A 70,652-nucleotide genomic window follows, 5' to 3' on the forward strand; every position below is an offset into this window, starting at 1 on the left:
CGGTTCCGAGTCCGAGCCTGAGTCCCAGGCCATCACATCCCCCTCTGTATTACACATAGCTTGGGAAAGGACCTAACAGCACTGAACAAACAGCATTTACTTTCCAGTATCTATCAGGTTGTTACACTTGAGATTTACTTATTTATTCAATTTATCAACCAATAAACAAAAGGTTATCTGGGTGACATAAAAGTAAAAACAAATTAGAATCACAATGAGGCAAAATAAGGAAAATATAAAATCAAAACAAATCACTTTATCACAGAGATCAATAGATTAAAACATTGCAGCAACCATCAGTTAGATCAGAGCTGGGGGTGGGAGAGGAAATATAAATTTCACAGAACTAAGTAGTAGTGTTAAAACCAAACCAAGGTTCCAATAAAGCAACACTTAGGTATTTATAGGTCATGGGCAATGGAAGGTATCGTTTTTCTTACAGTGCCATATTTATTCAGCTCCCAGGAGACTACTGTTGTCAAGTCTGCTGGTGGAGATAGGAAAAACAAATGACTCTAGGACAGTAAGATACCAGTTGGGCAGTCATTATAAATCGACTACCTACAGGATAGTTCAATCACTTTATGGCATTCTCAGAGGTGAGATGGGATTTATAACACAAAACCTTTCTAATAATTGCACTGTGCCTACTTTTTAATTTTTGCACTATATTATTTTTACCTTTGTAATCATAATTGTTTGTAATTTTGGAAACCATAAAGTTAATAATATTATTACTGGATTAGAGGTCTAACTATTCAGTTTCTGTTTGTAGGGGGCACTTGAGAGGTAGAATCTCTTGAGATTTTTTACTTGTTGGAGCACTTCTGTCTTTTTAAAATGTGGCTTTATTTTTAAATGCCTTTGGAGACTGAAATCAGGAATAGAGGACCAAGGTGGGCTGAAGAAGTGCATTGTAGGTGCTTGATCTTTCTTGGTTGCCCTCTCCCAGGTACTGGACACCATACCCTTCCTTCCATTGATAGAAAAAGCAGTCTCTTTCTGATCAGGATTTTCTGGGATGGTTTTTGTTTTCTATCATTGGAATAGTGTTGGAGATTCACATTGATCAAATTGTATTTCAGGCTTAGTTGAGTGATGGGTTACGGTACCTCTTTTTCTAGAAAAATAGCACTATAGTACTGTATTTAGGAAGGCTACATCTATACTTGAAGCATAACATTGCAACAGAGATGTAGGTTACCAGTTTTGAATGCACACAAACAACACTTCCTGAAAGTAGAAAATAAAGATACTAAGATGGGCTTGGTGTTTTTTTTTCTTTTTAAAGAACAGTTTATTAGGACTAACAACAAAAACAACAATTTGTACCATACCCATCTGACTGGGTTGCCCCAGCCACTCTGGGTGGCTTCCCGCATATAGAAGAACATTATTATTATTATTATTATTATTAAACATTAGAAGCTTCCCTATACCGGGCTGCCTTCATATGTCTTCTAAAAGGTTGTATACAGTAGTTAATTATATCAAAGAAAAAGCTGGCAAAGAAAAAATAAAAACTTGAAGCACACACATAGACATGTGATTATAGCAGACGTAAGAATAAAACAAGTAGACAAGAGAAAATCTCCCACAAATATAGAGTCCAATCATGCTCTTTGACCCAAACATATTTGGAAAACCATTTCACTCAAAATATATTTCTCTCTCTCCTTGGAATCTTTCTTTCCTTCAATTGACAACCAAAGTTTTTCCATAAGGGCCATGAACCAAATCCGAGAATACAATTCCTCCATCAAATTAGGAGTGACTCGTTTCCAGCTTCCACCTAAAATGTCCCTAGCCTTCCAGAGCCCCTCCAATCATTTGGGCTCGCTACTCAAGAGTGCGCAGAGACACTTTCCGCTGGATGTGCTGGCCTTCACTTTGCCAGATGTCGTCTTCAAACATCACAAGAACTCCTTGCTGCAACCTCATTCTTGCTGCTCTGTGTGTTGATAAGCCAGAGAAGATACTCTGCTGCTTCTCAACACATAGAGGAGTAAGAAAGAGCAGCCTCTTCCTCACAGTTTCTGCAGCCTGTGTGTTGTTGAATAGGCAGCTCATGACCATTTGCAATTAAAGACCTCCTGGAAGGCTGTACAGAATTCAGGCCCGAATTGTATGTTTTTAACCCACCTTTTCAAGCGAGTTAGGACGTGGCTGCTTCCCTTCTTACTAGAATTGAACCGTGTTCGGGATCCTGCCGCAGCCCCGTCCTCACTCGACACCTGACTCCCCGCGAGGACAGCCTGAAGGGCTCCCCACCTGCAAGGCCTCCTCCTGGCTTCTTCCCGGCCCGCCGGGGCCGCGGCTGGCGGGGCGGAGGCGGGCGGGCGGGCGCTGCTAGGCGGAGTCGGCGGGGCGGGCCGGGGCGGGCCTTCCCAGCCCGGCCCTTCTGCCGCCGCTGGGCCTCCTCCTCCTCCTCCTCCTCCTCTTTGTGCGCCCCGCCTGGCGCCCCGGGACAGCGGCCCAGCCGGAGGGGGCGCGACCCAGCAGCTGCCCGGATCCCCTCGGTCCCTTCTCGGAAAGTCGCTGGTCTGCTCGCTTCGGAAATAAACGGTCTGGCCTCCGAGCAAAGGGCGCGGGGAGAAGCCGAGGATCCCGCTCCCTCCGCGCTCCCTTCCCGGAGGCTCTTCTGCTCGGGCGCCTCGCCTCCTTCCCAGCCGAGATGCCGCGGCTCTTTGCTGCTTCGGAGCGCGTGTGAGGGGCAGGGGCGCCGGCTGGAGAAAGGGAGCGATGAACCCTTTTCAGCAGGGGATCCTACTGCTGCTCTTCCTGCTCCTGGAGGTAAGGCAGATCAGTATTATTACTACTATTCTCATTATAGATGCTCGGGGTTTGCGTGTTTTCTGCCATGCACAATGCACTCCCATACATTTGAAGCCCTGTTGAGATTTAATGGAGACCCGGACGATTATAGGCCATATAACATAGGCAGGGAATAGCCTAATTCTTGTTGAGATCATGGGAAGCGATATTATTGTCCCAGCTGTGCTTCCTCAGAGTAGTAGCATTCAGTCGTGTGCAAATCCTCCCTCCCAGTCTTCCAACCTGCAGACAGGCTTACCACCTCGATGTCACAGGTAAGCGTATAGAATTTTCCACAGACACACTCTTTTTATGAAAAACTGCCATAGGGAGGCTGGGAACTTGAGCAAAGTGAAGGTGGGGCAGGGCTGCTTAGCCAACCCTTTTCCTTCAGGACATTTACCTGGAAGTAATGCCCCCTCCCAAATTGCTCCCCTTCCCCTGCAGGGAATAAGACCCATGACCACTTTTCCTTTTAACTGCAGAGATAAAAATATATTGGGAGAGGGATTTGGAGTAGAAAAATGATTTGGGGAAAACAGTTAAGCCCATGCAGAGTTCAAGGTTCTAGCCTCCCATGACAGCTTTTTATTTTATTTTAATTCATTTTATTTTAATGTTGCATGCAGTTGGACCTGGAGAAATAGGCCTAACTGGTTTGTAGATTTGAAGGCATATGTTCATAGATAGAATTGAGGACTCTTACCTTTATTACTAACTGCTGGTGTTAACTCCGCAGGGAACTACGGTAAATGTGCTGTCGATACACAGATTTGATACATCTTAGGTGCATTTTCATTTTTAATCAGCTGTGAAGGTTTTACACATTTTTGATGGCACGAGCCTTGTTTCTTCCTCATTCTCACCATTATGAGTTTTTATTTATAGAGAAGTATCTGAAATCACTAGCTTCCTGTGCATTGCAAATAAATATAATACAAATTTTATTAATCATCAGGAACCATTTGTATTGCAAAATAATTACTGTCCTTTTTCATAAAAGTACTTTCTTATTATTGCTTCGTGTCCTCCTCCCAAATGTGATCCTGTTACGTAGATTAAATTCAGTAGTTATTTTATTTAAGTAGAGAGTCCTAGGGCTTTCTGCCTGCTAGGGAAGTCCCACCCCCACCCCCTGGTAAGTAAGGGTAGGCTGTGGCTACTCAAATAGTGATTGAAATATACTCTACACATACTCCAAGACAGTTCTTATCCACATTTTTCAGAATCAAGAATAGATGGGCTCTGTTGGTACAATCCAAAATTGAGCGGCTACTCAGTTAGCTTGGTGACAGGGCCTAACTGGACATTGTGTGCCAATATTTGTATTACAATCCAGATACTAGAGTGTTGTTGTTGTTGTTGTTGTTGTAAGGAAAGCTGTTGAAAGAGGACCACCAGGGATGGAGAAGTAATGTAAGAGGAGCCACTGCTGCCTGACTTTCCTCACTCCAGGTGGCCTCACAGTCTTCTCTCCATATTGGGGGGTGGGAAGGGAACCAGTCTGGCTGCCTGGGAGAGATTCTTATTTGTCACAAGTTACAAGTCAAGTTAGGTAAAGGGACCCCTGACCATTAGGTCCAGTCATGGCCGACTCTGGGGTTGCGGCGCTCGTCTCGCTTTATTGGCCGAGGGAGCCAGCATACGGCTTCCGGGTCATGTGTCCAGCATGACTAAGCCGCTTCTGGCGAACCAGAGCAGCGCACGGAAACACTGTTTACCTTCCCGCCGGAGCGGTACCTATTTATCTACTTGCACTTTGACGTGCTTTTTGAACTGCTAGGTTGGCAGGAGCAGTTACCGAGCAATGGGAGCTCACCCCGTCACGGGGATTCGAACTAGTTACAGGTGCTTAAAAAAACCAGGGAGTGGCGATTTTAGGGGGAGCAAGGGGGCAAAGGACTCAGTTAATGCACCACTGGGTGATGGTGGATTGGCGCAGTAAAAGCCCAGCCCCAGCATTCAAGCAGGTGAACTGTCTGAAACCTGGCTCAGTTAAGCTGGAGGCAGCACTTCCTTGTTTCATGAGCAGCGAGTTGATCCAAAGAAAAAGTAGGAAAAGAAGTTTTCACTGCAAGGCCTGTTCAGGTGCCTTTATTTAGCCATGCCAGGAAAGATTCACTGTGGGACTTCCGGAGGCGGCGCGAAACAGCAATGGCGGTCCTCTTCGCGCTGTGAAGAGGGGCTCCGCGAAAAAGGGTCGTCCGCTGCGGCAAAGCGGAGACCCATCAAGAAAAACCGCAGGCAGAGCGAGCCTGCGGCCGTGGGACTCGGCGGGCGCCTGGAGCCCCCCCAGAAGCGGAGAAGGAGCCTCGTAAGAGGCTCCGGAACGTGAAAGGGGGAGCGGCGCTGTGAGTTCATCGCTCTTTTCGTGGAAGCAAAGCCGCGCTGCTGCTGCTGATGAGCGCTGACCTTTCTTCTTGAAAATATCGGAATTGGAGCAACATACCCGTGAGTAAGGGGCTTAAATTTTTAATTTAAATTGAAGAAATTCGGCTGAAAACGGGAGGCGAGTAACAGGAAGTCCGCCTCCCGACTCTGCTAATCAGATCAAAGCAAGGGCTCGGAAACGAGCTGAAGTACTTAAAAAGGGACTGTAAAAGTGGAAGAAAGAGTGCATAGATAGATTCTGTATTTTGAAGATAAAAGGGAAAGAACTGTGAGATTTATGGACTTTTATTCTTTGGAACTGCCCTCCTATCTTTGAGCTAAACGGGGTTGAAAGGGATAACCCCGTCATCGGGCTGCCAGTGTATAGAAAAAGAACTGTCAAACTGCTGTCAAATTGACGACATTGTTGCAGAAATTGAAATTGTTGCATAGACTGAGACATTAATATTTAACATTGTTGCTTGGACTTATTTTGATACCTTGTGGCTGGATTTTAAGAGATCAGAAGATTTGGAAACCTTCCTTTTGTGTTTGGGAACTACAAAATTTAACATGGGGAATAGAGGAACTTCAATGGCGGAAAATAGTTCCTTTCTTCTTTGAAACTTTGAAATACTCCCCCTATAGGACTGTGGAAGTATAGTGGCCTGGGAATTGAGCTTTATTGAAACTCTTTGTGGTTTAATTTGTTTATACTTGGGACCTGTTTTTCCCATGGGACAAAAGATCATCTGACCTTGAACAGAGGCAGGTGTGGAATGAGCGGCACAGGGAGAACAAGAGCAGCTAAAGCCAAAGATAAAGAAAAAGAGAAAAAATCTGGGCAACTCTTGCAAACAACTTTAACTCATCACCGCAGATCATCCGTCCCAACTGTGCTGACAGCACAGGAGGTGGAACTTGTACAGCCTGCTGCAGAAGATATGGCAACTGGAGGATCTGAAACAGTTTTGAAACAAATTTTGGAACAATTGGCAGTTTTAAATCAAAAAGTGGACAATCAAACATCAAAAATTGATCAAGCTACATCCTCTATTGGCAAATTAACTGAACAGGTTTCGCAGCACACCCAGGCAATTGAGAAATTGCAAGGAGCTACGGCAGAAAATTATAAATTAGCTGTGGAAGCCAATCAAAAAGCAGAACAGGCGAACTTAAAGGTTGATGAAATTAAAGGAGAAGTAAGACCTCTGAAAAGACAGGTAGGGGAACAACAAGCCTACCTGTCATTGGTTGAACTGAAAAGTAAAGAAAGCAATATCAGGATAAGGGCTATCCCGGAACTGGAGCAAAATAATTTAGAGGGATTTTTGACACTTTTGTTCTCCAAATTCTGGGGAATTGAGGAAGAAAAGGACTTTAAAATTGTGACAGCCTTTAGACTGGGAAAATCAGTAAAGAAAGACAAGTCCAGAGACTGCTTAGTTGCTTTGAGATCAAGAGAAGAAAGGGATAAGATATTAGGCCTACATTTTAAGAAATCTTTGGAGATAGAAGGCAAAAGGGCCGAAATTTACAGAGATATACCCAAATATCTCTTGGAACTTAGGACTACCTATATAGACCTGACTAAATTGTTGAGACACAACGGAATTCCTTATAGGTGGGAGTTTCCACAAGGACTTTCATTTACTTACAAAGGAAGGAAAATAAAAATTAAATCACCTGAAGACCAGCAGAAGTTCCTACACGACCACGAGGAGGACCTGCAAAAAGGAGCTGCAGCTTCTTGGCCTCCACCACCACCGGGACCACCTCCAAGAGTTATACCACCTGGATCAGGACCAGCACTACCTCCTCCGGGATCGGAGGGAAGCTTAGATACCCCATTGTAGAACCCGTCAATTGATTCAGGATGTCTCTACAGCTTCTTAGTTGGAACATAAATGGCGGAAATTCCCCGGAAAAAAGAAGAAAAGTTTTTCACATTTTGAAAAAGGAACAACTGGACGTTATCTGCCTACAAGAAACACATGTGACAAGGCTCCATAGAAAAGTGTTAATCAATAAAAGACTAGGCCAAGAATTTATTTCTTCGGACAAAGTTAAGAAGAGAGGAGTGGTGATATACGCAAAGGAGAGCCTGTCACCGAAATTCTTATTTAAAGATGAACATGGCCGAATTTTGGCGATTGAAATACAGACACAAGGAGAAAAATTTTTGATATTAGGAATATATGCTCCAAATGAGGGAAAGTCGGAATTTTTCAGGAAGCTGCATGAGACTATGCTGGATTACTTGGACTATAGTAACATCAACATCAAAGTGTCAACATATCGAAAGATGGCAGACTACCTAAAACTTTCTTTGAAATGACAGACAATATGGACTTAGTTGACATTTGGAGGGTTAAGAACCCTCTAGGGAAAGAAGGGACTTTCTTTTCTGAAGCTCATCTGACATGGACGCGAATCGACCAAATATGGACAACTAGAGGACTGGCACCTAAGACTAGAAAAGTGGAAATCTGCCCAAAAACCTGCTCCGACCATAATGCTTTGAAAGTGGAATTGAGACTTAATACAACCGGCTCCTTTAGATGGAAAATGAATGACACTTTATTAAGAGATCAGGAGATTGTGAAGAAGGCCCAAAAAATTTTAAAGGACTATTTTGAGATAAATTTGAATACCACCGTGGAAAAAAGAACAATCTGGGACGCAAGTAAGGCAGTTATGAGAGGGTTTCTAATACAACAAAACACGATTAAGAAAAGGCTCTGGAATGAAAAGAAGGAGAAGATATTGGAGAAAATAAGAGAAGGAGAGAAAAAATTAAGATCTAGGCCTAAGTCGAAGGATGTGCTAAGAGAAGTGAAATTTTTCCAGGCGCAATACTCAAAATTGATAAATCAGGAGGTGGAATGGAAAATTAAACAAATGAAACAAAGATCCTTCGAATCGGCGAATAAGTGTGGGAAACTGCTAGCTTGGCAGTTGAAAAAGAGACAAAAGCTTAATACAGTTACAAATCTAGAGATTGAAGGGAGAATGGTTCAGAAACCCGAGGAAATTAGAAAGTGCTTCCAGAGGTACTTCAAAGAACTCTATTCACAAGGGCCGCAAAAAGCTTCCGAGGTGGATCAATTTCTTAAAACTAATGGATTACAAAAAATACCCCTGGAAATGAGAACAAACCTGAACTGTAACATTACACAGCAAGAAATTGAAAGCGCCATTCAAAATCTTCAACTTGGCAAGTCCCCAGGCCCTGACGGCCTAACCTCCAAATATTATAAAGTTTTAAAGGACTATTTGATACAACCTTTGATGGAGGTTTGCAACCAGATAATGGAGGGAAGGAAGGCACCGGAAACGTGGAAAGAAGCTTTCATCACATTGATACCTAAATTAGAAACTGAAAAGACTCAACTTAATAATTACCGCCCCATTTCACTCCTAAATGTGGATTATAAAATTTTTGCAGACATTTTGGCAAGTAGACTTAAAAAAGTACTAAATGAAGTGATTCATAAGGACCAGGCTGGCTTTCTCCCTGGTAGGCATTTGTTTGATAACACAAGAAACATTATTGACATTTTGGAACTTCTACAAACAAATCTTAATACCAGAGCGGTTTTAATTTTTATTGATGCAGAGAAGGCCTTTGATAATATTTCTTGGATGTTTATGAAGAAAAATTTGGAAGGGATGGGAGTGGGGCGGGGGTTCGAAAATGGTATAGAAGCAATCTACACAGAACAAAAAGCTAAATTGATAGTAAACAATGTGGTGACAGAGGAGTTTAAAATCGAAAAAGGGACACGTCAGGGGTGCCCTCTATCCCCCCTATTGTTCATCTCAGTTCTGGAGGTGTTGCTAAACATGATTAGAAAGGACCGGTTGGTTCAGGGAATTGAGGTCGGAGTGAAACAATATAAATTGAAAGCATTTGCAGATGACTTGGTATTAACACTTCAGGAACCAGTCTCCAGTACTAAAAGAGTGCTAGAATTAATTTCTGACTTTGGTCGGGTGGCGGGGTTTAAGTTAAATAAGCAAAAAACCAAGGTTTTAGCAAAAAATTTGACAGTTACAGAAACAGATGAGTTCTCTAAAGAAACGGAGTTGAATGTGGTTAAAAAAGTAAAATACCTAGGGGTGTACCTGACCTCCAAAAATCTGAATTTGTTTAAAGATAACTATGAGAAATGTTGGTCAGAAATCAAAAGAGATTTGGAAACATGGTCAAGATTGAAACTTTCCTTGTTAGGCCGAATAGCTGCTGTAAAGATGAATGTATTGCCGAAAATGTTATTCTTGTTTCAGGCCCTACAGATCGTGGACAAGGTGGAATGTTTTGGAAAGTGGCAGAAGGATATTTCTAAGTTTGTTTGGCAGGGCAAACAGCCCCGAATAAAGTTTAAAATATTAACTGATGCGAAAGAAAGAGGGGGATTTGCCCTGCCAGACTTGAGGTTATATTATGAATCTGCAGCCTTCTGCTGGTTGAAAGATTGGATTTTATTGGAGAACACTGACGTCCTAGATCTGGAAGGGTTTGACAATGCGTTTGGGTGGCATGCATATTTGTGGTATGACAAGGTTAAAGTGCACAAATTGTTTAAAAACCATATTGTCAGAAGAGCAATTTGGAGGGTCTGGATAAAATATAAAGACTTATTGGAGAGTAAGACTCCGAGGTGGCTCTCACCGGTGGAGGCCAAGGCACGTAAGAGACTTAACATGGAGGCCCATTGGCCTAAATATTGGGAAATAATTGAAAAAATTGGAGACAATTGGAGGTTGCTAAGTTTGGAGAAATTGAAAACTAAGGTACGAGACTGGCTGCACTATGCGCAAATTCAAGAGGTATTTAAAATAGATAAAAAAGTTGGATTCCAGGTGGAAAAATCGAAACTAGAGACTGAATTGTTAGAGCCAAAAAGTAAACTACTTTCGAGAATGTATAACTTGCTGCTTAAGTGGAATACACAGGACGAGACAGTCAAATCCGCTATGATAAAATGGGCTCAGGATGTGGGGCATAACATTATGTTTGTAGACTGGGAAAGGTTATGGAACACCGGTTTGAAATTTACGGCATGCACTGCCTTGAAGGAAAATATTATGAAAATGGTATACCGGTGGTACATGACCCCAGTCAAGCTAGCTAAGATATATCATCTGTCTGACAACAAATGTTGGAAATGTGGAGAGGCGGAAGGGACATTCTTTCATCTCTGGTGGACCTGCCCGAAAGTGAAGGCCTTCTGGGAAATGATCCATAATGAACTAAAAAAGGTACTGAGATTTACCTTACCCAAGAAACCAGAGGCCTTCCTTCTGGGCATGGTGGACCAGAGAGTGCTTAAGAAGGACAGAACCTTTTTCATGTATGCTACCACAGCAGCAAGGATCCTGATCGCAAAATATTGGAAGACACAAGATTTACCCACGCTGGAGGAATGGCAATCGCAGTTGATGGACTATATGGAATTGGCTGAAATGACTGGCAGAATCCGAGACATGGGAGAAGAAACAATTGAGGAGGACTGGGAAAAGTTTAAGGACTATTTGAAAAAACACTATAAGCTGTATGAATGTTAAAAAATGCACCTTTCAGGAAATTCTAGCTTCAGCAAATGTAAGTTAATGAAATGAAAATTAAGACACAAGAATTTAGAGGTAAAATAATGAAACAACTTTATTGTGTTTAATACAAAGCATATAAGAATTGGGTTACAGTAAAATTGAAATTAGGGAACATGATAAAATGGAAGATACAATAAGTTTTGAAATAAGTTAACAAATTGCTGACGCTTTATAAGACAGGGAACGTAGGGTTTGGAGGATGTGGGGAAGTCCTTTAGAATGGATGGAAAAAGAATATGGAAATTTGTTATTCTTCTATTCTATTTTCTTATAACTATTCTTGATTCTTTTTTCTGTATTTCTCAAAAGCAATAAAAATACTTTTAAAAAAAAGGAAAGATTCACTGTGTTTGAGAGAGAAAGTTTCATGAATCTTCTTTGGCTACATCATCATGCTGTTTTGCTTTGTTTTAATCAAAGAGGGTTTAGACTGTTTGTAGCTGGGTCTCTTCTCTTGGGCCTATTTGCCTTCGTAAAGGCATTTTCCTAGATTCGGCACTGCTTAATTTTGCATAATAGAAGCAGTGATTAGGTAGTACAATCCCCACCATCACCACCTATTCAAACCCTAGGGTGGCTTAGGAGAATTCTTCCAGCTTCGTAAATGGGTTCTGTCTGTTTTAGGACTCTAACCTTTGATTGATCTGTAAAGACGAATAGCCATAAGGACTGTATTGCTGGAAGGATTTTTTAAATTTAAGCCTGGTATTTCACCCATGCCCCCTGATTTTGACATATATGAAACCACCTCTAGGAAGTTCTTTGTGGGCTGTGATTTGACACAGTGGCTCCTAGATAGAGGTCAAGTACCCTAGCATTGAACTGCATTGATTCATGAGGCGGTGAATCTCCCCAATAATTTTGCAAACACTATGTTTACACTCCTCCTTTGCCCTATCATAGGAGGTATCCAGGAACATAAATGTCTTTTTTCTGTTAGTTATGGGATTTCAGATTGTATGTTCATCGAATGATCAAAACATATGGATCACTCCATATTAAGGAGTCATCATGAACACACTTGTCAGTGCAGATTTCTAGATTGAGCGACTGCACACATTTTTTTGAACTCTGAGCTGGGGGTATTGCCAGCTTGATGTGTGTATTGTGTATATGGGGGTGGAGGAAGAAGCAATTTGCAGCTCTTTCATCATTATCATGGGAAACTGGATTTGCACATACGACCTGAGTGGCTTTTCACATGCAAGGTGCGTGAAAAGTCACGGAAAAAATGGTAGCTTTTTCCCACTTCCTCTCACTGCAGAAGCTGTCCACATGGGTGGGTGGTGTGAGATATCAGAGGTGGTTTATGGTGATCCCTTTTCTGAAATGCACAAGAGTATTTCTAGTCCTAATCTTTCTGATCTCAAGTTCCCTGTGTAATAGAACAGAGAAACCGATAAATATTCTGTCCATGGAAGCATTTACTTTAGCTTGGCTCCGAAGGCTACTCAAAGTCCGCTAGGAACTTAATAACTGTCAATCACCCCCTGCTTCCCCCACCCCAAGGAACGTAATCAGAATGTCCAACAGTGATTGCCCAGCAAACCACACGACAGCACAATAGAAGATTAAGCTTTCAATGTTCAATCCATTTAGGAGAAGCCCTGCAGTATTCCTTGTAAGCTTTAATTGACTTTATAAACAGGGTGTTTCAGCATAAGTTGTTAATGCTTCATGTACATGTTTTGCTTTTTTTGGCTGCTATACCAGAATTTCCTTTGATCTAAGCATTTAGGGCCTCAACACACCTGGAGTTTTCAGGGAGTGTGCATGGCTTCTAGGAAGACTCAGACCTTCTTTTATAATGAATTTTTGGCATTTAGTCCCCCTCCCCCTTTTAAAGAAACAAACACTCATTTATCATTGACTGGGTTGTGTTGTATATGTGTTCATTATATTCTTCCCATATGAGCCTTTCTGGGTCTTAAGGTCATCTGCTGAGGCCCTCCTCAGAGTGCTACCTCCAGTGGAACTGTTTGCTGTATTTGCAGCACCGAAGTGACGTGGGCAGTGTGTATGGAGCTCCTGGGCTGCCCCGACAAAAATACCTCCCTCTCAGCCTTTCAAAGGAAAGGAAAGCATTATATTTGGCACCAGCTTGACTGCAAAAGTTGCCAGGAAGAGGCATACAAGCAGTGTTCAAAAATAGCCAAGCACGAGGCGCATTTTTGCACCTGGCCTTTGACCACTTGTGACCAAGTGAAGATGCACGGGCATCAGGATGGCGCATGACGTGTCCACCACCTGGAGGTGCATGCCTGGGGATCATTGGATCTGGACTGTTTTTAGACACTAATACTCCATCCTGTAGAATTCTATCAGTTATGTGTTATATGCACAATCAGAATGAATTTTAGGAACCAAAATGCTTTTTCTGTGTAGCCTGAGCAGGCACCATTAAGAAAAAGAGGTAGGAACAGGCCAATATATATGTGGACTGTCCATGGATCTTTTAAGTTCTTCTTTAAGTTCTCAGAGCTGTTAACCTAGCTCAAGGTTGTCACCTGAATTTGCCAGATGTTTAACTGACCATCAATCACAGTCAGTCCATCATTTGAAAAATAAGACTTTAGAACTGTCTTACCCCAAAATGCCAACCAGACATTCCACTTTGATGACTGCAACTTTGGCTTAAGGAACCATTTGGCACCTAACTTATATATCTGAGTTTCTAACTCTGCATACAAGACACCATCCAATTGCCCTTGGGACTCCAACTCTGCATTTAAGTAGGGTTTACTCCATAGCTTTTTCTTCTCCCAAAGATGTCCTGCAAGGATTTTTTCCTTGGGGTTTACTCCCAAAGCCTTCCTCATAAATGAGAATAGCTACACGGTAGCGGAGGTTTAGGATGAGTTTTCCTTCTCCTAGATGGGATACCTTCCCAGGCTGACAAGCCCCATCTGCCCCTCCTTTCCCTCTACAGCACATGCAGAAGCCGCCTTCTTGACTGTTGGACCCCCTCTTGGTCTCATCCACTCAGTCTGCTGGAGCCTGTCTTCTCATGTAGAAGTCTGCTAGCCAGTATAAGTCTTTGGCTTGCCAAGTTTTATCTGGAGGCTACGTGCTGCGTGGTGCAATAGGGGTTGGTATCCCAGGGGGATTAGTGGGGATGGGGCTGTGGACAGTTTACTTGCTTCTTCCTTCCATGATTTAAGCATGGTCTGTGTTTAGTGTTGGGGGGGTTTCCCTTAAGTTGTTTGGGAGGAATGGGTATGCTGTGGTAGAGTTATTTCCAATTATGTCTCTCTCCAAGTGTACCCATTGTTTTGTCTCGTCTTCTAGAATGTACGGGCTTATGTGGTGCATTTGGTTGGTGGATTTGGGGTTTATTCTTGATTTTTTGTGGAGTTGGGTTGGGGGAATCCAGATTGTGAGGGTTTGGAATATGTAGGTTAATTTGGGGAGGGTGGTCATTTTGATCATGGGTATTTTGTCTGACAGTGAAGTTGATATTGTACAATCTCCTCAAATCTTTATTGATTTGTCATCACAGGGGGTTGTAATTGTGGAGGTATAGTTTGTTGAGGTTTTTGGTTATTTGTACCCCTAGGTATCTGAATTTGGGGCAGCAAAGTTTTATCTTGGTGATGTTGGCGAATTCTTTTTGGATATGAGGGAGCGGGGTGCTGAAACACATAGCCTCAGATTTTGCAAAATTTACTTGTAGGCCCTACACCATTGAAATGTGTTGAGTTCTCTGATTAGGAAAGTTGCTGTGTTTTTGGAGTCTGGTGTTGTGACCATCAGGTCATCCTCAAAGTGCCCTAATTTATAGGTTCTGCCTTTTATTTCCACTCCCTTGATGTCTGTGGCTGCTCAGATTCGGATTGCTAGAGGTTCCAGAGCCAGGGTGAATAGGAAGGGAGACAGTGGGCATCCTTGTTTTGTGCCTCTTTGGATTGCCATGGTCCATACTGTTAGTCCTGTATTTTGCTGAGGCTCAGGAGTAGATTTGTTTGAGGGTTTGTAAGAAGTTGGGACCAAATTTTATTTTAGTTAGTACTGCTAGTAGGTATTTCCATTCTAGGCAATCAAAAGCTTTGAGGATGTCTAGGGACATAATTGTCAGTGGGAGTTTAGTTGCCTTGCTGTGTTTGATCAGATTCGGTAGTTTCCTGATAAGGTCTGTTATATTGCTACCAGAGATGAGGCCTGTCTGGTCCAGGGCTATTTAATTTGTGCAGGAATTTTTTTAGGCGGTTAGCCAAGATTGATGTGAATATCTTGTAGTCTTGGTTTATTAATGAGATCGGGCAGTATGATTCTACTTTGAGGCTGTCTTTGAGTGGTTTTGGGATAGAGTAGAGAGTTTAGGAGTTAAGAAAGAAGAAAAAGAAGAAGAAAACTGAAGATGTTGAGATGGTGGTATCTGAAAGTTTTTTTAATATCTATATATTTATTTACAGTGGTGCCCCGCAAGACGAATGCCTCGCAAGACGGAAAACCCACTAGACGAAAGGGTTTTCCGTTTTGGAGGTGCTTCGCAAAACGAATTTCCTATGGGCTTGCTTCGCAAGACGAAAATGTCTTGCGAGTTCCTGCGGGGTTTTTTCCCTTCCCCCCCCCTTTTTCCCAAGACGCTAAGCTGCTTATCAGCTGATCCGCTAAGCCGCTAAGCCAATAGCGCTAATCCGCTAAGCCGCTAATGGGCTTGCTTCGCAAGACGAAAAAACCGCAAGACGAAGAGACTCACGGAACGGATTCTTTTCGTCTTGCGAGGCACCACTGTATCTATATATATATATAAAATAAAAAGTATATAGAAAACCCTTTTGAGAGGGGGGATTATTATTTACTTATTTATTATAGAGAGATAGATATAGAGATAGATATAGAGATATATACACTTTAAAGAGAAAAAGGAAAGAGAAAGAAGAAAAAATAATAGCAATAACAATAAAGTGGAATAAAAACATTTTTTGGGGGGAAGAGAGGTGATGATAATAATGGAAGAACAGGGAGGGAGGGAGGGAGGGAGGGAGAAAAAGACTGTCTGATTTCTCTCCCATTTAATTAAAATAAAATAAAAATAAACAAATAAAAAAAGAAGAGGGATCAGGGCTGAAGCTGTGGTCCCAGGAAGTGGCCTGTGTTGGTTTAGGGCGTCTTTATGGCCACCGTTATTTTAATTCTTGAGAGTTAGAATGAATGAATAATGTATTTAATTTTTTTTTAATTAAGAAAAGAAAAATTTTGGATCCTGTGTCCGTTTCCATCCGCCAGCAGGGGAGGGCCCACCCAGCGCCTGTCTTCTCCCAGGCAATACCTTTGTGCGGCTCCCTAATTGGCCCCTTTCCGCTTCCCTTGCACTGGTCACCAGAGATGTCGGGTTGGGGCCAGGTTTGGACTGGGCTGCACACTTTTATGCGGCCTCCCTGGCTCTCCCGGTCCCCTCCTACCTCTCTCTCTCAATGGCTGCAGCAGCGGCCGTGGTGGCGGAGGCTGGTGAGTGTTCAGCTGGGGGGGGGGCTCCGCCGAGTTGTCTGCTCAGCTCCGCAAGCCTCCAGACCTCCCAGTCCTGGTGGAGCTGAGGTCATAGGGGGTTGGGGGCTCCACACAGCCCTCTTGACGTTCATGTTGGGCCCCCCTGGATCCCCCCTGCTTGTGGCAGCATCGGTGTTGGCGGTGTGGGGACCGGCCAGAGCACCCTGTTGGTCTTGGCGGCATAGGCGCCGACTCCATGGGGCCTGAGGGGGCCCGAGCCCCCTCAAAAATTCGTTTGGGGGGGCTCCGCCCCCCCAATAATTTAAGAAAATTATTACCGTATTTTTCCGGCATTCTGCCTCAGGGTCTTACTGCCCACCCTGCTCTGTTTCCTTGCTGTGTTTGCTCAAACGGAACAAAGAGCAGGGAAAGCCCCTCCCCTCCAGGCAGAGGGAAAGCAGAGTGTGTCTCTGTGCTCCGTGCAGGAGGGAGAGAGAGAGAGCGAGAGAGAGCGCGCGAGCTGGCTGACTTGGGTGGGTAGGTGAGGGAAAACTTTTGCCTTCCTTTCCTCCCTCCTCCTGTTATACCCCTCTCCTGCATTCTTAGCCAGCTGCTTCTCTGCACACCCCTCTCCTGCTCCGTTTTTCCTTCCCTCCCCACTTAAAATGTGGTTAAAAAGCATGGATCCACATGGATCCTCAGGATCTTTGCATTGGGTCAGCCCAAATTCACCATCAGATCACATAGCATGTCCATGGCTACAGCCTGCCCCCCCAAAATCACGCACCCACTGTTGCCTGGGGCTGCAATGGTGCAAAAATGTGGTTAAAAAGCATGGATCCACATGGATCCTCAGAATCTTTGCATTGGGTCAGCCCAAATTCACCATCAGAGCACATAGCATGTCCATGGCTACAGCCTGCCCCCCCAAAATCACGCACCCACTGTTCCCTGGGGCTGCAATGGTGCAAAAACGTGGTTACAAAACATGGATCCACATGGATCCTCAGGATCTTTGCATTGGGTCAGCCCAAATTCACCATCAGAGCACATAGCATGTCCATGGCTACAGCCTGCCCCCCCAAAATCACGCACCCACTGTTGCCTGGGGCTGCAATGGTGCAAAAACGTGGTTACAAAACATGGATCCACATGGATCCTCAGGATCTTTGCATTGGGTCAGCCCAAATTCACCATCAGAGCACATAGCATGTCCATGGCTACAGCCTGCCCTCCAAAAATCACGCACCCACTGTTGCCTGGGGCTGCAGTGGTGCAAAAACGTGGTTACAAAACATGGATCCACATGGATGCTCAGGATCTTTGCATTGGGTCAGCCCAAATTCACCATCAGAGCACATAGCATGTCCATGGCTACAGCCTGCCCCCCCAAAATCACGCACCCACTGTTGCCTGGGGCTGCAATGGTGCAAAAACGTGGTTACAAAACATGGATCCACATGGATCCTCAGGATCTTTGCATTGGGTCAGCCCAAATTCACCATCAGAGCACATAGCATGTCCATGGCTACAGCCTGCCCCCCCAAAATCACGCACCCACTGTTGCCTGGGGCTGCAATGGTGCAAAAACGTGGTTAGAAAACATGGATCCACATGGATCCTCAGGATTTTTGCATTGGGTCACCCCAAATTCACCATTAGATCACATGTCTGTGGCCACAGCATGAAGCACAAAAATGATACATCCACTGTTTCATTCAGAATGTTTTTTTCCCTTGTTTTCCTCCTCTAAAAACGATGTGCGTGTTATGGTCAGGTGCGTGTTATAGAGCGAAAAATACGGTAGTTATATTATGCTTTGTAAAGTCACAAAATTATGTTGGTATTTTTTATTTTCCTTGTTTGATGATAGTTACCTTTTAAAATACATTCAGTAATGAGTTAAAACAAATAATTATTACGGTAGTAAAAGAGGCGGCGCGAGTAGTTTTGCTCGGTGCGTGCGACTGGCCCAGCCCCTCTTTCCTTTTCCTCTCTTCTGCTCTCCCGCCGGGCGCCTGAGGGAGAGTTACTTAGCGGTTCTGAGGAGCCGCTGTTGTTTCGGCAGGGGAAAAACCGCCGCCTGCGAACCGCCGAGCTCCCTCTCTCTTTCCAGCCTCTCTCTCTCTCTCTCTCTCGCGCTATGGCCAAGGAGGAGAAGAAGCCCTTCAGCCAGTCTATGGCCGAGTGGCGGAGGTTCATCTACAACCCCAACAGCGGCGAGTTCCTGGGGCGAATGGCCAAGAGCTGGGGTGAGGAGGGCGAGCGAGCGAGCGCGCGCGGGGAAGGGAGGGGAGGGGGCGGCCGGCACGAGGGGCGGTGGGAGGCGAGGCGGGCACTTGCCTTGCCCACCACGCATCTCTCTCCTTCTCGGTCTCTCTCCCTCCCTCAGCTGGCGAGGGGGCCACGAGGCGGGCGGCAGCAGCAGCAACGGGCGGGAGCGGATCTTATAAAACTTCCTGGGGCAGGACCCCAGTATGGGCCCCCCCAATATTTTTTATAAGTCAGCGCCCCTGCTTGGCGGTCCCTATGAGCTCGGCACGGCTGTTGCACTCGCCATCTTGCTTAACCCATGCCTCTGTTATGGCTTTGAAGGCCAAATGGGAGAGGGAGCAAGTTCTTAAGGCCCAATGCTTTCCACCTAGAATCACAGAGTTGGAAGGGACCCTGAGGATCATCTAGTCAAACCCCCTGCAATGCAGGAATAGGCAGCTGTCCCTTACAGGGATCGATCCTGCTACCTTGGCGTTATCAGCACTATGCTCTAACCCAGGCTTCCTCAACCTCAGCCCTCCAGGTGTTTTTTGGCCTACAAGTCCCATGATCCCTAGCTAGCAAGACCAGTGGTCAGGGATGATGGGAACTGTAGTCTCAAAACATCTGGAGGGCCGAGGTTGAGGAAGCCTGCTCTAATCAATTGAGTTATCCAGGCTGACAATTGTTCCATTATAACCTGTTTCATTGTTCCTTCTAATTAAAACCAATGCTTACAGGAAGAGGTAATTGTTACAGGAAGAGGTAATGGCCAGAAATTAGTAATGGCTAAGAATGCTCAAACAGGAAGGGATGACAGCCACTATATTGGCAATACAGAGAGCAGGAGACCAAGTGTTTGGTTGCCTAGGTGATGTAGAAGGAAATACACATCCCAACCAAAGTAGCCGGGCTCTGCTGATTTCTGAAATGGAGTCTTGCTCTTTTGGAAATGGCGAGAGCTACCGTATGTCAAACAGGCCGGCCTCTTTGCTGTTGAAGGAATGAAAATGCACTAGATTAATTTTACTTTCAAACATTGCCATCACCAAGATTTTGGAAATGCACACCTGCATATATTTTCAGAACTGAAGATAACAATGAAAAGAGGGCAACTCTGTGCTTGTGAAGAAAAAAATTGTGAAGGCAGAAAGGATTACACTGAATGTTCACTTGATTTACTTCAGCTAAAGAGGTGGTTTATCAGTATTTTCTGAAGAGTTTTCCCCAGAGGTCCCCCCCCCCACCATTCCCATATTGTATTAATATTAATTACAGTCTGCTGCTGTAGTTGAATGTTTTCTATTCTGTCTTGTGTGATCAAAATTTGATCAAGCTGGTCTAAAACTGGTCAGAGGCTGTATTAAGAATAGAGAAAGGCAAAATTCTAAGAGCAGTGGGACTGGTTTCTCATAGCATCCAATACAAACATAGCATTTGTTGTCTCAAAGTGAACTCTGAAAAAACAATTCTGCCAATGCCCAGCATGGTTCAGCTGAAACAGGGCAAAATTAACTGTGGATGATGCACATTGGCTGGCACACTTGATTTCACTAGCCCCAGACCAGAACATCTTTGAAAATGTGTTTGCAGTTTTATCTATCTTTTAGAAACAGAAATGAAACAGGACATTTATGTCTGAGTATATACATGCTGCTCTGAAATATTAATACAAGGCAAGACAGCCTTCCTAAAGCCTGAAAGGAAGGGGTGAGATCAATGGCTGAACCTGTGTTATAATTCTGGTGGGCATGAATGCAAAGCAAGTTGCAAAACTGGGACCATCCTGTAGTTGAAGGACAACATGGGGAATTATTGCAGGCTTGTATGGTTGTCCCTGGGAAGCAAGGGCATGACGAGCTTCATGGCAGCCACTGAAATTAGCAGCCCAACATCTTGTTTCCTCCTTCTCCTTGGGTAATACAGTACGACTGCAACTTACGCACATTTAACATGTGTGGTTTCAGCTTTATACGGTTGAAGGCCAGCCAATTAGACTCACACAAATTAAATGCACAGAAGGCAGACAGCCTAAAGGCCTTTTGCATGCCTGGTCAGCCTCCTACCCAGTGTTAATAAGTGGAAGAAAGTTGCAACACACAAGCATCACCTAATCAAATCACATAAATTCCAAATTACAAAGCCGAATTTTTAATTTTGTTGAGGGGACCCATATTTCAAGATCCGAAGGGGGATTCTGATCATCTTGCCACTGCGTTAATGTCCATCAGTCCAAACAAAGTTCATAATTCTATCCAGTCTTATCTTGCTGTTTCCACATCACATCTTGTTCATACATTTTCTCTTTTTTCTTTATGATCTCTTCTGATAGTCTCCTGAAGCCGATAAACACCAATAATAATCCTGTGTGATTTTTTCCATTCTTCCAATCCTCAAATCGAGATGGTTTCCATATATCATCGCCTTCATAGATAACAGCGCTCTTTCCATCATTAATTACAGAACTGTCGTTCTTAAGTCCCACTGAGGAGTTTCACCCACAATATAAAAACAGCTCTATTTCTCTATTTCTCCTCTCAGACTTAAGTCCTCCGACAGAACTTCCCAATATGGCAACAGAATTTTTAACTGCGTCATTCCAAAGCCCTTATACATTCTACGCTCTTCTTAAAACATGCTTTGGTTCGAAAGTTTATCTCCACACAGCCTTAAATCCACAGCTTAAGTCCTTAAAACGACATTTCTGGCTTGTGAGGGGGGGATTCTTGTTTAATCACATAGGGAGAGAAAGGAAAGTTTTCCCCCCTCCCCTATCAGTCCCTTTGCCATACCGAGTCTCGGCGTATCTTCTCAAGATTTATACTTGTTCCTCCGACTCGTTTTGTTTTATCAGAGATCTCTTCTGTTAGCAGTCTTTACTCCCCCTTCTTCCTTGAAACATGTGCATTCGCTTCATCCAAATTGTTTCTTTTGAAGTTCTTGCAGCTAGTGGCACGGATCAGAGACGGCGTCCAGGAGCGCCAAAATCCCACAGGAGGGCATTGTGCCTAGTGCTCCCATCCCCACAAATTCGGGGGTGGTATAGGGCACAGCAGGCAATGGCAGTCCCCCACCACAATCCGGGGGGGGGGGGGTAGGGAGGCTATTTACTCCCATCACAGCCTCCAATTTACCTCGTGTGGGTCGGAGAGATGTTATTGTCAGCCATCTTCTGATGCGCCCCTAGTGGCCCCTCCTCATCACCTAACATTTTCAGCCAATCAACTGCATGGAAAAAGTTTTTAATTATCAAAGATAAGATGAGGGTGGTTTAGGATCAAATGTGGTGTATATGAACTGAAAAATGAAAAAATAAAGTTGTGGATTTGGAAAAGAGTCTGCAAAATAACTGATCAAAACATTTCAGTACCAATGGATTTTTTTGGGGGGTGGGAGGGTTGCCATGTTTCCGGAATTTCCCAGACATACATCGAATACTGCTTGAACAACCAAAATAAATAAATATGGAAGGTGAAAGATGGACGAAGGTCTACTGGTTAGAACAGAAAAAGGATGGAAAATTAAAACATATGAAGAGTTAAGAGATAAATTAACGAGCTAGCTACAATTTCATCAAATTAACGCTCTGTGGACGGAAGATAAAAAGATAGGGATGAACGAAAAAAAATCTAGATTTCAGATAGAAATACTGGAAGGAAATTCCAAACTCTTATCAAAAATGTATAACCAATTGTTAGAATGGGACACTAAAGATGAGGAGATAAAAGAAGTTATGGTAAAATAGGCGATAGATTTGGGATATAATCTGGAATATGACAGTTGGACAAAGCTTTGGAACAAAGATATGAAATTTACAGCCTGTGTTGCACTAAGAGAAAATATGGAAAAAAATGATGTACAGATCACACCTGTAAAATTAGAAAAAATTTATAAGACTGGAGACAAAGTGTGTTGGAAATGCAAAAATAAGGAAGGAAGTTTCTACCATATGTGGTGGACTTGTGAAAAAATTAAAAAGTTTTGGGAGCTTGTTTATAATGAACTAAAATATATATTTAAATACACCTTTGTCAAAAAACCTGAAGCTTTTCTTTTGGGGATGATTGGAGATGAAATTAAGAAAGAGGATCAGATATTATTCCATTATGCAACAACAGCTGCTAGAATACTGATAGCACAAAACTGGAAGACAACTAATATCCCAACGGTAAAAGAGTGGCAAAGTAAATTATTCGAATACATAGAATTGGTAAAAATGACACACAAAAATAGAGACCAGAAAGAAACAAAGTTTATTAAGGAATTCATAACAAATTCATAACATATATCGAAGCAGATTTAAGAAATTTAAAAATCACAGTAGGCTCAATATAACCCTACAACGTGCAGATGTCATAAATCAAAACTGCAGGAAAAAAATCTTTTGTTACATAATCCAAAACCGAGGTGGAGGGAAGTCAATTAGTTGTATTATGTCTTTGTCTTTTTTCTTTTTTGTTCTGTTGTTTGTTTTCTTTTTTGTGATGATTTTGTTCTGTGTTTATTTGTGTTTGATTGTTCAACGGAAACTAATAAAGAGAATTAAAAAAAAGGGAATACTGCAGTCTGGCAACCCATTGTCATTTTTACTGATTTCCCTCAATAACTTTGGGCAGGCAATTCTAAATTAGTGGCGATGGTAAGTCTGCCAAGTATTCTAGTTTTCTTGTAGCTCTTACTTTCTTGTAGCTCTTGTAGCCCTGGATTCAATCTTCTTAATTCTGTTTTTGTGGCTGTAGCTTTATTATAGTGCATCAATGACTTAATGGGTCAATGTATTCTTCTGTTACAGCTGATAGATTATTATGGGTACACTAAACGTTTAAGCTAAAAATAATGTACATTTGTAATACATTTCATGCAGAAATCTTAGTGCACTATAGAAATGTTGATTAAACCTGATTACATGGAAAGTGCATGCATGAGTAGCTTTAGAGTAGAGGCACAGAGCAAAGTAGGATTATAAACAAAAGCAATTTACTTGAGAGAAAGTGTGTGGAGGGGAAGGAAGACACGCAGAGGCTACCTGCGCAATTAGATTTGGGCAGTCATTCTTCTGTTTCCATAGTCATTATTTTTGTAGCAGTTCCAATGCCTTGTCTTTATTGATTACATTTCTTTTAATATCTTATGAAATTCCATCCAGTCATAGAGCCATCTTTCTGGGCTAGTTCTTGAGGTCAATATGGCTATGTTTTTGCCAATGCTCAGCAGTCAGAAAGGGACTTTGCCCAAGTAAAATGGAGGCAGTGCAAGACTGTGTGGTGCTTCTTCTAACTTCCAAGCACTCAGTTTAACATGAGTGAGTGTCCTCCTCTAGTGAAGTCTTTCATGTGCAGACAGCTTGAGGGATGTGTGAAGGCAGAGGACATGATATGCACCAGATATGGTACATCTCAGAGGGGAGTCTGGGCCACTCTGTCAGTTTTGAGGCCTTGGGAGGGGCCTCAAAAATTTAGAGCCAGCTCTAGGTTCATCTGGTTTCTACTTTGAAGAAGAAGAAGAGTTTGGATTTGATATCCCGCTTTATCACTACCCGAAAGAGTCTCAAAGTGGCTAACAATCTCCTTTCCCTTCCTCCTCCACAACAAACACTCTGTGAGGTGAGTGAGGCTGAGAGACTTCAGAGAAGTGTGACTAGTCCAAGGTTACTCAGCAGCTGCATGTGGAGGAGCGGAGACGCGAACCCAGTTCACTAGATTACGAGTCCACAGCTCCTGACCACTGCACCACACTGGCTCTTGATGATGATGACTTACTAATATTTATTAAATTTGTATACTGCCCTTCATTTGCAGATCTCAGGGTGATTCACAAGATAATAACACAAAATACATAAGAAAAACAAGAACAAAAACCAACAACCCCCCACCCCTCAAGAACACATTTAAAAGGCCATAGATTGTTTAATCAGCTGAAGGCCCTGGTTATAGAGAAATGTTTTTGGCTGGTGCCTAAAGATATGCAATGAAAGTGCCAGGCGAGCCTCCCTGGGGAGAACATTCCACAAGCAGGGAGCCACTGCAGAAAAGGCCCGTTCTGATGGCTGCCACCCTCCAGGCCTCTCATGGAGGAGGCACACAAAGAAGGGACTCAGATGGTCAGGTGATCCTTGACTCCAGGGCGTATTCTGGCCACAGTGAAAATTCTGAAGTGCATGTGTATTGCTTTTAGTTAATCAAGTTCCTAGTCCAGTATCTAATTGCTAGAATGCAGTTCCAACTTTTAGTGGTGTCAAGATTTATTAATGCATATTACTTTTAGCACCCTGTTATACTCCTCAGCAGACTGGCTAAATAAAAGAATTCATTATACTCCATGCCCAAATGTGAAGCTTGTTCTACCTGAAATTCTAGACCCTTTCCCCCAGTTTCTTTTCCACTTTATTTGCCCTTGGTTATCTGTATAGGCCATGGGATGCTGTCTGACTGTTGGGACTATTGGGAGGCAGGCAGGCAGGCAGAAAAGCAAGAGGGGAGGGGAGCAGAATCCTGTGTCCTGGAAGAGGGCATGGCTGGCTGGCTGGAAGAGAGGAAAGGCGCACTCCACACTGGCATTTTGTTGCAAGTCTCATTTGTGTGTTTGTTGCTCAAGCCTCCTTAGTCTTAGTTCGTTTAGTAGTTCATAGAAGATACTATTTGGCCCCAGAGCTCCTTTGTATTGTATAAGGATGTGTATCTCATTTGCATGTCTGGCAAGGAAAATAATGGTGCATTAAAAACCTGTTCCTGTACCTGAGATGCCTATGCTTATTTGGTTGTTGAACTGCAGAAATGAAAAGGCTATCTATCTAAATGTCATCTATCTAAATAAGCATCACAGATGAGTGACAGAACACAGTAGCATTGATAAAGGCAGTTTTATTATCTGGCTCTTGCTAATTGTTTCTCATTGTGAAGCTCAGTTTCAACATTTTGCAGAAAATGTGATAATAGATCCAATAAAACTTTCACTCTTTACCTTTTGGATTACATGTTGGGACTAGTAGGGAAATCACTAATGAGAGTTCTGTCATTTGTGGGAGACTGAAGTACAAAACTGCCATTGTTTATAGAGCGATGTAACCAACTCCTGTCTCAATAAACTCTCAGTGTAAACACTGACAGAAACAACAGAGAAAGGAAGATGGAAGAATATATGCAAATACAGTTACAAATATTTAGACTAGATTCTGTAGGGGAGAGAGCTAAGGCCTTATGGCATAGGATTTGCAGAAAAGGTGGGTTTTGAGGAGGGATTCAAAGACAGAGAATGAGGGGATTCCATGCCTCATAGGTGTTCTGCGGAAGCAGGAAGTTAAAACAGAATTCCCCCCTCTTCAAGCTGGCGCAGTTTTCAGCATAGTGCCAAGCTGCATTTCTGCCACTGTGGAACTGAGACAAGTAATATACAAGTCTGAGGTGACACAAATCATGGCTTTCCATCAGTATTTTTCCAGATCAAATGCCACATCCTTTACTGAAGACTCAGACTGTACATTTAGTAGAGTGGCACAGTTATTTTAAACAACCGTCCCTCCCTCGTTGTAGTTAATGTTGTGTAAGGAGATTTGCACGGTACAGATTATGTAAAACAGAGATTATGTAACAAAAGTGCTTCTGTAAATCTGTTCCCTGTAGAGGCTTGCAATGGGTGAGAATGTTTCCTTGAGTGCAGTGTGACAAACCCAGTATGTATACAGTTGGGAGGTCAGATTAATGAGCAATATAAACTGTGTCCAAATAAGGAAGATTTAACTTCAGAGCTTTGCTAAAGTGCCAAACATTCCAGGATGTGGAAGATGCCAGTTTGGTTTGGCGTAGCTATATATCTGCAAGACTGTGTTTAGCTGGTATAGCTGAAAAATGACCCTACCCATTAGATACTGCTTGTTTTCTTAATTAGTCCGAGTGCCAGCATTTACTTGACGGGTGTTAGCCACATGGCCATTTGCAGGTGTAGCGTGCCCAGTCTCCTAGCCAACAGGAGATCGGTAGCGCACTGTAACTTTCTCATTTTCCTCTTCCTCTCTCATAAGCAAATTTCCTCTGTCTCTTCCATGTTTTGCTTTAGCCCTAGTGTATAGTGTATTATTAGGGACGTGGGTGGCATTGTGGTCTAAATCACTGAGCCTCTTGGACTTGCCAGTCAGAAGGTCGGCGGTTCAAATCCCCGTGATGGGTTGAACTTCTGTTGCTCTGTCCCAGCTCCTGCCAACCTAGCAGTTCAAAAGCATACCAGTGCAAGTAATTAAATAGGTACTGCTGCAGCACTCTGGCTTCTATTACGGTGTTCCGTTGTGCCAGAAGCAGTTTAGTCATGCTGTCCACATGACCCGGAAAGCTGTCTGTGGACAAACGTCAGCTCCCTTGGCCTGAATTGAGGGGAGCGCTGCATCCCATAGTCACCTTTAACTGGATTTAACTGTCCAGGGGGTTGTATAGTGTATTATTATTATTATTATTATTATTATTATTATTATTATCATCATCATTATCATTATCATTATCATTATCATTATCATTATTAATACTAAGTTTCTCTCAGGGCCACGTTTACATGTTATTTCATTGCTGGACCACATTGCTGCACTAACCCCATAGAAACATTTGTGTTACAATTTTATCTCTTGCCAGTTTTAATCAGTGTTTTCTCTTAAGCTGATTTGTGGTTGTGCTCATGTTCCCGCACCGTACGTCTCAATTTCTTAGCCCCCACCCCCAAACTTTCTTTTCTCTATCTGTACCACAATAGGTTTTGAGTGTACTCCTGGATACTGCCCTGAACCTGGGTTCCCAGGTTTTGGTGGTGGCCAGGAGTGTGTTTGTACCATTATGTCTCGTGCACCAACAGCACCCTTGAGGTGTTGGATCTGGCCACAGAGATGCATGCCTTTGTTACATCCTGATTGGACTACTGATACAAGCTCCACATGGGGCGGTCTTTGAAAAATGTTCAGAAGTTTCAGAGGTTCCAAAATGCTGCAGTCACACCACTGACTGGTAGGGCTTGGCAATGCATCAATACATCATTCAACACCAGTTTGTAGACCACATCATGAGAACTGTTTCAAAATAATTGAGCTGGCAATGTATTGCGAAGCACAGCCTTTAAAAAATCCAGGGGGCAGTGTAATTGTGAGCCTCTGGTGGCTGGCTGGCTGCCTTCCCTTTTGGCTCCCTTTCCCCTCTGATGGCAGAACAGTTCCACATCCAGCCTTGGTGCCTCCCAATAACTGTGGTATCTCTACCCAGTGCAGGAATCGTAGCTGGCTGCTTCTTCCATCTCCATCTCTCTGTCCAGGAAGGAGCAGAAGGAGTTCGCTCTCTGAACGCAAGGGCTCGCCTTCCTTTGAGAGGAGGAATCCACAGTGCAGATAGCACATACCTATTAAGCTTCTTGACTGCTCCTTCGCCCAATCTCCCCCTCCCACCAGCATGAACGTCAAAGACAGCTCCTTTGATCTCTACCCCCCCCCACACACATAGTTCCATGTTTCATACATCATGACATATCACTAAATCACGATGTTTAGCTGGTGATATATCATGTTGTTGAAAACAGATATCACTCAACCCTGATTATGTCCTATAACACCCTATATGGCTTGGGCTCGCATATCCTGGGTGTTAAAATCTTTGGATGAGCACCTTCTTGGATGCGGTCCATCAAAATGGGAGGCATGGTTGGTGGTAACATGTGGAATTTCCTCCCATGAGAGGTTAGACTGGCTCTCTCTTTGCTGTCCCTCTACCGGCAGGCTAAGGCTTTGCTATTCAAGTTACAGGTAGGTAGCCGTGTTAGTCTGCTGTAGTCAAAACAAAATAAAAAAATTCCTTCCAGATCTGAAGGAAGTGTGCATTCACACGAAAGCTCATACCAATAACAAACTTACAGTGGTGCCTTGCAAGACGAAAAGAATCCGTTCCGCGATTCTCTTCGTCTAGCGGTTTTTTCGTCTTGCGAAGCAAGCCCATTGACAGCTTAGCGGATTAGCGCTACAGCGGTCTAGCGGCTTCTAGCGATCAGCTGTTAAGCGGCTTATCAGCGGATCAGCTGTTAAGCGGCTTAGCGGCTTAGGAAAAGGGGGGGGAGCGGAAAAAACCCGTGGGGACTCGCAAGATTTTTTCGTCTTGCGAAGCAACCCCATAGGGAAATTCGTTTTGCGAAGCGCCTCCAAAATGGAAAACCCTTTCGTCTAGCGGGTTTTCCGTCTTGCGAGGCGTTCGTCTTGCGGGGCACCACTGTAGTTGGTCTCTAAGGTGCTACTGGAAGGAATTTTTTATTTTGCTTTCCTATTCAGACAGGCCTTTGAAAACAATGCTGACCACTGGGCTGCTGCCAGGGCAAACTCCACTTTAATGCTAGTTTTAAATGCATTTTGGTGTGTTTTAACTACTCCTTTTAACTAGTTTGTTTTTATTACTTTGTATTTTATAATTATGTGTTTGAATGTTGAATCCCAGTGTGGGAAGAATTTACCTCTACATCACCTGTTCTTGCCCAAGTGAGGGAACACTGTTAAATAAAGCATGGAACCAGGAGAAAAATAGCAAGCTTAGTGGTCCAGGGACCAAGTTTATTAACGAACCATCAATTAGGAAGGACTGTCCAAAAGAGATAGGTAAAAGGTAAAGGCAAAGGATCCCTGGACGGTTAATTCTAGTCGAAATCAGCTATGGGGTTCGGCGTTCATCTCCGCTTTCAGGTTGAGGGAGCCAGCATTAGTCTGCAGACAGCTTTCTGGGTCATGTGGCCAGCATGACTAAGCCGCTTATGGTGCGACAGGATACCATGACGGAAGCCAGAGTGCATGGAAATGCTGTTTACCTTCCCACTGCTGCGGTTCCTATTGATCTGCTCACATTGGTATGCTTTCAGAATTCGACTGGAGCTAACCGCCCAGGGGTCCTTTACTTTTTTTAACCTTTATATATATATATATAAACATCCTTCTGCATACATCAATAAAGGTTACATTTCATGGGATGTATACATTCATGGCTCCATACTGCTATCAACTTCCCACATTTACATTGGGGTGCCCCAAGCCATTTAGTCTCAACTATCACACTTTAACCTAGTTGCCTTGGCAACCAGAGCTTCATTGAGAATGGAAAAGGGTCTCCCATCTCCTCTTTCTAGGCCTCAGATAGCTTCAAGGAGAAATGCTGGTTGTCACCTAGATGCTAATCCAACAAATAACTTTTAGCAAAGCATCATTTGCCCCTCCAGGGTCAGATAAGGCAAGAAGGCTGGTATGCAATGTTTACACAGAAATACACAGTTACAAATGCAGGCACACAGGAATCATTCATTGATGCATTCTGTCTAAAAGGTTAAATGCAATAAATATTGAAACCATTAAGCAATATCAACACAGTTTTTTTTTTTTTTTTAACAACAACAACAATCTTTATTACGGTCCAGAGACCCAACAAAATATTACAAATCAATACACAGTTCATACAGCCTACCTCCAGGTTAATCAAGCATTTTGTTTAGAATACAGGGCTCATTTGTTCTTGCAACCACCGATAAAAACTTAAGCAATATCAAAATCTAGATCTAAGGCTGGATTGAATCACCAGTTTGAGAGAAAGGCAAGTTTATATAAATGCATAATAACAAATGTGTTAAATGACTCAGCACTGCAGATTCATCAGGTATTTAAGTTGGACCATTTCACTCCTCCTGACCTTTGATATGTTCTATCTATAGAAAATGGTTCTATTTAAGCACATAAAGCTTATTAAGATAAGATAAACCAATCATAAAGATGTTTCTGTGTTAATGAAGGGATAACTAAGCAGTGTTGCACCTGGAGAAAATTATGCTAGCTAAACCTGCTTCTAGCCAAGGTAACCAAGACCATTGTCGGAACCAAAAGTCACAGGTGCATTCACGTAATGGGAATTAATAGAGCATGAACATGTAGGGTGCTCCTGATTTCTTGTCTATACCTAGTTTTACATCTGCATCGAGTCCACAGGCTTTCCCTAGCACTAAAATTTATTAAAACTGGTTCTTAATGCAATGCAAATAAAATAAAATAGATGGTGGGTCTTATCCCCTTGCCTGTGAATCTTTGTAAATGCAGTACATAGTAATTAGAGTGATAGCTGTAATTATGTTGTCAAATACGCATTTTTCCATTAGCAGCAATGAAATTGATATAATAGAAGCTGTATTTTACAACATGAGGTGGGCACAGATTCTGTTTTGAGACACACCCAAGTGCATAGGGGTCATTCTGTTGCACTTGTAGGGAAGCCTTTCCCATTGAAATGAGGGTCAGACGTGCATATTTCCCCACCCAACCCCCACTCCTAATTTTAGTTGAATGGAAATCTCACTATTTTTTCATTTTGTAATGTTTTTATGCATTACAGAGCCTTTCAGAAAAACTGTTACAATTCCTCCTAAGTTCCCCCACAATTCATGCTTCTATATATTTTGGAACGTGATTTTTCTTTCTCTCCTTTTTTTCTTTTTTGTTCTCTATACGTTTGGATGCCTCTCAAGGTATTGGCACCAAACTTGGCATAAAGTTTCGGGGGGGGGGGGCGTTCTTCATTGATGTTTGGACATCAGTCACAATTTTGAATCTTGCCTGTTAAGATATTGTCATGAAACTTGACATATGGATTCCCAAGGTGGGCAACAATTTTCATTGCTTATTGAACACTTGGCACCATTTTGAATCAAGATGATAGGCCAAAACATAACTTTGTTGCTTGTGATTTTTTTTTTGCACAGGTTTGGCCACTTCATGAGATATTGTTGCCAAATTTCCTTCCTAATTTCACCATCTGCAAGTAGGGTGGCGAATATTTGGGTGGGCCTTTTTGCTCAAATCCTATAGAAAATGGGTTAAGACAGTGATAAAATGTTTGGTTAGAGATCTACCCCATCCTCTATCCCAAAATATAGTTAATATAGCTCAATTATGGAATGAATATTAAAACATGTTTATGTCTGTAATATAGATGTTCTCTTTGGTTTTAGTCTAGTCCTAGGCAACAAGATTGGTTCCCAACAAGCATGAGATCTCTAGATGTGGAAATATGGTTTGGTGTAATGTTCATAACGTGTATGCATTTCTTAGTAATTTTAGTTTGTATTGTATGTAAACAGAACAGTGCTTTATGCTGGGTCCCAAAATATAGTCCAGCTAGTTGAGTATTGTATTCACTGATTACAATACTCTCTAGCACTTCTTAGTACTACCTGTGAATTCCAGGGATTGAGGCCAGGAACTTTTTGCATGCAAAGTGTGTGCTCTACCCGATCTTTGCAAACTGGGAGCTCTGCTGAAAGGCAGTACATCCATCATTTAAATTAACAAGTAAGATGCCACTGGGCTACAGTGCCCTTGAAAGTAGTTTGTAAACTAAAGTTAGTACAAAATATAGCAGCTAGATTACTAACTGGGCCAGGACGTATAGAATGCACCTCATCAATTTTAAAACTACACTGTCTCCTCATTTGTTTCTTAGTCCAAATTTTGGTCTTAACCTTAAAATTCCTAAATGTCTTGGGAATAGATTACCTTAAGAGTAGAACCCATGAATGGCACTACAATTTCTAGACTAATTCCAGGAAGCCTGGAAGTATTGTCCTCTGTTCAAAGTGTGTATGGATGCCAAGCTATTGTACTCAAAGCAGGTTTTAGCTCCAAACTCTGTTCGAATTGTGGCTCCCATTACATTCTGAACTTTCTGTAGTGTGTTTTCAGGAGTGAAGATTGAGACCTAATTCCAGAATCTGGCTGCGTTAACTAGTTTAAAAATGTGGATTACTACATTGCTTTAAAAAAGAGGGTGGGTGGATTTGGCAATGTGGAATGATAAAGGCTGGTCACACACAAGCCTCTTTCACTGTCATATGAACATGGGATGCAGACTGTATTCAAGTCTTTAATGGAAAATGCATGACAGACTCATCAGCTGTGCTGATAAGAAGCATGCTTTGTTCACAAGATGCTGAATGTGGTCTAATCCCTGTCTCTCTGTTTCCTTTCTTTACTCATTGCCCTGCATTTACAGTAACCTATTGAGAGCCTTGGAACTAGCTTAAAGGTCTCATGGGCAGCGCAGTGCTCCATGCTGTGGATGCTGCTGTGTTAGAACAAATGTTCCTTGGTCTTAGCGTTGTGGGTGGAATAATAAGCACATTAAACAACTGCAAGTGGAGGAACGAGAGCATTTAGCCTAATGGCAAGAACATTGAAAGGGATAGGCTGAGAACTAGGAAGATGTATTGTTTGTGTTTTGCCTTCAGGACTTGACTGTTGCAATATGCACTCTTGCAGAACGAAACTTCCTGCTTCTTGATCAGGGGAACACAGAGCATCAGTGCTCCAGCATCTGTGTTGGCTCTCTGCAGCATTCAAGGCAGCATCATTCAAAACTCTGGTTTTAATCTCTGAAGCTCTAAGTAGTTGGCAGAACCACAAGCAACTGAGTTTGTGCCCTGGAAAGGCCCCAACTAGGGTGCCCAAGATATTTTAAACTTTAAATCCCTTCTTTTGAATTGATGCAAGGAATCCTACCATAAACAATTATGTGGTTTGTATTTTGTCCCCCTGGGTGAGAGCCCATGCTAGCTAGCCCTAGAACAATTCTTCTGTACAGCTTCCTTGCCTGATAATCTGGATTACTAAAGCAGAGCTGGAGAGCATGGGCTATAGTGCAAGAAAATTGGTTTGGAATCCTCTTCTTCCAGCTTCCAGTTTAAGTAAAAAATAGCTACCGTATTTTTTGCTCTATAAGACTCACTTTTCCCCTCCTAAAAAGTAAGGGGAAATGTGTGTGCGTCTTATGGAGCGAATGCAGGCTGCGCAGCTATCCCAGGAGCCAGAACAGCAAGAGGGATCGCTGCTTTCGCTGCGCAGCAATCTTTCTTGCTGTTCTGGCTTCTGGGATTCAGAATATTTTTTTTCTTGTTTCCCTTCTCCAAAAACGAGGTGCGTCTTATGGTCTGGTGCGTCTTACAGAGCGAAAAATACGGCATTTCAATTAGAAATGTTTCCCAAAAACATGTTCTTTGAGCAAATACTCACTTTTTCTAAGCATTGTAGCTTAGATAGGAAGACCGTGTTGAGTGTTTTGGGAGATTATTCAGACAGGAGTGAACTGGAGAGCTTAGAAATCACAAGTGATCAGTGCTGAAGGATGCAGTTTTATTGCCCTGTATATATGCTTGTGCTTCTCTATGACTAAGCAAAAACAAAATACATTATATGCAAGAAGCGCATAATTGCATGATTTTTATAGGTACAGGATTGCCATCAGTTTGGATTGTCTTATTGGAAAAAAATTATTTATTATTATAATTCCTAGTAGTAGTAGTAGTACAGCATAAGGCACATGACCTTGCCTTAAATATATAGTTACAGGTAGGTAGCCATGTTGGTCTGCTGTAGTCGGAAAAAAAAATCATTCCAGTAACACCTTAAAGGTAAAGGTAAAGGTACCCCTGCCAGTACGGGCCAGTCTTGACAGACTCTAGGGTTGTGCGCTCATTTCACTCTAGAGGCCGGGAGCCAGCGCTGTCTGCAGACACTTCCGGGTGACGTGGCCAGCGTGACGAAGCTGCTCTGGCGAACCGGCACCAGAGCAGCACACGGAACGCCGTTTACCTTCCCGCTATAAAGCGGTACCTATTTATCTACTTGCACTTTGGCGTGCTTTCGAACTGCTAGGTGGGCAGGAGCTGGGACCGAACGACGGGAGCTCACCCCGCTGCGGGGATTCGAACCGCCGACCATGCGATCGGCAAGACCTAGGCGCTGAGGTTTTACCCACAGCGCCACCCGCGTCCCGCAGTAACACCTTAGAGACCAACTAAGTTAGTTATTGGTATGAGCACACAAGCTCATACCAATAACTAACTTAGTTAGTCTCTAAAGTGCTACTGCAATGAATTTTTTTTTAAAAAAATTAAATTTTATTTTGTTTCGACTTCAATATATGGTTGCACAGCACCCCAGTCTCCAAGCTGTGTGGAATTCCAAGGGTTCCAGGTACTTGCCCAGGGTTCGCGTTTGCTTTTGGAAATAAGGCACAGCAGAGACTGTGGTGTCTTTATGATATATGTTTTATTCACACATATATACAACTTGAGCGTACAGTAGAGGGGCTCACATTGCTGCAGCCTTGGATTCAAATAGTTGGCCCATATTGTGCTTGTCTGGGCACCCAGGAATTAGAAAGAGTGTCCAGGAATTAGAAGCAGGCTCCAGGCTCCCCACAGACTTGTAACGATATCATTTGCCCTTCTACCTCTTATTTGTCAAGCTTTCTGTGATTTTTATTTTTTTCTTGCAAGGGCAAGAGCATTCCCTGTCAGAACTTTGAAGCTGCAAAGGGGCTTGTGATTTCATAACTGGCGTTCCGGAATAAATACTCTAGAAAAACCTCCTGAGATAAACATTTTCTCTTTGGCCCTGAAAGAAGTATTGAGCAAGTATGGTTAATGCTGGGGATAAGCGCTAAGAGCAAGAGACTATAGAACACACAATCACATCAGGGCTTTCCCCCTTTCTCTCATGGAAGGGGGGGGAGAGGAAACACAAATAGAACATGAATGGGACAAAGTCTTTGAAGTCCTCCACTCAGGCTTTTCTGATTCCTTAAGAAACATCAAAGAAATATTTCCACTGCCCCCCCACTTAACCTTTTGGGGATTGTGACCCCACAGCTAGCACTCAGTGTCTTGTGGCTTTTCAGCTGATGCTTTCAGCTCCGTTGTTCTACTGCAAAAGGTCAGAGAATCAGAGAGAATATCAAGAGATATCAGTGAATTTGAGGGCAGTTTTCTTTTTTCTTTTGCTTTCTCCTTTGTGTACTATAAAGGGCAATCCTTGCTGAAGGACAGTCCATGCTTGTTCTTGTGGTATTGTAGGGAAAAAATATCTGTGATATTTAGGCAAGCATATAAGCTAAATTGTGTGCATGTTTACATGAACTGAATTCTGACATTGTAAATTTAGTTACTTTACAAGTACAGGCAGTGACCATATTAGGCATGTCCAGTTGATCTCTGGTCACTGATGTGTGGGTCCTTTTGGATCTGGTAGAGGGTGGAATGGAGTTGGGCACACTTATACGCGGGGACAGGGACGCAGGTGGTGCTGTGGGTTAAAGCCTCAGCGCCTAGGACTTGCCGATCGAAAGGTCGGCGGTTCGAATCCCTGCGACGGGGTGCGCTCCCGCTGCTCGGTCCCAGCGCCTGCCAACCTAGCAGTTCGAAAGCACCTCTGGGTGCAAGTAGATAAATAGGGACCGCTTACCAGCGGGAAGGTAAACGGCGTTTCCGTGTGCGGCTCTGGCTCGCCAGAGCAGCGATGTCACGCTGGCCACGTGACCCGGAAGTGTCTCCGGACAGCGCTGGCCCCTGGCCTCTTAAGTGAGATGGGCGCACAACCCCAGAGTCTGTCAAGACTGGCCCGTACGGGCAGGGGTACCTTTACCTTTACCTATATGCGGGGACTGGGACTGGGACCCGTCTATATTGTTTTTCTTTCGAAAAGGAACCCCCCAAGTCTACTTCAGAAATGATCCATAGTAATCAGATTAATTTGTTCTACATCTGCTGAATATCTGAAAATTGGTCTGTGCTGTAGGTTGGGCCTTGGTGTGTGTTGGTAACTTAATTGCCAGATGCCAGAACCCAGTGAGCTGTGGTTTTCCTCAAAGTTACATGCCAGTTTTAGTTGATAATCTATTAATTGTGTTTGCAAACCTTAATTGGTTTAAATAAAACTAGTTGAGCTTTTTGAATGTCTGTGGTAGCCTTGGGAAAGGAGCAGGGGAAATAATATGTCAGTCCTGACTCCATATAAGGTAAAGGTACCCCTGCCTGTACGGGCCAGTCATGTCCGACTCTGGGGTTGCGTGCCCATCTCGCTTAAGAGGCCGGGGGCCAGTGCTGTCCGGAGACACTTCCGGGTCATGACGAAGCTGCTCCGGCGAACCGGCACCAGCGCAGCACACAGAAACGCTGTTTACCTTCCCGCTATAAAGCGGTACCTATTTATCTACTTGCACTTAAGAGTGCTTTCAAACTGCTAGGTGGGCAGGAGCTGGGACCGAACGACGAGAGCTCACCCCGCCGCGGGGATTCGAACCGCCAACCATACGATCGACAAGCACTAGGTGCTGAGGTTTTACCCACAGCGCCACCCGCGTCCCTCACTCCATATAAACTCATCCCTAAATTCTCATATTTTTCAGTAGTGGTTCTTTTGTGCCAGATTCAAAACTTGGAAGCTTTGATGGTTCTGCTATAGGTATGGAATGTATCACACAACAGTGGTATGAATATGTAGTCCCTGCTCTCTGTGATCTTTTGTAGCTATCTGGTGTACCTGAACTATTCAGTTAAAGTATATTATTGGTAGTTCTTAAATATATATTTTTAGCTTTATTTTAGTAAATAAAGTGAAGGAATTTGCTGCACCATTGTCTATACTAGTGTTAGAAGCTCAGATATATAAGCTACATGCCAGATGACTCCCTCAACCAGGTTGCAGTCACCAAAATGGAATGTCTAGTACTCTTTACAATACCAAGTTCACATTTTATTAGAGCTATTTGATGTGATCAGAATTTGGGCTTGTCTCATTTAATATTATTACTCTTCTTCTGTCTGTATTTAATATTCACATGGTAGATAGATTGCATGAGTTGACTGCCATAAGCACACCTCAGCAGCATTGTTGCAATGAACCAAGTGAGGGAATTCATGGGGCCAAATATCTGGACAGCTGGTTCACATGGTTAGTTCACCACAAGCATGAACAGGTGAAATGAATCTTCATAAATTGATCATGAAGCTTTATTTATGCATAAGTGAATTAGCCTAATCCCTAACAAGTCACATAGTCAATGAGTATCAGATCTAGTGGTAGCCACTAGTGGTTGCAAAGTTAAGCAATTTGAACATCACCAGGATTGTCTATTTTAATATGTAAATAATAATACACAGCATTTATATGTGCTTTTGGTGCTTAACATATGTTAGATTAGTAATCCTAACAACATGCTGTGAGATGTCAGAATTCTTATCCCCTGTTGGAGATGGACAGTGAGACTGAGAGAATACTGATTTCTTGTAGGTTGGGGGTGGGAATCCTGTATATTTCCAGATGTTGTTGGACTACAACTCCCATCTCTCAGACCTTTCAAAACAAGCAATCAGCCAAGGCTGGCAATATTTCTTTGTGCTCTGTGCTGCTGTCCAGGGTCCTGATTGCTTCGCTATCTTATCATTTCAAAGTCCCTGTGCTGACCCAGAAGAAATAGACTTAATTGGGTGGGAAGCAGCCATTGACAAATTTTTGTGTGTGCAAGTCAGCTGTTGCATCAGTTGTGTGTGAAGGCACAGCATGGTGGTCCATTCTGTGAGAAACAACAATGGGGGTGCAACGGTCCCTTATAGGCCCTCTAGCCACTTAAAAGTGAATTGTGAGTTGTCTTTGTTTACAGCAGACATGTTTCCCTTAAACTGAAGCTGCAGCAAACTGTGTTTCTTCCCACTTTTATTCATTTTTGCATGTCTGCTGATTGCCTTAGATATTACCTATTCACAATGCAATTTTTTTTAACTTAGCTTGGTAAATATGAATACCTTTTCTTTCTGGAAGAGTGAGAAAGGTATTATGCTCAATCATAGCCCCATTGCTTTAGGTCAGGGGTCGGCAACCTGCGGCTCCGGAGCCGCATGCGGCTCTTTAACGCCTTTGCCGCGGCTCCGGGGTGGAGGCGAGGGGAGGAGGCGCATTTTCCTTTGTTCCCGTGCAGTCGCTGTCATCTGTGAGGCGGCGGCGGAGAGCAGAAGGCAGCGCCACTCTCCTCGCGAGTTGGGCGCAGGGCAGCGGCAGCAGGAAGGCTCCCCAAGGGCCGAGCGGCACGCGCCCGCCTTCCCCGTGAGCCATTGTTTTTAGTGCGCCTCCTTTCACTCATTGTTGCCCCACGCGGTGAAGCGACCCCGGGTTGGGAGCCGCCAGGATCTCTAGAGCGAGTCCTCTTTCGGGGGTTGTGGGGGCTCCCAGCAGCAGCAGCTCCCGGCGGGAGCTCCTGCAGGGTGCGCAAGGCTTGCAGACACTCGCCCGAAGCACGGGGAGCCCTCCGGAGGGCTCCCTGTGCTTCGGGCAACAGGCTGCCGCCCCAAGCCTCGCGCGCCCGACGGGAGCTCCTGCCGGGCGCGCAAGGCATGCAGACACTCGCCCGAAGCACGGGGAGCCCTCCGGAGGGCTCCCTGTGCTTCGGGCAACAGGCTGCCGCCCCAAGCCTCGCGCGCCCGACGGGAGCTCCTGCCGGGCGCGCAAGGCTTGCAGACACTCGCCCGAAGCACGGGGAGCCCTCCGGAGGGCTCCCTGTGCTTCGGGCAACAGGCTGCCGCCCCAAGCCTCGCACGCCCGACGGGAGCTCCTGCCGGGCGTGCAAGGCTTGCAGACACTCGCCCGAAGCACTGGGAGCCCTCCGGAGGGCTCCCTGTGCTTCGGGCGGCAGGCTGCCGCCCCAAGCCTCGCGCGCCCGACGGGAGCTCCTGCCGGGCGCGCAAGGCTTGCAGACACTCGCCTGAAGCACGGGGAGCCCTCCGGAGGGCTCCCTGTGCTTTGGGCAACAGGCTGCCGCCCCAAGCCTCGTGCGCCTGGCGGGAGCTCCCGCCAGGCGCGCAAGGCTTGCGGACACTCGCTGGGGCTGCAGGCTGCTGCCCGCAAGCCTTGTGAGCCTGTGGGAACTCCCGCCGGGCTTGCAAGGCTTGCGGATAGCTTCCTGAAGCCTGGAGAGCGAGAGGGGTCGGTGTGCACCGATGCCTCTCGCTCTCCAGGCTTCAGCGAAAGCCTGCATTCGCACCATAGGACGCACACAGATTTCCCCTTCATTTTTGGAGGGGAAACGTGCGTCCTATGGAGCGAAAAATACGGTATATAGCATGTCTTTGTTGCTGGCTGATTTGCTGCTATTGCTTTGCAATTTGCAGCTACTGTTTTGAAGGGGAGTGAAGAACACACACTCAAAAAAAGGTAATTTGTTAATATAACGTTTATTTCTATGAGGAGGAGTAATTCTGAGGGGTCAAACAAAAAATAATTAAAAAGTGTCAAAAAAGTTATTTTTATAATGACGAGGATAACATTGGGCTAAGAAACAATGTATGCAGTGTTATATTTGTTTTAAATGTCGCAATGGTTTTGCGGCTCCCAGTTGTTGTTTTTTCTTCGGAAACGGGTCCAAGTGGCTCTTTTTGTCTTAAAGGTTGCAGACCCCTGCTTTAGGTCAAAAATGTATTCACTATCTGCTATGTAATAACATAGAGCAGTGCTTTTAATCTCTGTTATTTAAATAGGTCTAATAGAACAGGCTATTTTTACAGGAGCAGATTGTCAAATAGGCAATCAAGCTGCCTCTGCTGTAATTCCCTCTCCTCTGCCACAGTTAGAACCATGTTTTCTTCTTATTTATTGATTACACTTGTCAATATCCTTCCAGGATACAGCTCCTCCTAAGACTGCTTCTAACAACAGGAGCAGGAAAGCACTTGCAGCAGAGAGTCAATGGGCCTTTCCCAGCCGACATATTCTTCCTTGCAGAGATTCCCAAGTCATTTTGGACTCCCCCTTCCGGAGAACCAGCCTCTGCAACTGGAAGAACCTTGGGGGGGGGGTGAGGATTTGCAAGGTTTAGTCAGCATGTCTAGGAGGGATGAAGCACCCAGCCCCTGCAAACCCCATCGTGACATTTGCCTTAGCTCTCACTTTGCTTCTAGTTATCCTAAATATATTCATTTGTGAACTGAAGGCATATTTTCTGTTAAAACGTCTTGTAGATACAGTTGTTAAATGCTGTGTATAACTCGCAGGTTCTGCTTTAAATGATGAACAATGTCCTCTTTTCCCTTTCTTTTCAGTATTCAGAGGCCAAAAAGCAGTGCTGGTACTTTGAAGGGGTGTATCCTACATATTATATGTAAGTGATCCTCCTTTTCTCTCTGTGTTCATCTGTGGATGTGTGTGTCTCTGTGTTTACAATGTTGGGAGATAGATTTAAGCCATGAGAAGGCAAACTAAGGCCTGGGGGCTGGATCCGGCCCAATCGCCTTCTAAATCCGGCCCACGGATGGTTCGGGAATCAGCATGTTTTTACATGAGTAGAATGTGTCCTTTTATTTAAAATGCATCTCTGGGTTAATTGTGGGGCCTGCCTGGTGTTTTTACATGAATAGAATGTGTGCTTTTATTTAAAATGCATCTCTTGTGGGGCATAGGAAGTTGTTCATTTCCCCCCCCCTCAAAATATAGTCTGACCCCTCACAAGGTCTGAGGGACAGTGGACTGGCTCCCTACTGAAAAGGTTTGCTGACCCCTGTTAAGCTCTTTATATCAGCACTTATTCTAGAGCAGTCATTCCCAATTAGCTAATTACTGAGGACCCCCTATTTTTCAAAAGCCAAACCACGGACCCCCTACTTTTGATATTTTTGATAACTGTATGGTAGTTACCTGTCCAAAGCAAATTTATCACTGGTAATGCTTGAAACAAAAATATCATCTTTGGTAAAATATTCATTTTGAATGCCAATTTTCTTCCAGGCAGCAAAAGCTTCATCCAGTTCCATAATTCAGTATTATTTTACTGTAATTATCGTGAAATAAGTTCAAATTTCTAGGCACCAGTCAAAGTCCCAAATATTTGACTTTCTTTTCTGCTTTAAATCCAGAAATCTTTTCCAAACTTTATTTTGCCTATTTCCCCAGATTTTTAATTATCATTTTGGTATTTTCTTTATTGATGTACAAACCAGCCAGGCTGCCAAATGCTGTTAGGGCCTCCAGGACCTTGGGAACACTTTCAAGAGGAGATCTGGTGAATGAGCTGTCATAATGAAGATTTTCCTCTCGCTTTTGTGCTTCTGTTATGTCTAACCAGTGACATATTGAGATCTGATATTCTCCAGCTCATTAAACACATTGTATGCTTGGTCATTGTTCAAAGCTTGTTACTGTATACAAAGAGAAACGAGGTGTTCTTAACATGTTTTTTTCCCTGTAAGTACATGTGGGATAGGGAGACATCCCAAGCCTCTGTAGTCCTAATGCATCTTTTCTTGGCTTTGTATTATTTGATTTATGTTCATACTCGAATAGTACCGTATTTTGCGCCCGGCCCATAAGGCGCACCTAGTTTTTTTGGGGGAAAATAAAGGGGGGGAAATTATCCCCCCCCAGCCCCCAGAACAGGCTGCTCTGCGCAAGCCGTGGGAGCCCTCCCGCAGCTTGTGCGGAGCTACCCGAAGCAACGGCGCGGCTGCCCAGCGCGCCAGGGCTTCAGGATAAGAGGCGGCTCTGCGTAAGCCGGGAGAGGGCTCCCGCGGCTTGCGCAGAGTTTCCTGAAGCCTGGAGAGCGAGAGGGGTCGGTGCTCACCAACCCCTCTCGCTCTCCAGGCTTCAGCGAAAGCCTGCATTCGCCCCATAGGATGCACACACATTTCCCCTTCATTTTTGGAGGGGGAAAAAGTGCGTCCTATAGGGTGAAAAATACGGTATCTGCAGGTTTCTTTGTGTTGCTTGAACAGATTCCATAATAATAATAATAATAATAATAATAATAATAATAATAATAATTTATTATTTATACCCCGCCCATCTGGCTGGGCCTCCCCTGCCACTCTGGGCGGCTTCCATAAAAACCAAACATACAGTAAAATATCACACGTTAAAAACTTCCCTGAACAGGGCTGCCTTAAGATGTCTTCTGAATGTCAGGTAGTTGTTTATCTCTTTGACATCTGCTGGAAGGGCGTTCCACAGGGTGACGCCACTACCGAGAAGGCCCTCTGCCTGGTTCCCTGTAGCTTTGCTTCTCGCAATGAGGGAACCGCCAGAAGGCCCTCGGCGTTGGACCTCAGCGTCCGGGCAGAATGATGGGGGTGGAGACGCTCCTTCAGGTATACTGGAACGAGGCCGTTTAGGGCTTTAAAGGTCAGCACCAACACTTTGAATTGTGCTCGGAAACATACTGGGAGCCAATGTAGGTCTTTCAAGACCGGTGTTATATGGTCTCGGCGGCCGCTCCCAGTCACCAGTCTAGCTGCCGCATTCTGGATTAGTTGTAGTTTCCGAGTCACCTTCAAAGGTAGCCCCACGTAGAGTGCATGGCAGTAATCCAAGCGGGAGATAACCAGAGCATGCACCACTCTGGCAAGACAGTCCGCAGGCAGATAGGGTCTCAGCCTACGTACCAGATGGAGCTGGTAAACAGCTGCCCTGGACACAGATTTGACCTGTGCCTCCATGGACAGCTGTGAGTCCAAAATGACTCCCAGGCTGCGCACCTGGTCCTTCAGGGACACAGTTACCCCATTCAGGACCAGGGAATCCTCCACACCTGCCCGCCTCCTGTCCCCCAGAATCAGTACTTCTGTCTTGTCAGGATTCAACCTCAATCTGTTAGCCGCCATCCATCCTCCAACCGCCTCCAGACACTCACACAGGACCTTCACTGCCCTCACTGGTTCTGATTTAAAAGAGAGGTAGAGCTGGGTATCATCCGCATACTGATGAACACCCAGCCCAAACCTCCTGATGATCTCTCCCAGCGGCTGCATGTAAATTCCATGAACAGATGCTTTTTAAACTAGCCTTGTGTCAGGGATTCTGGGGCTTGAACTGGCTGGCACCTTATGAACAGGCTGGGATCCAGTCTAGTGTGGTACTAAGGCTTCAGAGCTCACATCAGGAACAGAAGGGGTTCCTGTGGTTGAAAGAAAATACTAAACTTCTGGATTGACCATAGCCTGATTATACTTGCATACAGAACCAGATCTTTGTGTGCATTTGTTTGTTTATTTTCTGGAATAATATCCCTGCAATGCTCACACAAGAATATGGTGTAATCATTGCTGAAACATTCATTGTTCTCCATCTGTTCCAGTTATTTGTAGGACTAGAACGTCTTAATGCCATTCCACAAATTGTGTGGCAGCTCACCAGCGTTCACAATGAAGAATTTGCTCATGGCAAGGAGCTGCAGCCAACGTTGGCTTTCAAATTTGTGTACCTGTATGATACATGTCTTTCTAAACGTGGTTCTTTTGTACCATATATGCTTACAGTGTGAAGCAGGCCTCTGCACCAGACTTTAAGTGATGTAAATTGGTCTTGCAAAACACTTCCTAACAACAGGTCAGACCTTAATTCTTAGCACTCTCTTCCCACAAATTAAAATACATTTCAAATCTCTACTAAAGTTGCTCTTGAACATTGTAGTAGAAAGGTAGGATAGAAATGTGAAAAATAAAGTACTAAGTCAAAGAAATATGAGTCCTCAGGATGACACCACTTCAGTGCTGCACAGCTTTCCTTTTCACTTACCTTGTTTTCTTTCCTGTTTCTTTGATTTCCCTCCAAAGAAAGTGTTGCTTCTTTTACTGCATTTGATTCATGGACATTTCCTAGCTGCCTTCAATCCTGTTAAAAGGCAGGATATGTTAAACAACCAGAATTGAAGTTTCTTTTTACTTTGACTCCTGGTGAAGAGCTTTGTGAAAATGGGTCCAGTTATCTGTCAGCCATGACTGAGTTCAGCCATCTTTAAATTGTGTGGATTTCCAGTTTTATTTGCTGTTTGGCAGTATATCAAATTAAATAAGGTTTTTCATGCAGGCATTTTGTGACTAGCTGGTATAGTCATTTATAGTACAGTCCGTTAAAATACGTTACAATATACAACTGAATATTTGCATATTATTAACATTGATCTGATTTTGTAAATATTTCCATTAGTTGTTGTTTCTGGTGTTTTTAACCTTTCAGAGTCTATACCTTTTCATTTTTCTTTTGGTTGACCTGTATTCGCATACAAGTATCTGCTTGATGTTGCAATCGTGTGTGAGAACTACCCCAGAGTCACCTCCTGTTTTAGAAACTACGTATAGGAAATTAATTCAAATCTGTGGGTGTGTTTCTTTTTATCTCCCGGAGAATCCCAAGTGGAACACCATGAATATGATTGAAATAAAAATCAGTTGCATCCAGAGCTGAGGACTTCTCTGTATTAGTGACTACAATTGTAGGGCATTAGCAATGTTGGCTTCTTTACCAGCGCAAATTAGCATTGCTCTCAAGCCTCAAGGGAGCATCCCAGCCCAGCTGTGTCTTGTGCAACCATAGCAACACGGTACAGCTACGGTACAGCCTCCAGATGTACAATGTCACAAATGACATTCTTAGATCTCTCTGCATTGGAATTGTTGCATCTTCCACGTCTGTTCTTCAGCTAATGTGTTGACAGCTAAAACCATGAGGCTTGACAGAATCTTAGCCCACTGAGGTTTTCCTTTCCTGTCAGTGCCTTATTCTGCCAGGCTGCTTCTTTGCTTTGCAATCTCCAAATGTCCTCTTCTTATGTATTCTTATGCAGATGCCGCTCCTATGAAGATTGCTGTGGTTCAAGATGCTGCATAAGGACTTTGTCTATCCAGCGACTATGGTATTTTTGGTAAGGCAGTGATAACTATTGATAAGTTTAGGGTTGCATCTTCTGATTGGATTCTCTAAGGCATGGGTAGGCAACCTAAGGCCCGGAGTAGGCAGATCTGGCCCAATCGCCTTCTAAATCCAGCCCACAGATGGTCTGGGAATCAGCGTGTTTTTACATGAGTAGAATGTGTCCTTTTATTTAAAATGCATCTCTGGGTTATTTGTGGGCAGAGGAATTCATTCTCCCCCCCCAAAAAAAAATATTGTTTGGCCCCCCACAAGGTTTGAGGGACAGTGGACCGGCCCCCAGCTGAAAAAGTTTGCTGACCCCTGCTCTAAGGCTATATCTACACTACAAATTTATATCAGTTTTAATTTGAATGTAACAATAATTGGGTTCCCCTTGAGAATCCTGGGAACTGAGGTTCAGGGCAAGTGTGGTGGGTCTCTCTGCTGGAGATCGTCAGCAATTACTTTTATCTATAAGCTGCCTTGTGTCCCTGTCAGGGGGAAAGCAAGGTATAGACTAACTAACTAACTAACTAACTAACTAATTAACTACTACTACCACTACTGCTAATAATAATAATAACACTTGATGAGGGAAAGTATCATAGAATGAATAGACTGATTTATTATTTGAACATATCATGCACAGGGATGTTTTTGCCAGTAGGGAAGGCAGTCACAGCTAGACAGGAAATAATTAATCTTTTCCTCCCCAGCTGGGGCTCCACACCACCCATTACCTAAAGTAGGTGATCTAAGGGTTCTTTCAGACCCATGTGATCTAGGGGTGTTTTTTATGTCAATGATCATCATCTCTCCACAGGTGTGACCCCCCCCAAAAAAAACACTCCCTATTCTTCAGGTAGCCTTGAAAAAAAGGCTTCTGTTGGCCACAAAATATATCTGGGCCCAATTCACGGTTCTCACATCAGTGTTTAAAGCCCTACATAGACTGCTTGCTTCCCTACAGACCCTATTGGGAGTCAAGCTTGGCAGAGAGGGACCTCTTTATAGTTCTGCCCCCCAAGAAGTTGTGGGAGGGCCTTCTCTGTGGTAGTCCCTAGGTGGTGGAAGACCCCTCCCCACAGAGATGCATCTATCAACTCCACTATACCATTTTCAGTGAATGCCAAAGATGCCCCTCTTTACCCTGACCTTTGACACATGAGAGGTATATTTTTTAGGACCCACCTTCTTTCTGTGATTGTAAGTTGATTTAGTTTGTTTTTAATGCTGTGTTTTCATTGCCACAATCTACCCTGAGACTTTAGGATGAGGGGTGGGTAAATAATAATAATAAGTAATAATAAAAAATAATAAAAAACAAAAAACTTGGATCTGCAATTAACTACTGAGTAAATGTTTAGGGTTTTTACAAATTGTGCAAACACTGGTTAAATTTGTTCCTTCTCTCCTTCCCCTTTGATCAGGTTCCTTCTGATGATGGGAGTTTTGTTCTGTTGTGGGGCGGGGTTTTTTATCCGAAGGCGGATGTATCCTCCACCGCTGGTTGATGAAACAACATACAACGTGTCGTATACCCGGCCACCTAACCCCTCTGCAGCAGGTCAGAAATTGCATCCTGCTACTAGTACTGCTATGTGAGACAATAATTATTGGCCACAGACTACTGTTGTGGTTGATCTGAGGATAATATAACCAGAAGCTTAGCATGCAAGCATTTATCTAGGCAGACCAGTGAGTAACTTATTCTATAGCCATTGCTGAATGCTGAAAACCAGGAAGTCGCCTGTATGTGTTTGGCCAAGTGATCACTTAAAACTGCATTATACTTTATAATTCTCTCCTGCTGGTTTTTCTCTTTCCCTGTGCCGGCTGCTTCCTGTGGCAGGAAATATGGAAGAGAACAGCAAGTACTGAACTGTTCCTATGTAACAATTAGAACGAATAGAAATTATTAAGTGGCCCCTTATTGCTGGATGACGTTAAATTTTGAAAATGATAGAAATGAATTGCATCAGGAGTAAAGATGCACAAGCTCCCCACCCCATCTTTGGCTTGAGTGATCCAGGGTGGGGGGTTTCAAGAATGCCCTCCAAGTATAGGACTGGGAAGGTGAATAGCAAGCTTAGTATTTGCACTGGGGCAGGGAGGGGGGAGCTCTGTGGGTTTACTGTGGGGGAATATCAAGGGGGTTAGAGAGTGGAGCAAGCAGGGGTCCACCCATTTGTGTGTGTGTGTACATATAATACATATGTATTATAGATAAAGAAAGAGATTTATTTGAAGTGTACAAGTTGGTGCCTTGAAAATCATCTGTGACTCCTTTCAAATATTGACAACACAGACCAATGCCCAGCATTACTCTTTTGTGTCTCCCACTTTTAGGAGCCCAGCAGCCAGGGATGGCATACTACACAGACCCAGAAGGAGCTATGATGAACCCCATGGCTATGACTTACCATGTCCAACCCAAGTCCCCACAAGTGAACCCAGTTTACCCTCCTCTCCCTTCTTACTGTAATACCCCACCACCACCATACGAGCAGGCGGTGAAATCCTCCACTTAACCTCTCTTCTCTGCAGTGAACAGTGACTTGGGCAGAAGAGAGCAGGCTTGGGAGCAGCAGAAGACTTGCTAGTGCTCTGTTGACCTTTGCTCTCCTCCTAGTTAGCACTGTTTGGACACTGATGGATGTGCAGCCCCAGGGGTATTTCTTTTCTGATGTCTTCAAAGCAAAAATGGAAGTTTTTATAGTGCTTTTTATTGGAAGCCTATATTTAAATCCCATACACTTTAAAAAAATGGTCTTTGTGATTTTAAGACATGTATTAACATATTGATGCAGCACAGTATGGTAATAAGCACAAAACAATGTATACCAGCCTAAAAACCTTGGAGTCACTTGTATTTTAAATATGGGAAACCAGGATCACAGGACAGGAGGTAATAGCAGAAGCAAGTGGTCTTTGTGAGATGAGTGGTGTTTGTTAATCAAGGAAGCGACTGGATCATGCCGACTCCAAGGAACTATGGTAAGATAAAGTGTGGGAAATGGTTCCAGGACGGGAAAAGATCCGTTGCCCTGCTTCACTTGAACAAACACTGGGTGGAACAGGATTATAGCAGCTCTGCCTGTGGCCCAACCCTAGCATCTTAAATCTGGCTCCCTTTATTTTTTGCTGACAGTTGTTTTTGGGAGGAAAGGAGTGTCTTTCTGCCAAGAACTAAAATTGTGATGTACTGTTGATGGTGTGAATATCATAGCAATTGTGTGGAAGGTAAAAAGGTTCAGCGCCAACAATGATAAGCAGAGGTCTAGCAACAAAAAAACCGATTGCCTAGAAAATATTTATTCTCTAAAGAGACTTCATAAAATAAAATGGGTAGTCTTTGAATCAGAGTTTTCCTATTGACTTTGGGCCCCTTTGCATGACATTATTTAGGCGTACACTGAAGATATTCATTGTATGCATCTGAAAATGTGTGACAGATGTGAAGGGCACAAATACACTCAGCAGAGCTCCAGGATTGGTTGCAGTAGCCTGCTGAGTATACACTTGGTGTTTTTGCCTTTTTTTGTGTGATGTGTCAGATGACCCATGGGTAATAGTTGGACGTTTAGTATTCTTTCTCCGCATTCCTCTGGGGCCTGAGTCTTTCATTTTTAACATGGTAAAGTTGCTTCAAGGTGACCTTTACTCATTGTTTTTGACGTGGTGACTGATTTATTCAAAATGAACTTCATAGGAGATGTAAGAGTTACCAAATACTAGGGAATGATTGCAGTTTTCCAGGATATGATGAAGAAATGATGTAGAAATTAAGACCACTAGAAAACAACAGATTCATTCCATATCATGGTGTGCTTATTATTATTATTTAAAAAAGAATACTGGAATCTTCCATAGTTTCTGCTTGCGATAAATGTCCTTCATTTGTCTTCCATTGTTATGCCCTTCTGGGTTTGGATTACAAAGATTCCACCTGCACTTGCTTCTCAGCCTCTTGGTATGTTGTAATTGCAGAGCAGATGAGACCTTGCTTAGGGTGGCCAGGTTGCAGATTTCCCCATTGCTTTGTTTCCGCTCCTGAACTGGGAGGCCAGGCAGTGACTGTTTCTCCCATATGCGTCACCCACTTTTGTTCACTCTCCTCCTTCACCTGCTGTATCAACCAGGCCCCTCAGGCGACACACCAAAGTATTGGGCGGAGACCCCAGGTGTAGGCACATGCCACAACAATGAACCCCAGTCTTCAGTTTAAGGGAAAGTGGGAATCAGTATGCAATTATGTCTAAGGGACTTGAGGGGTGGGCTTTTCTCTGTCTTAGAAAAATGTCTTACAGTTATTATTGAATGTGATCATAGAATCATAGAGTTGGAAGGTTCTACAAGGGTCATCTAGTCCTACCTCCTGCAATGCAGGAACTTTTTGCCCAACATGGGACTCAAATCCACAACCCTGAGATTAAGAGTCTCATACGCTTCTGACTGAGCTATAATGGGCAATATTACGAAAGCAATATTTGAAACAAACTTTGGTTTAATATACTCAGAACCTTGAATGAGTTCTAGTGTTGTGCAGTAATCAAACAAATACATTTTGAAGATTTAAATTTTGAATTGTCTCACTGGCAATTTCATTTCCCAGAAGGCGGAAGAAGCAACAAGGGGGTCATCTATTTTGGACCTGGTCCTCACCAACAGGGAGGAACTGATCAACAAAGTGGAAGCACTTGGAAACTTGGAAGGAAGTGATTATGTCCCCCTGTGTTTCATGATACAAAGGCAAGGGAAAACTGGGTGTAGTTGGACACACACTCTGGACTTTAAGAAGGCCAATTTCGAAAAGCTGAAGGAGCTCCTGGGTTTGATCACATGGTCAGAAATGCTCAAAGAGAAAGGAGTCCAAGCGGGATAGGAATTCTTGTCATCCTAAAAAAAAGTGACAAGTGGGGTGCTGCAGGGTTCTGTCCTGGGCCCATTGTTCAATGTCTTGGATGACTTGGATGAAGGAACTGAGGGGATGCTCATCAAATTTCCAGATGACACCAAATTAGGAGGGGTAGCTAATGCCACAGAAGACAGAATTGGGATTCTGAATAACCTTAACAGCTTGGAGAACGGGACCCAAACTAACAAAATGAATTTCAATAGGTTCTGCACTTAGGCAGGAAGTACCAGATGCACAGATATAAGATAGGGACACCTGGCTTACTAGCAGTTCATGTGTAAAGGATCTAGGTGGACCACAAGCTTAACATGAGTGTGATGCAGCAGCAGCAGCCACCCCCCCCCCCAACTAGTGCTATTTTCAGATGCATCAACAGAAATGTAGTGTCTAGATCAAGAGAAGTAATGGTACCACTCTATTCTTCTTGGTCAGGTCACACCTGAAATACTGTCTCCAGTTCTGGGCACCACAATTTAAGGAGGATGTTGACAAGCTGGAAGGTGTGCAGAGAAGGGCAGCCAAGATGATTAAGGGTCTGGAAACCAAGCCTTATGAGGAATGGTTGAAGGAGCTGGGTATGTGTAGCCTGGAAAAGAGAAGGCTGAGAGGAGATATGATAGCCATCTTCATATGTCTTAAGGGCTGTCACGTGGACGATGGAGCAAGCTTGTTTTCTCCTGCTCTGGAGGGTAGGACTCAAACCAATGGCCTCAAGTTACTAGAAATAAGATTCTGACAGTAAGAGCTGTTTGACTGTGGGATGGGCTCCTCAGGAGGTTGTGACTCTCCTTCCCTGGAGGTTTTTAAGCAGAGGTTGGATGGCCATCTGACATGGATGCTTCAGTTGAGATTCCTGCATTACAGGGGGTTGACTAGATGACCCTTTGGATCCATTCCAACTCTCTGGTTCTATGAAATTAAAGACTGTTAACAGATTAGATTCTTAGATGTATACCTAGGCTATTTAAGTGTGTACCTACAAATCTAGAAAGTGTGTGTACTGAACGTGTCATTGCAGACACTTCTACAGGAGCATTCACAAAAAAGGCAGAATTGTCTGACACATGTAATGTGAAATGGCCCTAAGGCTGTAATCTTAAAGACATAAACTAGGATATGGAGAGGGGTTATTGCTTAGTTTTTGTATCTGTTTTTATTATGTATTTTGTGTTCTCATTTTTATGTTCTGAACCGCCCTGTGATCTTTGGTTGAACAGCGGTATACAAATTTAATAAATAATAATAATAAATAACGTGAACTTTGGGTGATTTGCATCAAGGTAAATTTGTTTAGGTGTGTGCAGTAAATACTAAATTCTAGATGAAATCAGCTTTCAGTGCTACTCAGACTGAACTGGAGTAATGTGTAAGCTTCACCTTTCATTTGCACATGTGGCCCATGCAGATCACTTGAACACACAATACACAGCTTCTCAGATCGAACCTTTAATTGAAAATTGAAAATTGAAAATGGCTGCTTTATATTACTCCAAACATGTCTTCGATGGATCTAGTAACAGTGCCAATTTCTAAATAAAAGAAAAAGAAAATATGCTGTAAGCATTAAACTAAGTATAGCCAATATTGTGCTCATCAGATGTTGTTCAACAACTCTTCTTTAAAAAAAAAAAGTGTCCCTACTCACAATGAAGTTGTTGCAGTGAGTGCCACACTTTTAACCAGTGCTTTTCTTCTAGAAAAAAGTGGTGCTGGCACTGCGCACCCTTGTGTACCCCCAGAAAAAAGCACTGACTCTCGTAATCCCTTCCCATAACAATTCAGTGTGTCTTGAGAACTGACAATTTGTTTTTTAACCTTGGATAGAACCCACTTTGACCATCACCTCTGATGTTGTACATTGAAATCCAACTTAACACAAAGTAAAAAAAAAAAATCTAAAATGTGGTTTTTCATGTTACTGATAGTGGATCATACTACCTCTTTGAATGAAGCCAGACTGCTGGTCTGGTGAAAGTGTTTGGTACTCAATTGCATAAAAATAAGTGAAGTTGTGATTAAATGTATGAGTCACTTGTTGACTACTTGCATGTTTCCCCCCAAATATTTTCAGTTTTTTTAAAAAACAAAAAGCATGGTATTTTTAAAAATGCCCTATAGGTTTGAATATTATACTTCATGTGAACACAAGTCGAAACTGAGCTGGTTCTAAATATCATGTGGATTGCTAGTCATAGGCTGGGCTATGTGGGTGCAAAAAACTTGCTCTTGTGCACAGCCTGCTAATATAAGCAGAGGAACAAGGGAGCAGGGCTGGATTTATGTATAGGCTAAGTAGGCTGGAGCCTAGGGCCTCTAAATCTAGGGACCCCCCCCCCAGCCCGCCTACTCCCCTCTCCCAAAATTGCAAACCCAAGATTTCATGGGAGGGCAGGACAACTTGGGCCCTGCAACTATAAGACTCAGGGCTAACCAGTGGTGCCCAACTTGGAATCTTAGAGATATAAATACAATCCTTCTAGATTGCCCCGGTGCGGGGACCCCCTTTGCACTGTTAATGGTTTCTGTTGGCAAAACGGCCAGGGGTCCCTTTACCTTTACTTAAGGTGTTAGGAACATGATGTGATAACCAGGGCAAGTTGATGAACTTGGGTAACCTCACAACTCCCCTCCCTCCTTGTGAGATGATGATGATGTATCAGTGATGTATCAATGATGGTTCTGGAAATGTATTCTGGGTAGGGAGGGAAGGTCTTCAAAGAGCTTGTAACCCATGTTCGGGGTTCTTACTCTGTGTGGAGACCTGTTGCGCCACAATAAAGAATGTGGTCTACTGACCGCTGTTTTTCTCCTGTATTTGGCTAGAACTTCCTTCTTCTGCAGGGACTTTCGCCCTGACAAGCTCGGCTGCTGAGTATCCTCACACCCCAAAATTTTCCATCTCAGAATCTAGAGCCAGCAGGCCCAGAGTCAACAACCAGCTGCACAGCCTTCCTCAGCTCAAGGGTCAGGTCAGTAGTGGTACGTGCTACATGTTAATCAGTGGGAGCATGTGAGTGGGAGGCCACATGGAGCAGATAAGACTACGTAAGCAAGCTCTCCCAAGTCTCTTCCATTCCTTCCCTCCTTGGCTTGAACAGAGCAAGGCAAACACATGTGACTGGCACTGGCCTCACCCCTCCCAGGCAGAGAAGTCTATCTTTCACACTTCGCAGAGCCCTATCGGTGCCTGCAGCATGCACTGCAGATTGCCCAGAGGCAGAAAGAGGCCTTGGGGATCAAGGAAGGGATCCTCAGAGGGATCCAGAACTACCTATAGATGGTAGGAGGCCAGGCTGCAGGTTGGTAACGACCTCATCCTGACTCTGATGTTAATGGGAAGGGGGAGACCAGGCTCCAAGCTAACAATCTTTTGCAGAAAATGGAAGAACTGGAATCTCTGTTTATGCTGCATTTTTGGACCCGTGTGCTAGGTCATTTTCACAAGGTCAGCAAAGCCTTTCAAAAATCAGACCTGAGTTCTTGTACAAGTTTGTACAGTTTACTTCTGGATTTTAGAAAAATTAGGAAAATTAGAGATGATTTTGATGAGCTTGCGAAACAAGCAAAAGCCACCTTGCCAAATGTCAACTACAAAACAAGGAGACAAAGAGTGAGGGAACGGCAAAGAAATGACAAGTACACCTGATGCCTAAGATGCTCTTTCTTCAAGAGGTAAGTTTAAGATAAAATCCTTTATCCATTATTAGATGCACTTGAAGCCAATTTGAAAGAAGTACTGTGCACAGTGATGTTGCAGAATTGTTTGCCATTCTTGCTAATTTGACAGCATCTAAGCAAGAAATTCAGCAGGGTGTTGAACAGTTAATGGAAGCATACCCAGAAGATATTGACCTGAAACCTGTTGATGAACTTTTGCACTTTCACCTGTACGTGACACAAAGCCATAGACCTACAGCAGTGCATTCTCTGTCTCACACAGAACTTTATCAAATTATATATAAGGACAAAATTCATATGGGCTTTCCTAATGTGGAAGCATTAGGAATCTTCCGGCTATTTCTTAGCCTTATGGCCACTAACTGCTCAGGAGAGAGGAGTTTTTCAAGACTCAAAAGAATTAAAAATGAATTAAGGGCCACAATGTCACATTGAAAGTGACAAAGTTAGACAAACAAATTTTGATGAAGTTTTGGATGATTTTGCTATGAGGAAGGCTAGGAAAAAAACATTTTAGCCTTCCTATATTTGATGGTTGTAGTTTACTTCTTAATATGTATTTTAAAACTGACTTTTTAATGACAACATAAAGTAGATTCTAAAAGTGCCACACTGTCAGGTAATCATGGTCATATTATTTACACTTCACAGGCAATATAATTTGTAAACTCAAGGTGTGTGTTTTTTAAGAATAACTTTATAACTTCATTTTCCTAGAAATTAATGCTTATTACACAAAAGGTTTACAAAGTTCAGGTATTGCAAAACTTTTTCAGTGTTAATTTTATGCATTTTTAAAAATCACCATGGTATTTAACAATAACATCTTATGTCCTTTAGAGGAGAATTTGAGAATTACATAATTTTAAATACCCGTCATCATCCTTGGCTTCACTGAATTTTGTTTATAACACTCTTCCATTTTCTTCTAGTCGTGACGGTGGGGGGTTGGGAGGGGCCTCACAAGTGGAGTAGCCTAGGGCCACTCTTCATCGAAATCCGGCCCTGGCTACAGCTGCAGCAAGAATGCTGATTGCTAAAAATTAGAAAGGGGATAGGACACCCATGAAGGAAGAATGGCAAATCAAATTGTGTGAATATTTGGAATTAGCAAAAATGACAGAAGTAATTAGAAATCAACCAAACCAAAAGTTTAAAAAGGAGTGGGCCTGTTTTAAAGAGTACCTGGAAGAACATTGTTCTCAAACAAAACCTTTAATGTGTTTTGACTAAAGTTTGCAAAGTAAATAACAGATAGATAGATAACATATATTATGCAAGAGAAGTGAAATAAGGAAACCAACACAGTTTAAAAGATAAGGAAGAAGTAAGAAGCCGCAATAAGGTGGAGGGACGTCACGTGTGAAGAAGTATTGATTTACTTTGGTTCACATTCGTGTATAAGTTAACATAATTTGAAGAACGAATGGAAAATGTATATAATTAATCAATGTAAAATCAATAAAGAATATTTAAAAAGAGAGAGAAAAATTGTAGCACTGTGAGGGGAAGAGGGTGTCTCCTAACGACTCCCAATAGAGCCAGCTCAAGCGTGAGGCAAGATGAAGCAGCTGCCTCAGGCGGCGGAAATTAAAGAGTTGAGAGTGGAAATGTTCTACCACCCAGTTTTGCCGCCAGGCAGGAAGGAAGCTTCAGAAAGTGGTTCTCCTCCATGAGAAGTGCTTTCTGAAGCTTTCTCATCCATCCTGGCAGGATATCAAGGCTTTGCGAGAGCTTCATGCCTTCTATCATGCTGTAGGCAGAGGGGGCGTTTTTGCCCTGGGCACCAAAATGTATTGGGCCACCCCTGACTGTCAGTTCCCTTAATAGACTGCAGCTCCCATAATTCTTTGGGGGAAGCCATGGCAGTTTAAAGTGCTATCATACTGCTTTAAATGTATGCTGTGGGCTATGACCACATGGAAAGAAGCCGCATGGAAACAGATCCTTAATGGTAGTGATTCTGAGCACAATGGTTTTGATGCTAACTAGATTCCCTGGATTCACAGGCAGAACCAAGATCCGGGGGGACCTGAGAGTCCTGATGGCAGAAAGGGGAGAGATTTATCACCTGTTCTCCATCCTACAGCACTTTAGGCCAACTCTCAAGTAGCCCAGGAGGAATCTATTATCCTCTGGACCAGATTTGAGGGGGAGCACAAGCAACTGTAGGTGGGTGGTGGAATCACTAATGATACCTCTTCTCTCCTGCTTGGCAGAAGCATCACTGCGGGAGCAGGTTGAGGGTCCCAGCTATTATCAGCTTTTTTAAAAAAATGAGTGACACTAGTAGGGCTGGGAATCAAAACATCAAAAGGAAACAAAGATCACAGCTAAGGATGAATTACTCAAGCTTTGTGCATCTATTTGGTGCAGTGTTCTAATATTTGGAGGCAATTTGGTTAATTACCAGGCTTCAACTGTACATATTGGAATACTGAAAAGGGTTGGGGAAGTCTCCAAAGAGGGTTTCTGAGCAGGCATTTGAATAGCTTCTGCACATGTTAATACCTTGGTAATTTATCAGTAAAATTAGTTTTGTTACATAATTTAAGATGTGACAGTACGTGGCAAAGGGACTGGATTTCATCCAAAGCTTGCCTTCTGAACAAATGTACTGCGTAAAATGGCTCTTTCTTGCCAAAAACATATATCATATGATGATCTAATAAACAAAGAAAAAATAAGCGCTGTTGTTTTGTTTGGGAATTCATAACGTTCTCTCAGCTGAAATAATTCTGGTTGGGTAGTTTCCAGCTGCTTGACATATTGCAGTTGTAGCTGCCTTCCACATTTTCTTAGTTAAAACAGGAACTAGTTAAGCCTAAATGAATAAACATGTCAGCCTTCTCATTAAAGTGGGCTTTCCTGGAGTTACAGAACATTTCCCGTATGATTTCTGCGTTGTTTGCAGCAAACACATAGGAACATAGCACGCTACCTTATACTGAGCCTGGGTCCTGCAGAAGAAAATAGATATAGATCACCCATGTGGTCATAATTAATCAAAGACTTGGCTGGATCATAGATCCAAAGAGTGGGACTAAACATGCTCTCCCATAAGAGAAAGAACCCCCAGCAGAGTTTTAAAGTCACAGTAGGCTACCAGAGCTTCTCCATTTCTACCCCTCTTAGCATTAAACAACCACACGTGTTAGTAAGTTTAAAATTATTTACTTACAAAATTCCAAAAGGCAGGTTCATCCACGGACGTTAGGGGGAGCAGGCCTTTTGTTAGAGGTAGGGGCAGAACCTCAGTTCGCTATGTATTTTTATTGATTTTATTGATTTGGGGGGCAGCTGTCCCTCCCTTGGTTAAGCCCATGGGCTCATGCATTTATCCATGCAGCAGCTAGTAAACAGGCAGAAATTTTGGGATACAAAAATATGGTGAAATAGCTCTAAACATATGGTCTGAGCTTGCAGTTCACATGGTGAAAAACAGAATGAACAAAGGGGGAAACTTGACTTCCTTCCAGGTGAGGGGCGTGACCTAACTGAGTCTAGGAACACAGCTCTGTGGTCTTTTCCCCCTTAATGCATTACCTATGTTTGCTAGTTATATTTGACTGCAATTTCCCACAAGTCCATCCAGCGAAGGGGTCAGCCCTTCACTTCATCAAATCTGGCCCTCTTTGAAAAAAGTTTGGACACCACTGCTTTAAGGAGTCTCAAAGCAACTAACAATCTCCTTTCCCTTCCTCCCCCACAGCAAACACTGTGAGGTGAGTGGGGCTGAGAGACTTCAGAGAAGTGTGACTGGCCCAAGGTCAGCCAGCAGCTGCAGGTGGAGGAGCGGGGAATCGAACCCGGTTCACCAGGTTACGAGTCCACCGCTCTTAACCACTACACTACACTGACTGGCCGTGGCTGTCCAAGTTTTCTGACAGGAGTCTCTTACTAGCCCTACCTAGGGGATTGAGTCCAAGATCTTCTGCATGCAAAGCAGGTGATCTGTCCCGAGCCACAGCCTCATCTCCCTGCATCAGGGCAAATGGTAGTGAGGGGGAAGATTTGCATTGGAAAAGAGGGGAAAGAGAAATGATTCAGCTCCCTCCTCCTCCCCCAGCGCCATGGACTCAGTCCAAATCTCTCCTCTTCCTCAGTGACTGCTTGAAAGAAGATAGGAAAGGGATCCAATCACAGACGGATCTCTAGCCTGGTTTACCTAGATATTGCCTGGTTTGGCTTTGAGAGGCAAGGAACACTATGACTTCTCTCCCAGGAAGAGAACAAGGATGCTGGAATGGAGAGGCCATTGGCTCTTCCTATGTTCTTATCATCTCTTCTCCTTAGCAATGAAAGCGTCTGCCAGAACAAAAATCACATTGGACAAGCGCAACCAAACAGCAGTTGGAATGCTGCTGGGCCCATGGCATTAGGGGTGAGGTCGGGGGGACGGTGCCTGCATTCTCCAAACCTGAGGCTTATGGAGCCATAGAGGTTCTCTTAAGGTTTATGGGCAGCTTGCATCAGGGCTTTCAGCTCAAGCACCTGCCAGAATGAACGTGGCACAAAGCGCTGTTATACACTGAAATAAAATTATATGAAGATGATGTACCGTTGGTATTTAACTCCCAGTAAGTTGGAGAATTTGTATAAATTGTATAAATAAAAATAATAAATAACAGTGATCTTGCTTCTGCTTCTCTTCAGTTATCCCTTTATGCTGCATCAGTAACTGTTTACAGCAGCAATAGTGAGGGAGTTAATTTTTCCATTGGAATGGGAGATTCTGACTGCAGAGAGGCAAGCACAGATGGTATCCGAATGCAACCTCCGCACATACCTAGCACTGGCATGATGTGGGGAGGGGGAGTGTACACAACTTTGTCTTTCACAGAACACTTCATTCTAAGGAGCAGAGGCGGATGAAGAACTCCAGGTTCTCTTCTGTCTCTGATTTTTGTTGGTGGGTAGCCAGCACAAATTGCTACTGGCTTTGAGGAGACGGGAAGCCTGTGCTCTGTGCTCAGATCCAACTCTTGGATAGACTCCCCAACACCTGGCATGGAAGACTCCACCTGAGTGTCCCTGTTTTCAAAAATCACCCACGTCCGTATCCTGGTAGGTGGGGGTAGACTCCCACGACATCCTTTGATTCACAGCTATTAAAAAACCAAGAAGGCTTTCTTTGAGCAGAAGCTTTCATTGACATCAATCTACATTTTCCTGCATAATGGGCTGTAAGGTTGCCACCTCTCTACAGACGGTAGAGAGGGGCTGTTCTGCTGCTCTCTCCCATTATGCGCAAGCAGCTGGGGTAGCTCAGCCAGCAAAGCATGAGACTCTTAATCTCAGGGTTTAATGGTCCAACAAGGTTGTGGCTGGAAACTTCCATGGTTTCATTATTTTCACTAAAAAATCATTTTGTCTGACATCCTGGGCCCTGTATGGTATTGCAGGCAGCTGACAACCTGCCTAATAACAAACAATGGTTTGGGGGCCAAAAATTATAAAATGCTGATGGAGGTGAAATCTTCGGCTGTGATGGGAAATATCTCGGAACAAAATATCTCGGAATACTGATAACACCAAAAAATATAAATCTCTACCATGATAACTACGTTAAGGCTTGGTCAGAAATTAAAAGAAATATGGAGATATGGAATAGACTGAAATTATCTTTTAGGGGACAGATATTGATAATTAAAATGAATATCTTCCCAAGAATGCTTTTTCTTTTTCAAAATATTCCAATCTTGGGGGGAACAGGCTGCTTAACAACCTGGCAGAAGGACATATCTAAATTCAGTTGGGAAGCTCGGAGACCTAGAATAAAGCACAAATTGCTAATTGACGTTAAAGAGAGGGGAGGATTTGGCCTTCCCAATCTGAAGCTTTACTGTGAGGCAGCCAGTCTTGTCTGGATAAGAGATTGGTGTCTACTTCAAAATACGAACTTGTTTGATCTGGAAGGGCATGACAACTGCTTCGGTTGGCATGCCTACCTCAATTATGACAAGACGAAGGCGTGTAAGGGATGTTGAATCATATTATTAGAAAAACGCTATACATGGTCTGGACAAAATATAAGGACTTGATTGAACCCAAAACACCATGGTGGATTTCCCCCTTGGAGGCCAACACAGTAAAGAAAAGAATATGCAGGAGGGCTGGCTCACGTCTAAGTCATTACTAATGGAGGAAGCAACCAATTAAAGTTAAAACAGTATGATGATATGAAAGAACATTTTTCAGGATAGCTACAGTATTTCCAACTAAATGAGACTTTCAGACAAGATAAAAAGAAGGGCTTTGCCAAAGAGCCCTCCAAATTGGAGATTTGTTAAATAATAAAATCAAGATACTTTCAAAAATGTACCAACTCCTCCTTGACTGGAAAGTCGAGGAGGAGGAGCTTAAATCAGTAATTATTAGGTGGGCCCAGGATGTTGGTCACTCTATTCCAATGAGCGATTGGGAAAACCTGTGGAAAACAAATATAATATCAAGGAAAATCTCATGAAGATGCAGTTTAGGTGGTATTTAACACCGTCAAAGCTATCTAAGATGTATAAAAATATTCTGAGTACACGCTGGCGGTGCGGAGAGTCGGAAGGTAATATGTATCACATGTGGTGGCTCTGTAAAAAAATTAAAGAATTCTAGAATATCATTTATGATGAATTTTAAAAAATGATGAAAGTATATTTCCCAAAGAAACCAGAGGCCTTCCTTCTTGGCATCTTAGATAACGAAATACCAAAAGGCCTAAAAGAAATCTTTTTGTATGCCACTGCGGCAGCAAGGACCCTGATTGCAATGAATTGGAAGCAGGACAGGGTTCCTTCTAAAACAGAGTGGTTAAATAAACTTCTAGAATATGTAGAGATGGCTCAGATGACAAACAGATTGAGAGGCAATGAAAATCAATGCTTTATTCAGAAATGTGACACGTTTAAAAAATATTTACAGAATTATAACCATGGTGTTGCAACTATGGCAGCGTTTGAATTATCTCTGTATCCGGAGCCCCGTTTGCATACCGAGGCGAATGTAACTGTCAGGGGCTCAAGAGCAGAAGCACAGGGAAGAAAGGAGATGGAGAGCGAAGGGGAAGAATCCGAGGGGAGCGTAGGAGAAGATGACAGTGGCCCGAGAGATTCCATGAGCCTCTCCAGCGAATCGGAAGATTCACAGAAGGGGGCGCCGGTGGCCAGGGCAAGGGGGTTCCCAAGGGGGACACTCCAGGAGCAAGGGGCCAGCGGGGACTCCCAGAGCAGCAGTTGGAAATCAGGACCAGCTTCCCCACCAGAGCATAGTGGGGGGGAAGAGTCCCAGGTATCGGGGCCAGCGTATCCCCCACCAGGGAGAGAAGATGAGTCAGGGGTGACCACGCCTCCATCGGAGAGTCAGGCAAAGGAGGGGAGGTCAAGTCCAGCGAGCCTCCCAGAAGAGGGAAGCAGTGACAGAAGCAGTGTAACGGTCAGGAGGAAGGTCACTGGGTTGGCGCGAGAGACAAGTTCAAATGTACAGGAGCGCGGGACAGCAGAGAATGAGGATTGGGAACCAGGTCCTAAAGCCCGCCAGAGGCAGGGGGAGGAGTCAGGCGACTCAGCGTCAGAAGAGTCCAGAAAGGGGAATGCCCCAGCGGGCAGGAGGACCCAGAGGAGGAGAGAGCAGCGGAAGAGGTGGAGCAGGGCTAGGATCTTAAACTGGTGTCAGGGGGGAGGAGATTCAGACGGGACTTCGACGGTCTAGGGTTTAAGACGTAGAGCTGCGCGCTGCGGCTTTGAAATGGAAACTGAACTTCAATAAAGACTTTTGTACATAACGACGACCTGGCATTGGTCCTCTGTGAGCTGGGACCTTGGGGCAGCTCTGACAGTAAGTCCCGTCTCCTAAGACCTTTGCAGCGTGAGTTGACGCAGCGAGGGGCGAAGCTGGGTGCTTTGCGAGCTCACGAAGATCAGGAAGGATGAATACAGACGAAAAAATGGCAGCCCTGCAAGACGCAGTCACAAGGCTTACCATGGAAATAGCAGCATCCAGAAAGAGAGAGGATGAAGCAGCCGCTGTCTGCCAGGATCTGCAAACCAGGTTGGAAATGTTGAGCAAGCAGGGGCTGCCAGGTGCCAAACTGGAGGGGATTGGTCTCGGAAAGAGGGGGGGCAGCCTCGTGTCTCATTTCGATGGGAGCCTGCAGCAGTATCCTAACTTCAGAGCAGACGTAGTTTTTGTGCTCAAGTTGCTGTAGAAGGACCTTAGAGATGAGCAGGAGAAAGTAGGCTTCATACTAACTCATCTGCATGGGGAAGCTAAAGCGTGGCTGCGCAATCTTTGGCGCGACAATGATGCTGCCCTCCAAAATTCAAACGCCTTTATTAAGGCTATGGACGCTTGTTTTCAATCTGCAGTAGATGTGGATGTTGCCAGGAGGGAGATTCATGGACTAAAACAGGGCAAAGCCACTGTGCGACAATATCACTCCCGCTTTTTTGCGTTGGTTAATGCGCTGGTGTCAGGGGTTCAGAAGGAGAGACACAGGAGGGGGAGCAAATGGAGAGTGAGGAGGAGGAGTACGAGGGGGGCGCAGGCAGTGACAGTGGCCAGAGTTATTCCACAAGCCTCTCTAGCGAATCGGAGGACTCACAGAAGGGAGCGCCGGTGGCCAGAGCGAAGGGGGGTCCAGGGGGGAAGCCCCAGGAGGAAGGGGCCAGCGGGGAGTCCCTGAGCAGCAGCTGGAGATCAGGACCAGCGTCTCCACCAGAGCGCAGTGGGGAGAGGGAGTCCCAGGAGTCGGGACCAGTGTCCTCACCACCAGAGGGAGGAGAGGAGTCAGGTTTGGCAACACCCACATCAGGAAGCGGGGAAACGGTCAGAAGGAAAGTCACCGGCTGGGCACGCGCGCCAAGTTCAAATGTACAGGAGCGCGGCACAGCGGGGAGCCCGGGAAGGGAGCCAGGTCCTAAAGCCCGCCGGAGGGAGGGGCAAGACTCAGGAGGCTCAGCGTCAGAGGAGTCCAGGAAGGAGGGAACCCCAGAGGGCAGAAGGACCCAGCGCAGGAAAGAGCAGCGCAAGAGGTGGAGCCGGGCTAGAATCTTAAACTGGTGTGGGTGGAGCAGTGAGTCAGAGGGGACTTAGCCGGTCTAGCGTCAAGACGTGGGTCTGCGCGCCCAGAGCTTGGAAATGGAAACTAAACTTTAATAAAGACTTTTGTATATAACATCCACTGGGCGTTGGTCCTCTGTGAGCTGGGACCTAGCGGCAGTCCTGACAGCTGGGATGGGAAAAGAACTCAGCTGCCGTCTGGGACCTGTTCTGGGAGGGGCTGAATGGGGCTGTGAAAGATGAAATTGCGAGGGGGGAGAGACCCCAGAGCACTAAGGAAGTCGTCCAGAGAGCGCTGGCGATAGGGGTGCGTCTGGAAGAACGTCCTTGGAGCAAGGATGAAGGACATTGGGGACGCACGCCAGCTAGATCACCTCCTTTCTTTCCCAGAGAAACAGCGCGCGCCCAGTCCACGCCTCCACTGGGAGGGGGAGAAGAGCCGATGGAGATAGATGGTGCCAGGGCTCAGACAGCAACCAGAGCCCAAACACCAGGAGCAGTCAAGACGAAGGCTCCTAGAGGGAACAGGAAGTGTTACATCTGCGACAGTGCTCAGCACATGGCGAAAGAGTGTCCCCAGAGGCTCCACAAGCACACTGCAGCCTCAGCAACCGTAAAGGAAGCAGTTCAGCAGGGGGAACAACTGCAGGGAAACGACGGAGTCTGGCTGGAGACAGAGGCACTGGGGCCCAGCCAGACGAGTCAGTGAAGCAGTCCCCAGGGATCTTGCAGCCCACAGACCCCTCCCGCCCAAACCAGTGGTGCAGCTCACCGCATCGCTCCAGCTACCCAATGGGCTCACCATGGAAGTCCCTATTACCATTGACTGTGGCAGTAATGCAGACTTTGTAGGAGTGGACTTTATCAAGCAACATCGCATAGCGCTCCTACCAGCCACGATGCCCCTGAACGTCGTCACAGTAGACGGCAGAGAGCTACTGGGAGGACAAGTGGTGCAGCAAACACCGCCAATGGTGATGCAAATCGGAAATCACCGCGAAGTCATCAGCTTCAACGTCACCCACCTGTCGGACACGCCCATAGTTTTGGGCATGAGTTGGCTGGACAGGCACAGTCCGGCATTAGCATGGTACCAGCGTCAATTGACCTTCTCCTCCTACTGCGCAGAACACTGCATCCTGCCTAACCAGGAAGGTGAGGGGCAAGAGGATGAACCACAGCTACACTTGGGCATGCTGCAAGCGGTACCCAACAAGTACAAGGCGTTTTTGGAGGTCTTCTGCGAGAAGGAAGTGGACAAGCTACCTCCCCACAGGCCCTATGACTGCAAGATTGACCTCCTGCCGGGGGCGACGCTGCCGACTGGGAAACTGTATTCTGAGGACGAACTGCAAGAGCTCAGGGAGTTCATAGATCACAACTTGAAGCAGGGATTCATCCAAGAATCCAAAGCAGTGGGGGGCAGTCCCGTGTTTTTCGTGAAGAAAAAAGACACGCCCCAAAAGAGGCTTGTAGTGGATTACAGGGTCATAAATTCAAGGACAAAGCCCACGGCATTCCCCATGCCCAAGATCGACGACCTGCTCGCGACGGTGAGGAAGGGACGCATCTTCACCAAGTTGGATCTACGAGGGGCGTACAACCTTATACGTATGCGGGAGGGCGACGAGTGGAAGACGGCCATGTTTACGCCCCTTGGCACCTATGAATATAGAGTTATGCCGTTTGGCTTACAAAATGGCTCACACTGTTTCCAAGCCTTCATGCATCACGTGTTAGCGAGACTCCTCTACAAGAAGTGCGTCTGCTTCCTGGACGACATCCTGATCTTCTCAGAATCGCAGGAGGCTCACGAGAGGGACATCAAGGAAGTTCTGCAGAGACTACAGGAGCACAGACTTTACGCCAAGCTGAAGTGCCAGTTTGACATGACGGAGGTGGATTTCCTGGGCTACAAGCTGTCCGACAAGGGACTTGCCATGGACAGCGCCAAGGTCCGCTCAGTGTTGGACTGGAAGAGCCCACGCAACAGGAAGGAGGTCCAGAAGTTCGTCAGTTTCGCCAACTTCTATCGCAAGTTCATTAAGGGATTCGCGATGGAGACGGCGGCCATCACAGACACCCTCAGCTCCAAGAAAAAGAAGTTCATCTGGACGGACCAGGCGGAGCGGTCTTTTCAGAGACTCAAGCGTCTCTGCGTCCGAAGAACAGCTGCTACACGTCAACCCTAGCCGACCAATGAGGGTTGAAACGGACACCTCGGACAGAGCCGTGGGGGCGGTCCTGTTGCAGCAAGACCCGCAAGGGGACTGGAGGCCGTGTGCCTTCTACTCCAGGAAACTCAGCAAGTCGGAGCAGAACTACACCATCTGGGACAGGGAGTTGCTGGCCATCCATGCAGCCTTCAAGGCGTGGCGGCACTTCCTCATCAGAGCCAAACACACAGTGCAGGTTCGCACGGACCATAAGAACCTGGAGTACTGGCGCACGGCACGGTTCCTGAACCAGAGACACATCCGCTGGGCGGAGTTCTTTGCGGATTTCGACTTCAGGATAGAATACATCCCGGGAGACAACAACATCATGGCGGATGCGCTATCAAGGAAGCCGCAGTATCTCGAGGAAGCGGCACCGGTGGCGGCCAAACACATTTTCGCACCGAAAGCGTGGGCATGCGCCTCAGCCACCGTGGACCTGGACGCAGTACGTCGCGCGCTGCAGACAGATTCCTTCGCACGATCCAAGATGGAGGAGGTGCGAAGCGGCACAGCGAAGGACGGCGAGTTCCAGATACGCGACCGACTGCTCATCCGCAAAGGGGTCCTCTACGTGCCGGGAGATGACCTCCGCATGAAAGTACTGCAACAGTTACACGACGCGCCCAGTGCCGGGCACTTCGGCAAAGACAAGACGGTGGAATTAGTAGCCAGAGACTTTTGGTGGCCCAAGATGAGGGGAGAAGTCGCGGATTACGTCACTAGGTGCGACACATGCCAAAGGGCCAAGCCAGTACACAGACCGCCAGCAGGACTGCTGGAACCGCTACAGACACCGCTCGAACCGTGGGAGAGGGTGGCCCTGGACTTTGTCACAGATCTGCCCAGCTCGCGGGGCAAAACAGCAGTACTCGTGGTAGTAGACATGTTCACCAAGATGGCGCACTTCATTCCTTGCGCGAAGGTGGCCACAGCGGAACAGACCGCCAAGCTGTTCATAGACCACGTGTTCAAGGTGCACGGCCTACCGCGGCCTATCCTGTCCGACCGGGGGCGCCAGTTCATCTCGAGCTTCTGGCAGAAGCTGATGGGCATCCTGAACGTCAAGATCAACCTAGCGTCGGCAAGACACCCGCAGACCAACGGACAAGCGGAGAGGGTCAACGCCATCATGCAGCAGTACCTGAGATGCTACGCGGATCAACAGCCCTCAACCTGGGTGGACTACCTACCGCTGGCCGAGTTTGCCTACAACAACACGAAGCACGTGTCCACTGGGGTGACACCGTTCTTCGCCAACAATGGGCGGCATCCCAGAACCTTCCCGGGATTAGAGAGAGTGGGGGAGGGGGAGCCACAGGGAGCAGAGGACTTGGCAGTGGAGTTACAGGAGGTCCACGAGTAACTCCGAAGGCAATTGGAGCTAGCAAAACACGCATACAAAATGCAGGCAGACAGACACAGGAGAGTTGGGGAAGACATACAGGTGGGGGACTGGGTCTGGTTAGCAGCCCAGGCAGTGCCCGCCAGATCGTTAGCTAAGAAGAAGCTCGGACACAAGCAGCTAGGGCCTTACCAAGTCGAGGCACAGATCAATCCAGTGGCCTTCAGGTTGACACTCCTGGAGGGATCCAGAATGCACCCGGTCTTTCATAGATCAGTGCTCACACCCTACAAGGAACCCCACAGGTTTTAGGCGCCAGGGAACGCACCAAACCCACCCAGCAAATCGCCAACAAGGGGGGGGTCCCAGAGGGTGGCGCCACTTAACGAAGCCACGGAGATTTTAGACTCGAGATGGGGGGAAGAGGGGGTTGAATATTTCCTCGCCAGGGAAGGTACCCCGGCCAGCGCCAATAGGTGGGTACCGTACTATGCGGTGGAGGAGCACTATCTCATAGACGAGTTCCATGCTCTTTTCCCACACAGACCCATGCCGGCAGATTATTTCGATGAATATCTTTTCACACCCACGCTCTCAGCCAGCACGTTCCAGGGGTTCTCATCAGCGGAGGAAACGGCGCCAGAAACCACCTCTCCAGAGGGATCAATCTCAGGTTTTGGCACAGACCGCTCTTATTGGTGGGACACTCAACCGGAGGTGGGGTGGAGCAGGGAACTGCCGGGAGGGTCCTGGCACGCAACGTCACCCAAGGCGACAGGGGGAGAGGGAGACATGGACGTGTTGGGGGAGGATCCTGGGTTCGAGCACACCTGCAAAGAAATGGAAGCAGAGGAGATCGACGTCGGCGAGCCCGCCACGGACTGGCAGGATCCAGCCGGCTGGTTGCACACCAGGGGGGAGGAACTGTATCCTGCAATCACCCCCACAACACTGGAGCACCCGGAACCCACACCTGAAGAGGGAGAGGGGGGAAGGGGGGGCTTCGAGGGGGGGATGGATGTCAGGGGCTCAAGAGCAGAAGCACAGGGAAGGGAGGAGATGGAGAGCGAAGGGGAAAAATCCGAGGGGAGCGTAGGAGAAGATGACAGTGGCCCGAGAGATTCCATGAGCCTCTCCAGCGAATCGGAAGATTCACAGAAGGGGGCGCCGGTGGCCAGGGCAAGGGGGTTCCCAAGGGGGACACTTCAGGAGCAAGGGGCCAGCGGGGACTCCCAGAGCAGCAGTTGGAAATCAGGACCAGCTTCCCCACCAGAGCATAGTGGGGGGGAAGAGTCCCAGGTATCGGGGCCAGCGTATCCCCCACCAGGGAGAGAAGATGAGTCAGGGGTGACCACGCCTCCATCGGAGAGTCAGGCAAAGGAGGGGAGGTCAAGTCCAGCGAGCCTCCCAGAAGAGGGAAGCAGTGACAAAAGCAGTGTAACGGTCAGGAGGAAGGTCACTGGGTTGGCGCGAGAGACAAGTTCAAATGTACAGGAGCGCGGGACAGCAGAGAATGAGGATTGGGAACCAGGTCCTAAAGCCCGCCGGAGGCAGGGGGAGGAGTCAGGCGACTCAGCGTCAGAAGAGTCCAGAAAGGGGAATGCCCCAGCGGGCAGGAGGACCCAGAGGAGGAGAGAGCAGCGGAAGAGGTGGAGCAGGGCTAGGATCTTAAACTGGTGTCAGGGGGGAGGAGACTCAGACGGGACTTCGACGGTCTAGGGTTTAAGACGTAGAGCTGCGTGCTGCGGCTTTGAAATGGAAACTGAACTTCAATAAAGACTTTTGTACATAACGACGACCTGGCGTTGGTCCTCTGTGAGCTGGGACCTTGGGGCAGCTCTGACAGTAACCCATGTCCGCGCGTGTGCGGGTCATGTTTTGGTGCTTCTGCCCTCATTTTGACAGTCGACAAGCGAAAACAGAAAGTAACACGCTCCGTTACTTCCGGGTTGCCGTGGAGCGCAACCTGAAAATGCCTAGCACAAAGCGTATTCATCCCAGGGCATGACTGTATTTTGGTTTTCATTTGGATTCCATTTGAGCTTAGGTCTGAGAGACCACAACAGGGCAGCCTCAAGACAGGGAACCTAAGCTCAAATGCTGTCCAAATGATTTTGCCAAGCAGCTCCGGATAACTGACAAATAAGTTCCTTAAATTCCCTCCAGCTCCCAACCTTGATGCTCGCCACTCACCTCCCTCCCTCCTCATCCACCTCCTTGCCTCCGGGGTCCACCCTTTGAGCCCATCTGGGGAGCCGCTGATGGCTGGCGAAGGGGACTGGCTGGGCGAGCTCAGGGGGAGCTCCTTCAGACACCTTTCCAGCCCTTGCAGAGGCCGGCAGCTCCTGAGCAACAAATCCACTTTCTGCAGACCAGCTCATTTTCTCTTTCACACAAAAAGTTTCCAATCTTGACCATGACTTCTCTCTGATTAAACATGTCAGCTTGGACATGCCAATTTCTTATAAAACTGCAGGTTATTACATTAATCCTGCCAATGTTTTTATCTGTTTACAATTTATCTGTAAATATCCAATAAACCATTTCCATTCTTTTATAAAAAAGTTTGTTATCTTGATTTTCTGTTAAATTTCACTATTTCTGCGTATTCCTGCAAAAGCACTTTTTTTGGGATCACGATCTTGTTCGCCACCCCAAAACCAATGCTTTTGGGCTCCATGATCTCATGCAAGTCACGTGACTCATGGGGGAGCATGGACGGCAAGACACGTGTCCCGGTTTGGGGACTCAGCATGTTGGGAGGCCATGCTACTTTAAACAACCACTTTAAACAACCCTGGCTTCCTCCAAAGAATTATTAAACCTTTTCTACTGCATCTTTTCAAATAATCTATGTTTTATATAACTCCATTGTCTCCACAATACTTGCTACATTACAAGTCTTATTGAAATCCTGCTTTTCCCCCATCTGCTTACAGTGGTCTCCAAGATAAATTATGAATTTCCCCCATTCTTTGTTAAAGTTTTGGTCTTCTTGGTTCCTGAGCTTCCCAGTCAACTTTGCCATTTGGGCATAATCCAATAGTTTAATTTACCATTCTTCTCTGGTAGGGACTTTATCTTCTTTCCATCTCTGGGCTAATAGCATCCGAGCGGCTGTCATCACATACATCAAAAGTCTTTTCTGCTCCCTTGGAATATCAGCACCTATAATTCCTAATAAAAAGCCTCTATTGTTTTTTTTAAACAAAAGTTAATTTAAACATTTTTTTTTCATCTCATTATATATCATTTCCCAGAATGCTTTTATTACCTTACAAGGTGATAAAAGGTGCCTTCCTTTTCTTTACATTTCCAACAAATATTTGTAGATGACTTATACATTTTTGCTAACTTACTGGGAGTCAGATACCATCGGTACGTCACTTTCATATAGTTTTCTTTCAGTGTACAATACGCCATGAGTTTCAAATTGGTTTTTCATAACCTTTCCCAATCTGAAAGTTGGATATTGTGTCCCCAAATTGGTGAAGGGATGTTCTAAGTTTACCCCAATATTACTCCCCCCCAAGAAAACTTCAATTTTCTTTGACCATGTTGTTGTTGTCTTTCATTTCATTCATGAATTGCTTCCCTTGAGGCATGCTGAAGCAATTTACACCATAATAAAAGCATGTATAAAACAGTTATATCTATATCTAGAACAGTTAAACTGCTGCATATATAAAACAGTTTGAAAAACCCATTATATATAGACATGAGCCAGGAGATACATGAGAACAATTCACATCCCCTCAGGTGTGCCAGTTTGAATAAAATATTAGGGATGGGGCAGGTAATCCCCGCCCCACATAACTGGTCACATGATGAGGTGCGCACACCCACACCCACACTGAATGGCAATGCCCATCAACTGGGGGGCAGCCCCCTCAAATATTTTAGTGGGGGTGCAAAGACCCCTCGGCCCCTGAGACCTGCGGTTATAGGGCGGTATATAAATCAACAACAGTTGGCTCGTATGCATCTGTTAGGCTTCAGGGAATTGGCTTCCTCTCTCCATGGCAGTAAATAAAAAAGATCAAATGAAAGGAACATCTTACCAGTTAGTCCTTTAATAATCACAGTGAGATAAAAAAAGAACACGTCTCCTAGAAATGGCAGTGCTCCATCCCTGTTAATCTACGTCACTCCTACATCTTGTAATCTGAGTTTGTAGCCTCAGGACTTTCTGTTCTGACACTTTCTGAGCTCTCGTGTCTTTGGGGAAGCGTGGGATGAATGCTGTCCAGAGACTGTGAATCTGTTAACACTCTCTCCCCCAGTGTATCTTCTCCTAGCTGTTCCCCATTCAGTATTTCCCAGCTTCTGCCTTCTGAGCTATGCCCCTCTGCAAACCACTGTTCCAAATCTATACTGTCCTCCTGCTCCTAGGAAGATTCAGGATCAGGAGGAGGGGGTGGCTCCCACCATTCTTCCTCAGAGCAGCCCTTCTCAGCCCAGTCCCTGACAGCATCCAAT

General features: G+C 44.9%; 1 protein-coding gene across 1 annotated transcript; it reads left to right on the forward strand.

Annotated features, from left to right (window-relative positions):
- The first annotated feature begins 2,327 nt into the window (after positions 1-2,327).
- On the forward strand, positions 2,328-51,144 carry VOPP1 (VOPP1 WW domain binding protein). Its single transcript, XM_083706434.1, has 5 exons — positions 2,328-2,793; positions 40,384-40,442; positions 44,895-44,972; positions 46,393-46,529; positions 47,312-51,144. The coding sequence occupies exons 1-5, from the start codon at positions 2,743-2,745 to the stop codon at positions 47,491-47,493; spliced, it is 507 nt and encodes a 168-aa protein (XP_083562560.1). The 5' UTR covers positions 2,328-2,742; the 3' UTR covers positions 47,494-51,144.
- The last annotated feature ends 19,508 nt before the right edge of the window (positions 51,145-70,652 follow it).

This window comes from Podarcis gaigeae, assembly GCF_964106915.1.
Source record: "Podarcis gaigeae genome assembly, chromosome: 12".
Classification (NCBI taxonomy): domain Eukaryota; kingdom Metazoa; phylum Chordata; class Lepidosauria; order Squamata; family Lacertidae; genus Podarcis; species Podarcis gaigeae.

Excerpts from the sequence above, each read along its gene's own strand:
- VOPP1 (XM_083706434.1), top strand. The coding sequence starts at position 2,743 with ATGAACCCTTTTCAGCAGGGGATCCTACTGCTGCTCTTCCTGCTCCTG. Across the intron at positions 44,973-46,392 it reads CAGCGACTATGGTATTTTTG|GTTCCTTCTGATGATGGGAG; the intron begins GTAAGGCAGTGA and ends CCCTTTGATCAG. Across the intron at positions 46,530-47,311 it reads ACCTAACCCCTCTGCAGCAG|GAGCCCAGCAGCCAGGGATG; the intron begins GTCAGAAATTGC and ends TCCCACTTTTAG.